At 47.8% G+C, this 72,089-nt stretch overlaps 2 protein-coding genes across 2 annotated transcripts; one reads left to right on the forward strand and one right to left on the reverse strand.

Moving 5' to 3' along the window:
- Positions 1-7,345: 7,345 nt before the first annotated feature.
- On the reverse strand, positions 7,346-25,825 carry LOC135820704 (uncharacterized). Its single transcript, XM_065333709.1, has 7 exons — positions 25,341-25,825; positions 20,096-20,849; positions 18,517-18,567; positions 11,885-12,002; positions 10,271-10,445; positions 9,391-9,507; positions 7,346-8,659 (listed from the first exon to the last, which is right to left on the reverse strand). Exons 1-7 carry the CDS (start codon positions 25,482-25,484, stop codon positions 8,642-8,644), a joined length of 1,377 nt encoding a protein of 458 aa, XP_065189781.1. The 5' UTR covers positions 25,485-25,825; the 3' UTR covers positions 7,346-8,641.
- A 556-nt stretch (positions 25,826-26,381) lies between these two features.
- On the forward strand, positions 26,382-53,695 carry LOC135821284 (A-kinase anchor protein 10, mitochondrial-like). The gene is made up of 18 exons (XM_065334339.1): positions 26,382-26,675; positions 29,292-29,367; positions 30,396-30,752; positions 32,057-32,178; positions 33,185-33,238; positions 34,277-34,284; positions 35,200-35,343; positions 35,896-36,015; positions 36,230-36,620; positions 38,424-38,607; positions 39,452-39,575; positions 40,746-40,888; positions 44,115-44,265; positions 44,875-45,055; positions 46,738-46,891; positions 47,297-47,376; positions 48,944-49,008; positions 52,272-53,695. The coding sequence occupies exons 1-18, from the start codon at positions 26,651-26,653 to the stop codon at positions 52,425-52,427; spliced, it is 2,535 nt and encodes an 844-aa protein (XP_065190411.1). The 5' UTR covers positions 26,382-26,650; the 3' UTR covers positions 52,428-53,695.
- Positions 53,696-72,089: the final 18,394 nt, after the last annotated feature.

The following is a 72,089-nucleotide window of genomic DNA, read 5'->3' on the forward strand; positions in this document are numbered from 1 at the left end:
AACTGGACGATGGTAGGCCGAACGTGCACCGCGAATGCACATTATGGCTGCCCTGAGCAAAGCAAAGGACAAGCGACACCGCACATAGGCCATTAGCTGGGCATACGGTCGATCGGCAGTTGCCAGCAATGCACACAACCGCTTAATGAATGCAGTACACTCCGGAGCACAACAACCCGCCGTGGTAAAGACTAGAGGGGTAAATGAACCACGGTCGACATTGTTGATACGCTCGGCATACTCACTCTTCTTGCGGCGCTCATGTTGCTTCAGAAGATCACTGACGGGCTTGCTCTTGTTGAGTCTTGTATGATGCTGCATCCAGGTGGAAGACCCGGACATCGAAGAACGCATTCTGAGCCCGGGTCCAGAACCCACGAGCTCGGACATCAGCTCGGGCGTCGTTCGCGGTGTTTGTTGATGCCGATAAAAACACCTCGCCTGTGATCGGAGCAAGTACAGGCTCGACTGCCACATCTGAGCATACCTCCGTCAGAAGATCCGCCACGATATCTCTTACTTCATTGTGGCGAATTGTCGGGAAACCTCCGCGGGGGCAAATCATCGCATGCGTGGCGTCGAACGGCTCCCCACACACACAGCTCGCTGGTGTGTCCAAGAGAGACCAACCATAGCGGAGAGCTAACGATTTTGTACTTCAGGACACTAACGATTTTGTACTTCATGACACTAACGATTTTGTACTTCATGACACTAACGATTTTGTACTTCATGACACTAACGATTTTGTACTTCAGGACACTAACGATTTTGTACTTCATGACACTAACGATTTTGTACTTCACCGAACACAGCGAACTCGATCTCGCTATCAGTCTGGCAGAGGAGAAGGGAGCATCAAGCTGGCTTACCTGCCGACCCATCGCTCGCCATGGCTTCGCTTTGTCGAAGGGGGAATTCCGGGATGGCCTCTGCCTCCGTTACGGTTGGACGCCTTCTCGCCTGCCCACCACCTGTGTTTGCGAGAAGGCATTCACCACTGCTCACGCCTTGTCCTGTCCTTTCGGTGGGTTCCCCTCGATCCGCCACAACGAGGTGCGCGACATACTGGCAAGCTCATTGAAGGGTGTCGCCCACAACGTCGCAGTGGAGCCACATCTCCAACCCCTGACTGGGGAGCAGTTTCAGCTCCGGTCAGCATCAACCGAGGATCAAGCTCGTTTGGATGTGGTGGCCAGTGGAGTTTGGGGGGGTCGGTTCGAACGCACTTTTATTGATGTACGGGTGTTCAACCCTTATGCGTCTTCGAACCGCACCTCCTCTCTCTCTGGCTGCTACCGGCACCATGAGCAAGAGAAACGGCGTCGATATGATCGGAGAGTCCGAGAAGTGGAGCGATCCACTTTTCTCCCCTTTGTGCTCTCTTCCACCGGAGGATGCGGCAAGGGTGCCGCTGCACTGGTGAGCCGGATTGCACATCTCCAGTCGCTACGTGGGAGGGAGGCGTATTCTGTGCTAATTGCCCACCTCCGCTGCAGGCTGTCTTTCGCCCTGCTGCGTTCGAGTGTCATGTGTCTGCGTGGGGCTCGCCGAGTTTGGCAGCCTCCAATGGATGGCTGTGCCTCCCTGGCTGTCGTGGAGGCTAGGGTGTCCCGTTGAGCCTTGCCCCGTGATTGTGCGGACTATGCTATGCTTCTCTTGCTGTCTGATCTGATCTGTCTGCTGTCTGATCACATGCGACGTCATCATTATGTGATTTGTTTTCAATCCTCCGCCATGGCAAATTGTGTTTTGTTCGCCCGTAAAAGAGGCTTTTACTCCCTGCTAAAAAAAAAAAAAAAAAAAAAAAAAAATTTGTACTTCATGACACTAACGATTTTGTACTTCATGACACTAACGATTTTGTACTTCATGACACTAACGATTTTGTACTTCATGACACTAACGATTTCACATTTTTCATTCGTGTTGGGTTTAACTACTCACTGTACTGACGATTTTGTACTTCATGACACTAACGATTTTGTACTTCATGACACTAACGATTTTGTTAAAAGGCCTCTTTTACGGGCAAACAGAACACAATTGACAGTGGCATGGCGAATGATTAGAACACAACACCAAAAAATGAAAACAATTGTATGTGTGAAAAAACGCAAAAACGAGAAACAAAAAACAAAAAACAAAAAACAAAAAAAAACAAAAAAAAACAAAAACACCAAAAACAAAAACAAACAAAAAAACAAACAAAAAACAAAAACCAGGAAAATACAAGGGCACTGTCCTGCCCACCATCGTCTCCAAAACCTCACAGCCGGCCCTCCGAGATTGCCAACTCTCGCAATGCATTCACAGGACGGTGATATGACGATCGAGCACCGCGGATGCACATGATCGCCGACCGCAACAATGCAAACGCCAGTCGACACCGGACATATGTCATTGTCTGGGCATACAACTTCGTGTCCCCACTCGAAATGAGGCCACACAGGCGCTTAACAAATCTGGAGCACTCTGGCGCACAACAACCGGCCGTGGTGAAAACTAGTGGAGTAAATGTCCCACGGTCCACATTGATGATGCGCTCAGCATACTGCAGCTTCTTCTTCCTCTCATGCTCCGCCAACAGTTTGTCGAGAGGTTTGGTGGCATAGGACGGAGCATCGGGATGAAAAACCCGGACATCCAGGAAAGCATTCTGTGCCCTGGTCCACAGCCCTCGAGCCCGGATATCAGCGCGAGCATCGTTGGCGGTGATAGTTGAGGCTGCCAGAAACACCTCTCCCGAAACCGGAGCAAGCTGAGGCTCGACAGCGACATCCGAGCAAACTTCAGTAAGTAAATCGGCAAGAATATCGCGAACTTCATTGTGCCGAATGGTGGGGAAACCACCAGTAGGGCAACACATGGCATGGGCCGGACTAAACGGTTGGCCACAAGAGCAGGTAGTAGGCACATCAACCAATGCCCAGTCATACCGCAACGCCACCGCATCCCTGAAATCTCCCTTCGACAGATGATATCCGTGTTCTCTGATAGGCAGTGTGTTGAGCCAGCTAGAGACACCTCGGGAGGACAAATGCTCCAACGACGCGACATATCCGCCGACGCCGACTGCCGCAGCTGGCGGAACTCAGCCTCACTTGCTGTGCCGCGTTGTCTGGCAAAATCCCTCTTGGCTGTCATAGCATCTTGCCGAACACGTTCCGGTGCTTGCTTGGTCCATGATGTGTTGTTCTGTTGCAGAATTTCACTAACCTGGGCTGCTGTCATTGCTCTGGAAGCGTCGCGCTCTGTCCCGCTCATGCTGTGAAAGTGTGGAATGGCCATTCCCCCGAAACGAGTCGGCAGCCTGAGCATCACCAAATCCTCCGTGGTGAATGCATCTCGACCAGTTGCAGCCGGCAAGAACTCAGTTTCGATTACCTTGTCCAACGCTGATACTGCGTCCTCCGGAATGGGAACCGTACGAAAGAGGTAGACCCAACGACCCCGCAGGCCATGAGTCAAAGCTGCATAAGCCGCGTGAGGCTCTGTGCTGGCAAACTTTGCTAATGTGCGTAGCTCCTTGCACCAATCATCAACCCTCTCCCTCACTTGGCTGGCAACATCATCAGGCTCCCCGATGTATGAGCCCAGATATTTAGTGCTGCCGGTGACAATGCGGACACCGGTGCCTTCAAACAGATGTGAAGCCTCCTCCTCCAATCCGGGCTTCACGAGAAGTAGGGTTTTGTCCGGATTGGTGAAATATCCATACAGGCGACCGTGTTCCTGGATTTTGTACGATTTTGTACTTCATGACACTAACGATTTTGTACTTCATGACACTAACGATTTTGTACTTCATGACACTAACGATTTTGTACTTCATGACACTAACGATTTTGTACTTCATGACACTAACGATTTCACATTTTTCATTCGTGTTGGGTTTAACTACTCACTGTACTGACGATTTTGTACTTCATGACACTAACGATTTTGTACTTCATGACACTAACGATTTTGTACTTCATGACACTAACGATTTTGTACTTCATGACACTAACGATTTTGTACTTCATGACACTAACGATTTTGTACTTCAGGACACTAACGATTTTGTACTTCATGACACTAACGATTTTGTACTTCATGACACTAACGATTTTGTACTTCATTTATTTATTTATTCAACATCTCCTGGCCCGTCCGAAGACTGCCAATAAACATGAGAGGTCAGGTGATAGCCAACCACGGCAAGCTAAAAGGGAGAAAAAGAAAGATGCTGTCAGAGAGGGAAAGGAGATAGGGAGAGAAAAAGAAAGGGAGGCACATTAGTAATACATGGGATCACTTCGGATGAGACAGTGTGGAAAGCTGGACTTTGAATTTCCTGATATCCTGGCATGTCTTAATGCTTCATGACACTAACGATTTCACATTTTTCATTCGTGTTGGGTTTAACTACTCACTGTACTGACGATTTTGTACTTCATGACACTAACGATTTTGTACTTCATGACACTAACGATTTTGTACTTCATGACACTAACGATTTTGTACTTCATGACACTAACGATTTTGTACTTCATGACACTAACGATTTTGTACTTCATGACACTAACGATTTTGTACTTCATGACACTAACGATTTTGTACTTCATGACACTAACGATTTTGTACTTCATGACACTAACGATTTTGTACTTCATGACACTAACGATTTTGTACTTCATGACACTAACGATTTTGTACTTCATGACACTAACGATTTTGTACTTCATGACACTAACGATTTTGTACTTCATGACACTAACGATTTTGTACTTCATGACACTAACGATTTTGTACTTCATGACACTAACGATTTCACATTTTTCATTCGTGTTGGGTTTAACTACTCACTGTACTGACGATTTTGTACTTCATGACACTAACGATTTTGTACTTCATGACACTAACGATTTCACATTTTTCATTCGTGTTGGGTTTAACTACTCACTGTACTGACGATTTTGTACTTCATGACACTAACGATTTTGTACTTCATGACACTAACGATTTTGTACTTAATGACACTAACGATTTTGTACTTCATGACACTAACGATTTTGTACTTCATGACACTAACGATTTTGTACTTCAGGACACTAACGATTTTGTACTTCATGACACTAACGATTTTGTACTTCATGACACTAACGATTTTGTACTTCATGACACTAACGATTTCACATTTTTCATTCGTGTTGGGTTTAACTACTCACTGTACTGACGATTTTGTACTTCATGACACTAACGATTTTGTACTTCATGACACTAACGATTTTGTACTTAATGACACTAACGATTTTGTACTTCATGACACTAGAGAGGTTGCGCACAACGAAAATTCGTTAGATTTCGACCGTCCGGGTTCGAGTAACGAAAGTTGCTCCGAAGATCCGTCCAAACGTGACCGAAACAGAGCAGATCTACGAGAATATTTTTCGTCACCTGGAGTACTAAAATATTGATATTTTACAACTCCTTGTCTTGACTCTTCGTACCCGCGCGGCCGCCGTGTCGACCCACTACGAAAACGTTCACGCGTTGTGCGCAACCTCACGGTTGACGAATATTCGTTAGCTTTTTTCGTTAAAATATTCGTTACGGCGCTACGAATTTTCGTTGTGCGCAACCTCTCTACTAACGATTTTGTACTTCATGACACTAACGATTTTGTACTTCAGGACACTAACGATTTTGTACTTCATGACACTAACGATTTTGTACTTCAGGACACTAACGATTTTGTACTTCATGACACTAACGCTTTTGGGATACACCATCGGGGAAGCCTCGAAGCAAAGTTTTAGGAGGGCAGCATAATCATGGCCAAAGTTACATCATTTGGAAACTTGTTTCGTACACGGTGTGAAAACAGCCCGCATTCAGAGACGTATACCGGTAACTTCTTTTCGGAAAATGCGAAGACGGCTCGGTCAAAAATAAGTGAGTTACAGCAGTCACCGACGGATAGTCGTTAGCCCTTTCCCAAAAGTGCTCTTTTAATTCGCACTTAGTGCTTTTCGCGTCCCTCAAAATATGCTGAAAAAGTGCTCTTTTTTCAGTGAAAACAGGCAAAAAGTGCTCTTTTTTCAGTGAAGCATAGCCATGATACATGTTCAGATATACATGTACATGTATGAACCCAAGCTGAGAAATGAATACGCACTCTTCCATTTATGGGTCCACGAAAGGCAAAACAGGAAGTAAAGTAAAAAAAACCCACTTTTTACACCGGGTACAAGATTCACCAACTTTAGCCCCCCCCCCCCCTAAAATGCGGGGTGCCAAGGCCCATCCAGATCGAGCACTCGGAAACTGTGACCGCATGCATGAGCAAACAGATTTTAGCACTTTTTCAGCTAAAAAAGCTCAAAAAGGGCGATATTCACCAAAAAACGCAATAAAGGGCGAAAGAAACGGGCTTTTCCAAAAAGGGCCAAAAAGGGCGGCACCGGCTTTGGGAAAGGGCTAATAGTCGTCGATTTTTGACTGGGCGGTCAGATTAAAAGGGGCCCTCCGTAAATATACATGTAGATATTTAGAAACGAAAACTAGTCGTTTGGGGGGGGGGGGGGGGGGAGGAGGGGGTTGAGTGCCTGGTCGTTTCTCGAAAAATAAAATATCGATGCACAGTTTGTATGCTTGAGTACGTTCAGAAAAAAGGAAAAAAATATCGATACAGTACTAGTATGTACCGTTTGTATGTGATCGTTTCAAGACTTGGGGGAGGGGGGGGGGGGGGAGGTTGAAGAGAAATTTGACACCACGTACAAAGGCTGTACATGAAGTGTGCGTCGAGCATTGCATCATGAACAACATCAATGTCAACTTGAAACTTTGTCGGAACAGCAGGGTATGCGGGGGCGGGGGCGTTGCACACTCTTGGGGTTATAATTATGCACTGTCGTGGACATGGAAATACGGTCAGAGGTCAAGCAGCCCCAGGCGCTGGCCATGCAGTCGTGAGTACGCATACGGTACACACATGCAATGTACTGTACGCACTGAGTCTGAGGGCGCAGGCACTGAGGGCGCAGGCACTGAGTCTGAGGGCGCAGGCACTGAGGGCGCAGGCACTGAGTCTGAGGGCGCAGGCACTGAGTCTGAGGGTGCAGGCACTGAGTCTGACGGTGCAGGCACTGAGGGCGCAGGCACTGAGTCTGAGGGCGCAGGCCCCGGCCATTCAACAGGATTTCCATGTCCATGACAGTACTCGTACTCTTGATTCGAATACTATAATTTCACAACTTTCGGTGTACTTTTATTTTCGGTACTTTCGGTGCATCTGATTCATAAATAAATTTCAATACACCGAACAAGCACTAGCACACATAAGGCAATAGGGAACTGCTTCTCTGTACAGAAAATTTCCGTTCGCTTAACCTCGCCTTTTGCCCTCATACAGAAAATGTTGAGCACCTAAAATTTCTGAATTTAGAGTACAAACAGACAGCTGCACATTACAGTATATCAAGTGATGAGATAGAGAACTGTACTACAGTGAGAGGTGATGTAATGTTGGGCCAGCCATCAAGATTGCACAGGTGATCAAGTGATCGCGTCGAGTTGAAACAAGAAGCGCGGACGTGTGTGTGTGTGTGTGTGTGTGTGTGTGTGCATGTGCTTGTACGTGTATGCGTATGTGCACGTGCGCGCACGAGTGTGTGCAACGTAAAGGGGTAGCAGATGATAAGCCGGCATATCGTAATATTTAAAAAAGCGACGGTTGATCTGCACAGCAGATACATTACTATTCACCTTGGCAAATGTCACGTTCAAACAAAACATGTCCTAAAAAAAGGCAGCAAAAAGCAGATTGCGTGTGCGCACATGCACCCGTAAACAGCGGCAGAGTGCACGTGAACTGCGGTACAGTGCTGGTATGCATACACGCTGTACTGCACTGGACCGCTTTCAGACACGCCGGCGGTGGCGAAATAAAATCCTAAGCCTACAGGAAAGTCGTTTTAATAGCTACTGCTGGCAGAGCGAGAGAGAGAGAGAGAGAGAGAGAGAGAGAGAGAGAGAGAGAGAGAGAGAGAGAAAGAGAGAGAGAGTTTCAAGAGCAGGAGCCACAGCCTCACGACTTCAAGAGCAGGAGCCATTGCTCAAGGGCTCCAAGAACAAAGCCGCAGCTTGGAGACTCCAAAAACAGAGTCACAGCTTGGGGACTTCAAAAACAGGAGCCGTGCCTCCAGGACTTCAAGAGCAGGAGCCATTGCCTCAGGACTTCAAAAACAGAGTCACAGCTTGGGGACTCCAAGAACAGGAACCACAGCTTGGGGACTCCAAGAACAGCAGCCATTGTCTCAGGACTTCAAGAGCAGGAGTCACGGCTAAAGGGCTCCAAGCGCAGCAGTAATATGCAGTATGTAGCCTGCACACACTGACCTCACACCCAGACCGTGATTCCAGCACACAATAGAAGATACAACTGCCACACAGGAAGAACAGTACCAGCAGAGTGCGACGAGGATTAGCGACCGGTCAACTGGCTCCTGTATACCAATATACAATGTTGCTGGTGCTGGTGTTGGTGCTGGTCCTGGTGGTTACAGAGGTAATCACGTTCGCCCAGGCTGTTGCTGCTGCTGCTACTGGTAACGGGGCTGCTCGTGATGGTGCTGCTGCTGCACATTCTACACTAGAGCTTCTCAACAGCCTGGAGAAAATGACGACAGGCACATGTGCGCACATGAGCCGACAGACACATACATACAAACACACACAGACAGACAGACACACACACACACATGCACGCACACACACACACACGCCCAGACGCACACAGAGGTGTTCATTCGGGCAACCCGGCAAATCATCTATCATCCCATTCCCTTAAAGACATTCGGACGCCAAGCAGCACTAAACAAAAATGAAGACAAAGATTCACGGTACTCCCTCGGTGTGTATGTCATTCGACACTGCATAATACAGTACACATGTACACTATGTACTACATGTTTGTGAATGTACAAGCACCAAATAAGAATGGAAAATCCAAGCATTAGACTTTTTTTAGAGAAAATCCGCACAACGTAATTACGTTCGTAAAAAAACGTAGTCGATCTACGGAAAGTCTTACGTACACTGCTTGCGGATCTGTGTTCCGCCGTACGGGTTTTTCCAAACACGTAGCTGCCCTTGGCAACTCCGAACGCAACAGCGTACAACCTAGGGAGAGAGTCATAAACGCATACCCCAACCCACCTACAGAGCACCTCTGATAGTAGAGCTCCATTTACGAACTCTACATAGACAACTTTCCGTAAGTGGAGTGCAAACTGGCGAATTCAGGGTTTTTTCCCACTTACTAACGTAAAGTTGGTCAACTTTACGTGCACTACTTTACGTGGTTCGGAACCTATCTATTGCCATGACAACACAGCTTACCACAATTCTTTTCTCCGGCTTGACAGAGTAGAGGAAGCCAGCCATCATTGCCATGGAAACAAGCAGCAGACACGCACCAAGTGTACTGAGCTTCTCCGATGCACTGTGAAGTTCACTCTACATATGTGTATGATGTGTGAGCCATGCATACAGCAAAGACAGAGAGAGAGAGAGAGAGAGAGAGAGAGAGAGAGAGAGAGAGAGAGAGAGAGAGAGAGAGAGAGAGAGAGAGAGAGAACACACACAAACACACAGACAGAGTGAGACGGAGGTGTAGTACTGCTGACAGAGTCACAAACTAGGAAAGCAGCGAGAGGACTTTGCACAAGGGACCAATAGAATAAAATAAATTCACAGGTCGCGTGAGCCTTGGGTCAGACTGAGTATTCCACATCCGTAGGAACACAGTCACTACCCTCTGTGGATCAAGGCACAGATGCAGCTCCTAAAGCGGTGGGAGGTGAGTAGATCATACCTGCCACTAAGTGGTCAAAGACCGAATATCCCGTTCGCTGCATCCATGTGTCCCTCGTGACAAATAGAGGTTACGCGAATGATTTCATGGCGGTTTCTCTAATAGGCGCTTAGTATACAGTGCGATTCGTCAACGCAAGTGCAGCACTGTGCCGCGAATGCGCGACTTCCCCCAAGCATCTCCATTGATCATGTAATCGTGTAACCTCTATATTGCTTACTGCCTTGTTAATCACCATTGTATTCGACCTGAAGAGTAATGGAATGAAAGGCCTAGTCGAAAAAATTACATGGCTTCTGTGCTGCGTGTGCTGGTAAGCTGTATACCATAGACAAACACACCGTGTACACAAGTAGAAAACATTCAAGAGCCAAGACTGACACAGCGGTTAGCTGTACCACTAACCTTAGTGACTGTGATGTCGAAGAGAAACGACTTCTGATGGAACTTCCTCGGCTTTGGGGTATATACAGCCGTGGTGTTGGCACACAGGCCGGCGCCAGTTTTCATGGATTTGTGCGAGTAGACTGGAAGCCAGGGAAGGTGCAACTCATCAAACGCCTTGCACGCCGGGGGACTCCTATGTGGTTGCAATAGCATAGAACCAGGAAAGGTGTGAGACGTGTTGAATTGCTTTCCTCTCTCAATACTCACAGTTTGCTACAGCATGCAATTCTAACTAACACAATTGGATTGCCATAATTATCACAATGGTACAACCGGAGTCTTCTTCCATACAATCACTCACGGTTCTAGCCAGGAAAAAATGTAGGGGACGGGGGGCTTGGGAAACATAGTGGCTCCTCAATGATTGGTAACTTTGATACACACCTCCTAGGTGACACTGTACACATATCATACTTCATACTGTACACATAGCTGAGTACTGCATGTGAGTACGCTGGGATCAGCAATGCACTGTTCAACACACCCAGATGACCATGCCCAGGTGTGGCTGTGTGGAGTGTTATGTGAGTACACTGGGATCAGCAATGCACTGTTCAACATACCCAGATGACCATGCCCAGGGGTGGCTGTGTGGGGTGTTATGTGAGTACACTGGGATCAGCAATGTACTGTTCAACACACCCAGACGACCATGCCCAGGTGTGGCTGTGTGGAGTGTTATGTGAGTACGCTGGGATCAGCAATGCACTGTTCAACATACCCAGACGACCATGCACAGGTGGCTGTGTGGAGTGTTATGCGAGTACGCTGGGATCAGCAATGCACTGTTCAACACACCCAGACGACCATGCCCAGGTGTGGCTGTGTGGAGTGTTATGTGAGTACGCTGGGATCAGCAATGTACTGTTCAACACACCCAGACGACCCTGCCCAGGTGTGGCTGTGTGGGGTGTTATGTGAGTACGCTGGGATCAGCAATGCACTGTTCAACACACCCAGACGACCATGCCCAGGTGGCTGTGTGGAGTGTTATGTGAGTACGCTGGGATCAGCAATGCACTGTTCAACACCCCCTGACGACCATGCCCAGGGGTGGCTGTGTGGGGTGTTATGTGAGTACACTGGGATCAGCAATGCACTGTTCAACACCCCAGACGACCATGCCCAGGTGTGGCCGTGTGGGGTGTTATGTGAGTACACTGGGATCAGCAATGCACTGTTCAACACCCCAGACGACCATGCCCAGGTGTGGCTGTGTGGGGTGTTATGTGAGTACACTGGGATCAGCAATGCACTGTTCAACACACCCAGACGACCATGCCCAGGTGTGGCTGTGTGGGGTGTTATGTGAGTACACTGGGATCAGCAATGCACTGTTCAACACCCCAGATGACCATGCCCAGGTGTGGCTGTGTGGGGTGTTATGTGAGTACACTGGGATCAGCAATGCACTGTTCAACACACCCAGGTGTGGCTGTGTGGGGTGTTATGTGAGTACGCTGGGATCAGCAATGCACTGTTCAACACACCCAGGTGTGGCTGTGTGGGGTGTTTACGGTACAAATTACGTCATTGCGCAATAGGCGTATACCGGTAGTACCGTCTCAGTACCTTGTCAACGGTGGAAGCCTGTCAGATGATAACCAAGTCGAGACACACGTTTTGATTTCCTCCGTACAGTCCGTATCACCCGTCTTCTTGTCAGATTTCCGCCGGCAGCATTCATCCACTGGGGAAAGTGCAAAGAACAGACACGTACACACACGTGCAAAGAACGTACACACACGTGCAAAGAACATACACGCACGTGCAAAGAACAGACACGCACAGACACAACGTACAGACACGCACACACAATGTACAGACACGCACGTGCAAAGAACAGACACACACACACACACCTCAGACCTCAGACATGCCCATTGCGGGAGCGATGATAGCGAACAGCTATGTTAGACATAGCAACTTGTGCTGGGATTACACCATTCAACAGCTTGCAAGGCTGATGAATTGACCGCCACTATTTTTAGCCTGGTATCCACCACACAGCTGTTTGAAGTGACTTTTTCTAGCCAGTGAATCCCTATTTTTCACACACACACACACAGACACTACTACTACTACTATCAAGAGTACATAACCCCCCAGAGTGTGCAACTCCACTATGGGTGCTGTCCCGACAGAATTTCAAGTTGACGTCATTTTGATGATGCAATGCGCACTGTACACGGATTATCAGACGAATCCGGAACCTGTGGTTGACCGAAGCCGATCGATCCTGCACAAATTATTGCAAAGAAAAACGTGTGATGCGTTGACACCCGTACACATGTTGTAAATCACTGCTGCAAGGAGCATTGCGTCATAAATAATGACGTCAACTTGAAATTCTGTCGGGACAACAGGGTATGTGGGAGTTGCACACTCTGGGGGGTTATGTACTCTTGCTACTATGTACAACTGCCACAAAATGGCCACGTCGCTCCCAGAAGCGGGAGACAACAGCGAGAAAAAAAAAACAAGGAGAATAATTGAGGTGAACACACACACACACACACAACATCCAGACACGCACGTGCAAAGAACAGACGCGCGCACACACACACACAACGTACAGATCATGCGCATGTCATCGGGCGTGCGATGCGAACTCACGAAATGCCATACACAGAAGAAGTCTGCCGATGCGACGTCGCTTTGCGGATTAGGCGCCAAGTCCAGTGCTGGTGACCACATCACAGTGGTATTTGCATGGCTTCGTACAACTTTTACAAATCTATAAGCAACTCTGGAACCTTTGTACAAGTTTGCTGCAGAAAAGGTCAACATCGTACGCCGTATCGCTTGGCCCATCGCAAAAGCTGAGCCAAGCTCAACTTGTGCGATGGGCCGGTTTGCGAGAGCTGCGCAGTGGGTGCGATTTGGGGATTTCCCGGTTTCGCGGCCGTCGCATCGTGCGTCGCATTGCAAAACTGCTTCTGTGAATCCTGCTTCACAGTGTGTGTAAGCGCTAAGCAAGTAAGGCCGTCCGCCAGCCGTGATCATTCCACCCGATTTCTATGTCCACCGCAGTACCATGGCCCAAGTACTCTTAATAACATGATTACAGTCTGTGGGCTGTAGTCCGCGCCATGGCGCCAGTGACATATGCTTAGTCACGGAAAATGACCCCCCTCCTGTCAAAAGATCTGAGTGCAATGAATAGAGTCATTTTTATCTCCATGGAACCTCTATAAATGTAACTCGGATACGGAGCCAGTAAATACAAATAAAATAGAAGCAATCACAATCATGTCGTTGAATGTCTCAGTAGCCCGTCAGTTTTGTGCCCTGTTATCGCACTTTCTGACTGCGTATTATCTTGTTACAGTCGTGGACAGTTGCTTCATAACTCGTTTCCATGTGATTTCTTCTATTTTAATTAAACTTTCTAAAGATGGTGAAGAAGTCGGGAATTGCCGTACACCATTGAGGCTTGCTTCACACCACTGAGTTCACATGTCTTATAGTGGACTTAGTAAAAAAAAAGCCAAAAAACAAGTAGAGTCAAATCTGCCGTTAGCGACCTCTGCTGTAGGCGACCATCTACCGTTAGCGACCTCTGCTGTAGGCGACCATCTACCGTTAGCGACCTCTGCTGTAGGCGACCATCTACCGTTAGCGACCTCTGCTGTAGGCGACCATCTACCGTTAGCGACCTATGCTGTAGGCGACCATCTACCGTTAGCGACCTCTGCTGTAGGCGACCATCTACCGTTAGCGACCTCTGCTGTAGGCGACCATCTACCGTTAGCGACCTCTGCTGTAGGCGACCATCTACCGTTAGCGACCTCTGCTGTAGGCGACCATCTACCGTTAGCGACCTCTGCTGTAGGCGACCATCTACCGTTAGCGACCTCTGCTGTAGGCGACCATCTACCGTTAGCGACCTCTGCTGTAGGCGACCATCTACCGTTAGCGACCTCTGCTGTAGGCGACCATCTACCGTTAGCGACCGATTTTCCGTGCACCGACGGTTTCACATACAAATTGATCTGTCCAGAGCGACCATCTGCTGTGCGCGACCAGCGACCGCGATTTCATGCATGGTGGCTGCATTCAAATCTGCTGTATACATGTAAGCGACCGCGACCGCGACCCACGTATGTCGTTCAGTCAGGTGCGAAACTGTACTTGCCAGTGCGCTGTCAACTGCAAGGTGTGAAAATGCGCTGTCTTGCAAGTGCGATCGACTGGCCCTGGCACCCCTATATTCTATTGAATATCCAATAAAATGATACTAAAAATCACATTATTCTCGTCGATTTGAGTACATGGAAGCATATATGCATGCCCGGTATGCCGGATTTACCATACATCTGCCGTAAGAGACCGCTTTTTCTTGCACCAAGGGGCGGCGGTCGCTTACGACAGATTTGACTGTACTGTATAAAAACCCTCATTTTAGCGACCAATATATTTAGCAAGAAAAGAGGGTTTCAAAAAGTATTCTTTCTAGACCAAAGAGTGGTATATTTGACAACATTTAATAACGATAGAAATTTTTACGATACTTCTCCAGACGTTTCGTTGTTCTGAACAACATCGTCAGTTCTTTATCCACTGACGATGTTGTTCAGAACAACGAAACGTCTGGAGAAGTATCGTAAAAATTTCTATCGTTATTAAATGTTGTCAAATATACCACTCTTTGGTCTAGAAAGAATACTTTTTTGATATTACAATGAGAGTGAATAATCAACGGCTTGTCCACCAACTCTTTAAAAGAGGGTTTGTCAACTGACAACCGCTCGATTCAGTTGCTGTTCACACTCGGCGCATGCGCTGGATGAAAAATCTACGTTTAGTGACCTTTAATTTTAGCGATGGGAGTAAACAGTTGTTTGGGTAACGTGAGCCAACGGAGTACTACTAGTACCAGGGCACACGATAACGGTCGGACATCGGACATTTTCCGACCATTTTCGATTCGAATCCGGTGCTTTTTTTCTTGAACGGACAATCTGTCCGATCGAAATTCACAAAATAGCGTCGCTGGGAAAGAGAACGGCTGAGGACAATGGCGCTCTGCCTGGGAAGAAGTCTCACGAAGTCAGAGCAGCAACCTTTGACAACAGGGTTTTACAGCAAGACAGGGAGCTGTCCACTTCAGTGTAGCTCCAGTTTGAGCGTAGCAAACGATCGAGGAGTTTTGAAATGAAATTTCTTCCTTTCTCGCTACAATAGGGACTATTCCGCGAGGCGCTTGTACAATCCGAAATATTGAAAACGTCCCTGTTCCAGGGAAACAAGGCGTCAGAAATGTGTGCCAGCTTGCGATATGCCTCTATCGAAAGGAGCAGTCTTCTGCAAATCCAGTCAAGTACGCTCCTGTTGCACAGGCGCTGTGCAAGATCGACGGAGCAGCAGCAGCGAAATAAGTCAGAAGTTCAACGTCGCGTAGAAACTACGTGCTGTTCAAAGAGCACATCGCGTTTGCAAAGATGGGAGCCTTCAGCCAACTCGAGTAGTGACATGTTGTCGATCTTGGAGTTGGCAACAAGAAGTTAGAATGGGCAAGCGGATGCCCACTTTGTCTTTTGTCGACTGCGTAAAAATGAATGTCTTTGATCTGCCGCTGAAAACCCAGGTCAAATCCGAAATGTGCAGAAACACTGCACACTCATATCACAGTTACTATGCTTGCTGAAAAACGCACAGCGATTTGAATCAGAGTTACAATACTGGAGATCAGTGTGATGATCATCCTTGATGTGACCAGCAATACGGTATACCACAGGGTGATGTAGCATGTACCGGTACATGCATGTGTGCATTATATAAGCAGTGGTGTCGTGTAGCCAATAATAACAATTATTTTTTATTATGAGTGCTGAGTACCAGACTTGTAAAAAAAATCACAGTGTCCGGCCATGTCCGACCGGTTCCAGAAGTGGCAGGACATTGTGTCAGAGCAATTTCGAAATCTTATCGTGTCCCCTGAGTACCAAGAGTACATAAACCAGAGTGTGCAACTCGGGATGGTTCCTGTGAGAGCGTAATTCGTGCACTACGTCATTTCTGACGGCATGGTAAGCCAAAGGTACGGTGAAAAGTTGCGTAACCAGTCGCGGTGGTGCAGGTCACTGAGTTTGTCCTGATTTCGGTTTTTGATACGGATAGCCTGGTGACTTTACTTGTCGGTGGATGTACGCAGCGTACACAGTCACACAAAACACCGAAATCCTGAAACAGGACGTCTAAAATCAAGCAAACTTGGCTGATTTCCGGGCTATGAAACATGAAAATTTGAGCTGTACGCAAGTCGCGGCTTGGCTGACCTCATCAGGGTGACGTAGTGCACGAACTGCGCTGTTTCAGATCTGATATGCACAGTTGCACACTCTGGTTTATCTACTCTTGCTACTACATGTAGACCAACAGTATATGAGCGAAAACGACCCTTAGAGGTTTCGTAATTTTTTCAGTCATTGTGTACAGCTAGCTCAAGCCTGGTGGGGAGTGGATGCTGAAGTAGCCGCTGAAGTTCAGAGTGAGGATGAGACGTTCTTTGGTTCCGACATCGATGTCGACAGCGAGGCGGAATCGCAGCCGCCATCTGCGTTGCGGCTCAAGGTGGTCGATGACTCGTCAGAGTCGGAAGATGAGGAGTCATCACCTGAGATAAATTCTGACTCTGGGGCTAGTGACAGCAGCGACGTCGTGTCGCCAGCTGCGGAGGAAGAAATGGAAGACATTGCGGAACGACTCCACGCAGGATGCAGCTGCAAATAAGTCGATCATGTCTCCACACTCTTCAGCTATTCTTTGTCATTCTAGCTGCTTACTGCACTATTTCAAGGTATTCAAGCTGCCTATCCACCTTAGAATGCTGAATGTTTATTGTACACGTACATCGTATACATACATTGCATCAATTTGGAGTACACCTTGTATATTAGTGTACACACCCGTTTTGAATCGGAATATTGAACTTTTTCTTGGTTGAGGTCCTTCAGTATATGTGTTTCAACAAATTTCTAACCGAAAAAGAATTTTGAAAAATTTGACCCTAAGGGCTGTTTTCGCTGGTTGAGGCCCATGTGTACTCGTGACGAAAGGAAGAAAAAAAGCTCCGAAGAAAGATAACTGAGTTACTACACAGTAACATAGACAGGTACATGTAACAATATTGCTACACAACAGAACAACAAGGACAATCAAGGCTTGTTTGCTGCTCCTTTAAGTTTCATGCTAAAAGTAGCAGCAAACAAGCATTGATTGTCCTTGTTGTTCTGTTGTGTATTACGCTCTGCCTTTGTGGTGTTGAGCACTGTCAGCACTCTGGGTACATCCTTCGGTAACAATATTGCTATAACGATATTACCCCTATAACGATATAAAATGGGCTGACCAATCGACATTTTCCATTTTATAACAATATCTAGCAGGGAATATGTAGAGCCCACTATCCAGGTAGGGCAAGCTTCACTTGATAAGTCGCTGGGACAGAACGAAATGCAATGGGGCACCAGTGCGGCAGTGGGCATCTTGCTGTGCACAGAATGTGCATGTACGTCAGTTTTTTATGCTATGAAGAGTGTTAAAAATAAACGAAATCCATGCATTATGACGTATGTGTATGAAATAAACCAGTTACCCCTATAACAATATTACCCTTATAACATATTTCTTGGTGTGACGCAAATATCGTTATAAGAGTAGGTCGACTGTACTAGGTATGCGGTGCTATGCACATGTATGTGATAGTACCGTTCTGGTGATTCGAGACCCCGAACTTTAGCGAATTTGACCGATTCCCTAAATTCACTCTTAGGTTTATGTGTCGGCAAAATCAGGGGGTTTACAGTACACTCAAACATCTCTTATCCGGACGCCTCAGATACGGGCACGTCTCTCTACCGGGTACCTTCAGCTTGAGTTCATATGGCAAAAATGCTTCGAATTTTGGGGTTTAGAACTCTCTTTTTTCTTTCTTTTTTTTCGTATGCACAAGTTCTTACTTGTCACTTCCAACCTGTGTAATCAACACATATTCAACAATTGATTATTTTTTTATTCTGAACATGTGCACGTCTTCAAAAACTGGTATGATACATGGTAGATGAGCTGTTCGGAGATACGCGCAAATCTGAGATACGGGCAGTGCCCGGTCCCAAGGCGCCCCCCGGATAAGAGACGTTCGAGTGTACTGGTTTTCGCAGCAAATAGACTAGTGAAGCCACACACACCAAATACCTTACACTTTGACATGGGTAGCTCGCCCAGAAACGAAACGCGGGACATATTGCCATCTGGACACACACACGTGCGCGCGCACGCAAGCACACCCACATGCACACAGAATGAACAAAATACTACTATGAAAGGAGAGAAAAGGACAGGCAAACAGACAGGCAGATAGACTGACATACAGACGGACATACAGACGGACATACAGACGGACATACAGATGGCCAGAGAGACATACAGACGGACATACATCCGTACAGACATACAGACGGGCAGGCATGTTTGCTCCTAGTAGAAATCATCGCAGCACTTTGGCACACTCCTCCCCTTATCTTAACCCTGCTCTGCCCAGTCTATTAATATCTTTCTGAAGAAGACATTTGAAAAGTGGACCAGTAGATAATAATCTAAGAATCACAATGACTACGGTGAAACATGTCTAAGGCGACCCCTCAAGGGACGAGAAAAAGTGGTCGCCGTGACCAGGTGGTCTTCTTATCCAACAAACATGCGCAGTCTTTATGAACATGCATAATATATACGCACATCAGCGATGGAACGGTTTGGTTTCTCTGAGAAAGTTTTCTCGTGATGGTCTTAAGTCAGATTACATCACTGACTGCACTTGTTTAAAAGACCTTGATCATCTTTGTTCACCATTCAGTGATGTAGTCTGACTGAAGACGATCACGAGAAACCAAACCAAACCGTTGCATTAGTATTGTATGTACCGGTCTATGCATATTCCTAATGACCGCACATTCGGTACTACAGTAAAACCTGTAATGGCGACCACTCGGATACGGCGACCACTCGACCATGGTGACCACTGTTCCATGTCACGAACGCATTCACGTTCAAAACAGCTCGGATAAGGCGACTACTCGCTCAACGCGACCGACGACACCCGCCAGTGCTAGTGCATGTACGCATTGCATGATGCACCATGCATGATGCACCATGCATGATGCACCATGCATGGTGCATCATGCATGGTAGATCTACACATCAGTGCAGGAAGTGTAGATGTACATGGTGCATGCACGACACTTGACAGGTCTGAGGACCCCAGGCACATGAGTCCTGCTAGAGTAGCATAGGTGTGTGCACTGTGATACACTGATCAAAATGATGTATCACATGTGGATATGGTCACGTGACCCACTGAACCACTATTCATTGCGATTCTAAGAAGACATTTATTGTCGAAACGTCACATATACCAGCACCCGTCAGAGGGGAGGGGGGGGGGGAGAGAGAGAGAGAGAGAGAGAGAGAGAGAGAGAGAGAGAGAGAGAGAGAGAGAGAGAGAGAGAGAGAGAGAGAGAGAGAGAGAGAGAGAGAGAGAGAGAGAGAGAGAGAGAGAGGGCAGGGGAGGATGGCTTCAAATTTAACAGAAAAAGAAGAATTAAATATTGTGGCATTTCAGCCAAGTCTTTCTTCGATGCAGGCACACCAGAAGAGAGGCATTGAACTCCCGAACATTCTGCATTCTAGCGCGTGCACACATGCACGCACGCATCAACACCCACACATACACACACACACACACACGCGCGCGCACACACACACAAGGAGGTGATCACTCACCGGTCATCCCTAGCTGCGATCCACAGACGGTTCCGCCGACATGGATGATTGACACATTACCAGCAATGGCTTCCTTCCACGCACACGCTTTCTGACTAGTCAATGCCCATAGCAGCACCACACTATGTAGAATACGCTTGAACTTCTTCGCTTTCTTCTTCTTGTGTTTCTTGCTAGCTTTCTTCTTGGGCTTAGCATGGTTAGCTGGATTTGCTCTGGTATTCACCGTGTCACCTGACCTGGATGACTTGCCGACCTTCATGTGAGGTTTGACAGCTCTCTTCCATACCGTATCCAGTATGGAACGTTCCAGGGGAGTTTCGTCGAGTGGACTAGCCACAGACACACCGCGCCGATGACGGGTTGCTGAGCTGCTGCCTGTCTTTGATGCCGCCGCCGCCGCATTTGCTGCGATATCCTTAGCCGTCTTGGCTGCAATCGTCTTGGCTTCTACTGCTGCTCGCGATGTTTTGGTGCCTTGTGCTGTCGGGGACTTTGCACCTGTTGCTGTGGCTGCTGGTGGTGGATTTGCGCCTACTGCTGCTGCGGCTGGTGGTTTCGTCGTTCCTTTCCCTGCAGCGGCAGCAGCAGCAGCATCAAGGGGTGCTACGCACACGCCGTTATCCAGACGAATATGTTGGTAATGCGATGTCCTTTTGTCGGGTTCCAGTGCCGTGCTTAGTGTACTGATGTGCTCCAGGGCAGGGGCACACATGTAGGACTGGCTGAGATCCCCGTAAACATGAGACCATGCCTGCATTGGTGACAACACACACACACACACACACACAAGCACACACACACACACACACACACGCACACACACTTGACCTTTGATGCCCAGCGATGATATCGATGCTACAGCAGAAGCCATAGCAACGTGTGCCCACACACATTCAGGGGCGCGGCAGCTGTATCATTACGTGAAGCCTACATGTAGGATGACTGGCGTATGTCTTCATGGTCATTATGTGCATGCTGAACCTACAATTTGTAGTAGGCGAGGGGGGGGGGGGGGGGGGGGGGGGGGCACGTGCCCTCCTTGCTCCATGCGGGCTAGGCGCTTGTCACACACAAACACAAGTTGTTCATCCACTGGCACAGATTGATCAACAGACAACTGGCAATGCATATACAGATGGATACAACACAAGTTGTTCATCCACTGGCACAGATTGAACAACAGACAACAGGCAATGCATATACAGATGGATACAACACAAGTTGTTCATCCACTGGCACAGATTGAACAACAGACAACAGGCAATGCATATACAGATGGATACAACACAAGTTGTTCATCCACTGGCACAGATTGAACAACAGACAACAGGCAATGCATATACAGATGGATACAACACAAGTTGTTCATCCACTGGCACAGATTGAACAACAGACAACAGGCAATGCATATACAGATGGATACAACACAAGTTGTTCATCCACTGGCACAGATTGAACAACAGACAACAGGCAATGCATATACAGATGGATACAACACAAGTTGTTCATCCACTGGCACAGATTGAACAACAGACAACTGGCAATGCATATACAGATGGATACAACACAAGTTGTTCATCCACTGGCACAGATTGAACAACAGACAACAGGCAATGCATATACAGATGGATACAACACAAGTTGTTCATCCACTGGCACAGATTGAACAACAGACAACAGGCAATGCATATACAGATGGATACAACACAAGTTGTTCATCCACTGGCACAGATTGAACAACAGACAACTGGCAATGCATATACAGATGGATACAACACAAGTTGTTCATCCACTGGCACAGATTGATCAACAGACAACTGGCAATGCATATACAGATGGATACAACACAAGTTGTTCATCCACTGGCACAGATTGAACAACAGACAACAGGCAATGCATATACAGATGGATACAACACAAGTTGTTCATCCACTGGCACAGATTGATCAACAGACAACAGGCAATGCATATACAGATGGATACAACACAAGTTGTTCATCCACTGGCACAGATTGATCAACAGACAACAGGCAATGCATATACAGATGGATACAACACAAGTTGTTCATCCACTGGCACAGATTGATCAACAGACAACAGGCAATGCATATACAGATGGATACAACACAAGTTGTTCATCCACTGGCACAGATTGATCAACAGACAACAGGCAATGCATATACAGATGGATACAACACAAGTTGTTCATCCATTGGCACAGATTGATCAACAGACAACAGGCAATGCATATACAGATGGATACAACACAAGTTGTTCATCCACTGGCACAGATTGAACAACAGACAACTGGCAATGCATATACAGATGGATACAACACAAGTTGTTCATCCACTGGCACAGATTGATCAACAGACAACTGGCAATGCATATACAGATGGATACAACACAAGTTGTTCATCCACTGGCACAGATTGATCAACAGACAACTGGCAATGCATATACAGATGGATACAACACAAGTTGTTCATCCACTGGCACAGATTGAACAACAGACAACTGGCAATGCATATACAGATGGATACAACACAAGTTGTTCATCCACTGGCACAGATTGAACAACAGACAACAGGCAATGCATATACAGATGGATACAACACAAGTTGTTCATCCACTGGCACAGATTGATCAACAGACAACAGGCAATGCATATACAGATGGATACAACACAAGTTGTTCATCCACTGGCACAGATTGAACAACAGACAACAGGATATGCATATACAGATGGATACATGTCGAATGGTACACGTGAAAGAGGCACCGTAATGGCACTTTGCCGCAGCACAACACACACACACCGCACACACACAAGCACGTGAACACACACACACACACACACACATGCACACACACACACACGCGCACACACGCGCACATGTGATGTGAGCATTCACCGCTGACCAGTCTTATTTGAAAAAACACTAGGGTCGGTTATACGGTACAACACGATGGAGATACGGGACAACACATCTAGAAATGAATAGCAATTAAAAAAAGTAATAGTCTGACAGAATGGTGTGGTAGCTGGTGGGAAAGTGAGTAATTATTCCAGAGCTTTTCACAGCTGTTGCTGCTATTGGTCCAGTGCAAGTTTGTCAAGTGGTGGCGGTGGTGGTGGTGGTGTGTGTGTGTGTGTGTGCTGCAATTTCACTTCAAGGTACAAGTGCATCTGGCATCTGCTTTTATCAAAGCAGCGTGCTGTCTATACTGGTTACCCCAGCAAGTGTAGGGTGTGCATGGGTAACTGTCTTGGCCGTCCTATTCCGATGTAATCTGTGTGGTGTAGACCAGGTGTGCATTGGTGGTCGATTCATTTCAAGTCCACCCTAGTTTGGGGATTTCAGAAGGTGTCGGCCGTTGGGTGGTTCAATAGCCAATTGAGTTATCTTTGCAAGATTCCTTTTGAGTCTCTCCCCCTCTCCCGGGGAGACCCACGTGACCAGTTTTGGCAGCGAGCAAGTACAAGTACAAGTGTGTGTGTGTGTGTGTGTGTGTATGCGCACGTGTGTGTGTATAATACACACACACTACGAGTGTGTGCATGCACTGCTGGTGCACCGGCACGAGGTGCAAGTGCAGTGCGCATATACTGCATGAGTACGGTCGTACTGACAAAAGTCAAAATAATTGAGCGTCCGATCGAACTACTAACTTCAAATAGTTCGAAGGCTGAGTGTCCCGGTCTTGTTCAGTTGGATAAAAGCTACTTTGCTTGCTGACTCCAGGTTTTCTCGAGCCAGACGATGATATCGCTTAGCACCTTAGGAGAGAGCTGTCTATGGAAAATACTCGTGATGATCAGAAAAAATCTGAACCATGTTTTCTAAACCAAGAAGGTCAAAATTGGACTTTTCAGGGCTATTGTCGGCAGGAGAAGGTCAACTGTCGGCAGGAGAAGGTCAATTGTCGGCAGGTCCTGACAAGCCTCCAAAATCGGCAGTCTGCACATGTGTGTGTGTGGGGGGGGGGGGGGGGGGGAGGGGGCATGTGTGGGTGCGTGACTGGTGCAGCCTAGCCGAGGACCAGCGTGAGTAGAGACTGGCTTGTAACACCATCCAGCCGCCTGAACATGTGTCCGTGATTTCAGGTGCCCGTGTGGCCGAGATTTTCGCCGTCGCCAGGACCTCACTCGCCACTCGAAGTTCTGTTCCCCATGACTGGAACACCGTCGGTCCTTTCAGGACCTGCCATCATCTGCGGATGGGTATTATTTGTATTGTATGGTATGGTGAACTGCAGGGGTGTCGCAAAATATTTTAGTGTGCTACGGTCAGCCATCTGAAGTACAATTTACTCGTGGGGGAGTGGTGGCTGAGCCGACATTTTTGAAATTTTAGATCCCAGATAAGTGTATTTTGTTGATTCACGGTGGTACCTGGGGCAATAGTGGTACCTGGGGCAAATAGTGGTAACTGGGGCAAATAGTGGTACCTGGGGCAATAGTGGTACCTGGGGCAAATAGTGGTACCTTGGGCAATAGTGGTACCTGGGGCAATAGTGGTACCTGGGGCAATAGTGGTACCTGGGGCAAATAGTGGTACCTGGGGCAATAGTGGTACCTGGGGCAATAGTGGTACCTGGGGCAATAGTGGTACCTGGGGCAAATAGTGGTACCTGGGGCAAATAGTGGTACGTGGGGCAATAGTGGTACCTGGGGCAATAGTGGTACCTAGGGCAAATAGTGGTACCTGGGGCAATAGTGGTACCTGGGGCAATAGTGGTACCTGGGGCAATAGTGGTACCTGGGGCAATAGTGGTACGGTCAATATCGTAGTGACCGTACCGTGTGTGACGTAGTGACCGTACCGTAGTGACCGTAGCGTGTGCGACGCCCCTGAACTGGGACTACTATAGTTCGAGCCCTCCACTACGCACCACTGTGTAATTGTTACAGCACGACCTGAGTCATGAATATAATCATCGTGCATCCCCCTAAAAGTTGGACCAGCTACGCTCTTGGTCACAGTGACTTCGGGTGCTCGAGTACTGTACCAGCATACTGCAATCTTCATCACCCTACTACTACTCCAGAGATCAAAGGAAATCAAAATGACAAACTTAAGTACATAACAAGTACAGCCATGCATATTCGCATGCACAATATTCAATAAGAAGTACGGTACAGCCCCCCTCCCCCCTGCTATTGAGCAGCTCTGCCCGTTTGGTCCTGCGAATTTAAATAATAATTCAAACCAACATTTGCATGCACATTTGCCCATACCTTATCGGACTGGAAGTCTTGAACTTTCGCTGACCGTATGAAGATACTCAGAGAGAACAAACCGAACGAGAAGATGAAAAATGCCAGCTGGATCAACACCACCGGCGGAGACCTAGTCAAGAATGCTCGCAGCTTCAACCACATCTCACTGGCCTGCCTACGATGGGTCGTAGGCGTGCAGCTGGATCTTTCAAATCACAACTAGTACTAACTAATTCAATACAATCATGTACTTGTAAGAAATCAATTACATCATTATTATTTCAATGCTTTGTTCGGCCTTAGCTAGGCCCAGCACGGCCAACTAACAGTGGTCGACAACACGACTATCAACAACCAAGGAAATAACGAAGGTAGAACACGGGAAATAGAAAACCTGCTCGATTCTCTCCTGCTCCCAAATTGTTTACAGGCTGCCTGATGCTGCTGCAAACTGCTGATCACAAAGAACAAAAAAATGAACAGCAACCCGATCTGTGCCCAAGTCCAAGATGCATGCTACCAAGAGTACATAACCAGGTTATGTACTCTTGATGCTACAAAACATGTGCCTGCGCTGCAGTGCAGGATCGATCCTTTGTAGTTTGTTAGCGATAGCTGTTTTGTCGAGTTTGGAGTTTGCTTCGATTTACTGCTGGTGGGTTCACGGGAAGTCCAAACAAAAATAAAAAGCGTGAGACCCTCATCATCACAGTCATTTTGGACTCCCCTTATAACCTGGCCGAATCTGGAGTTAGAAACTAGTTTGGACTTCGCGAATTCGATCCTTTTTATGCATGACTCAATGAGACTAGCACGTGCGCAAAACTGTTTGTCGACCATCGACTAGTTCGCAAACATGTCAACGCACTCAAGCTGCCGTAGAAGTGTACAAGCAGTTGAAGCATGCACGCCCCACACACCATGCACTGGCACAGACTCATCAGTCGACGAGTCGACGACGACATGTCGACGCGACAGGAACAAAGTCAAAGATCGAGAGCAGCGTTACACTGGCTAGCTACAGCTATGGCCTACAGCTCACACGAGCGCAGCGCGGTGTTGCTCTCAAAACATGCAAGGAAACTGCGTTGCTGGCTTGGCAGAGCATGCACTCATATCAGTACGAGCTCGTACCACACTCCACAGCACTGACGCTGATTCTATCGGACAGAGGGCCGAACTGGGTCCAGAGAGAAAAAATATTGTCCTTCCTTGGATGGATTGATCCGACTCTGAAGCTGTGCAGGCGATAGGGCTGACAATCGCATCATAATGGTGAAGTAAATCGTTCCATTTTAACCGAGGAGGATAGCGCCAAGGAGTTGAAAATGCCTTTCTTCAGCAAGAAGCAAGGTGAGAGATCCATACAAATTTGATTTGGCAAACGTGTGATTTGAGTTGAAGATTCCTGTTGATACATCAGCGCTTGTCCGTTTGGGTCTTGGTGTTCAGTTCTGTTTCTGCTGCGCCAGTTCCTCAGTTTTTCGCACTGTCCTCGCCTTTGTTTGTTTCTTACGCAAGTAATTAGTTTTTCGCACATGTGCCCCAGATGACCCATACATTACAAAATACAATGGTCACCGAAGGCGAAATCGCATGATTTATCATGGTTGGCTCAATTTTAATATGTCGCTGATGATGGATGTGAAAATGTGGAATTTGGCCACGTGCTTGAAGTATTTTGTGTCAACATTATTATTATGGTTGACTACGCGTGTAGGCTAAACAGTTTGAGTAAAATTATCAGCCTGAAGTCTAATGCAAGAAGCATCACCATCACTACTTGGATAGGTGACATGCTTGTGAATGCATACGTATGCAATCCATTCCTTATACCGTACAATAGCGCGAGAGCAACATGTTGATTTAGCTGCCAGGGAGAGACATCTCTCTCCCCTCTCCCAAAGGGAGACGCACGTGGCCAGTTGATGGCAGTTAACAAGGACAGTACAAGTGATGTGTGTGTGTGTGTGTGTGTGTGTGTGCGCGCGCACACGCATGTGTGAGGTGTGCATGTGTGTGCGTGCGCGTGTACTCACCTGCATACTGCATAATGTGCGTACCTTCAATTCTAATAATGAAGCTACGCAGCCTGGCCCAGCTTGCACATTACCTGTCAGGGGCGTCTGAGGGTATTCACTTTTATGGTGATCAGGTCAGCCACCTGAACTACAATTGGCTTGTGGGTTTGGGATGGCTCCTCTGAAAAAATTTGAAATTTAAATTTAGAGCCCAGATCAGTGCATTTGATTTATCCACGGGGTGCCTGGGACAAAAAGTGGTACGGTCAATGCCGTAGTGACCGTACCGTGTCCCACGCCCCTGCATGTCCCTCAGCATTCACACAACTTCCAGGGTGACACTGACGTCGCAGATCTTGTGTGCCGGAGTTGGCCTGTGTTGGTTGGGTTTTACTTTGTACCTGTACACGGTGCAGCACCTGGGTGGTGCGACTTGTTTCACTATGATACTGTCAGGTGAAATCCAACGCAATGTGTATACTTGGCACCCAGGACTTTCACAACCGTTGACACCCGGCAGTAGGGGCGTAGCTCGTCCTCCTTTTGGGGGGGGGGGGGGGGGGCACGGCCGCTTCATACTTGCAGGATGGCTGGTGCATGTCATCATGGTCATTTTGTGTAGGGAAAGTTGTTTAGGGGAAGTGCAAGTGCCCCTCCCCCCCCCCCCCCCCCCGTCTCCTACAGTTGCGTCGCTCGCTGAAGAACGTGGAGCCCAAGAACGTCCAGCCTGAAATACTAAGAACGACACAGCCTGAAGCTAAGAACGGCGGTGTTGGTTTTCTGGCAGCTTGTGGGATACATATGATCCAGTACGCACTGTTTCTAAGAACGTGCTATCAGAACGCAGCCAGATTACTGAAAAAATAAGAACGTCCCGGGCTAACCCCTTGGAAACAACGTTCTTGGGCGTGCGACTCCTGTATGCGAGCTATGCGCCCGCCGAGCTATGCACCCGCCCAGGAATTGACACTATTATAGTGCTCGTGTATCAGGTTGTACATTTTGTACGGTATGTGATGTGTCAGAATATACCGTAAAAGTCCGTAAATAAGTACCTGCGCGAAAGAAATACCCCCTTCATTCTTTTGGCTCTGTCTGTTGAAGTCAAGTCAAGCCCGATAAACATACTGCCCGAAATAAGTACTGGTACGGTGCGCACATGCAGCACGTAGCATGTACATCGGCATGAAAATGACTTCTCCACTACACACAAGTCAGGTCCAAAAGTCAGTTCGTGCCCGAAAGTTAGTACGGGTGTGGTCACTAAATTCGAAAGTAAATACCTACTGTACTTATTAGTACGGACGTTTACAGTACTGAAGTACAGTGAAACAGCTGTCTAAGAGGACCGCCGCTCAAGGGACCTTCAAAATGTGGTCTCCTTATCCAGGGTTATTTGACTGGAAATAGCATCCCTGATCCTGGGTTCAGTGGTCTTCTTGGACAGGTGGTCTTCTTGACAGGTTTTACTGTACGCATACACACATATACACGTACAGAGATGTCACCTGCTATGAGAGGTCACCTGCTATGAGAGGTCACCTGCTTTGGGAGACCACCCAGACTGTATCTCAACGAACACCATCAGATAGCTGACCTGTGTGGAAAGGCCACCTCTCTCAATAGAAACTTAATTTTCTTTACACCGTTGCGTTGTCACGAAACAGAGGTTTGCTGAAGGTGACAGGTGTGCGAGCAAAGTCCAACACCAGCATTGATATGTTTTACGCGAGGAACTGCAAACTTTCGAATGTGTGGTGTTACATGTCATGACGTTGAGATTGATATGAAGCCTGGAATCCTGTCTCTTCACTTTTCTTCTTCCTCGTGTGTGTGTGCATGTGTGTGTGTGTGTGTGTGTGTGTGTGTGTGTGTGTGTGTGTGCCTGTGTGTGTGTGCCTGTGTGTGTGTGCCTGTGTGTGTGTATGCATGCTGCACAATGGCACAGACAAGGAGACGGAGGAGAGACTTGAGGCGCTGATAGCTCGTCGTAAAGAGCGGAAAGCGTCGGCTCAAGACATCAAGTAAGTTTGCAACTGTGCTGGTTCTTCTGCCTAGACACACACGGACGCATTCACACGTTCACAAACACACACACACACACTTTCCCATGCACAAACACACACACACACACTTTCCCATGCACAAACACACACACACACACACACACACACACACTTTCCCATGCACAAACACACACACGCAGGCGGGCAGAGAACCGGATGGTCGTGACTGCAGTTCCGTAGCTTCCGTTTCATCTTCACTGAATGCAATTTGTGATGGTTCCTGTTTCTGCTCATCTGACATGTGTGGTATCACGTTGAAGTTCTTGCACACGTTTGCAGTGTCTGCTCTAAAGCCGGGTCAGCCATGTCAGTGGCCCGGGTGAGAGGTACTTGAACCCGTTTGAAAAAAGAACACCGGGTTACCGTATTCCCCCGATTATAAGTCGCAGCCCATTCTCACGTCCGAACCAAATCGTCTCAATGCATTCACATACGTAAGAAGTCACACTCGATTGTAAGTCGCACCCCCTTCTTTGCCCTAGAGGTTTAGTATAAAAAAAGGTGCGACTTACAATCGGGGGAAATACGGTACCTGTGACCCGATTGGGAATACGTTGCACATCAGGGACCTCTAAAATATTTACAATTCCCCGATCATAGTCTTATGTACATGCAGTAGGAGCACTTGAATGTACCCGACTCCCACCCGACTCTGACCCGACTCCCACCCGACTCCCACCCGACTCCCACCCGACTCTGACCCGACTCCCACCCGACTCCCACCCGACTCCCACCCGACTCCCACCCGACTCCCACCCGACTCCCACCCGACTCCCACCCGACTCTGACCCGACTCTGACCCGACTCCCACCCGACTCCGACCCGACTCCCACCCGACTCCGACCCGACTCCCACCCGACTCTGACCCGACTCTGACCCGACTCTGACCTGGTTGCAATGGTTGTGCCAGGTACACGTGTACCCGGTTGGTTTGAAATCCTGGAGCAGACACTGATTTGCTATTTCTCTTTCTTGTTCTTGCTCAGCTCTGCTCCACTAAAGCGTGTGTTCAGCTCCGAAGCACAGGCGTCCAATGCCAACGCTAGTTGTACGACGTCCCCCACCTCCACCTCCACAGCCGCCATCGCCGCTGCTTCACACGCTACATGTGACCAGCGCACTCACTCCGTTGCCAGTGCTCCCAACTCATCCCCGTCTCCTCGCAAGTTTAGCATGGCCGATAGTTGCAACAGCGCGTCCAGTAGCAATGTATCTCCCGTGGCTGCTCACTCGCGATCAGACTCTAAGCTAGGTACGTCGCCGGAGTCCATGTTGCCAGGGCAACAATCCAAGCGATGGTCCATCTCTAAAGAGCGGAGCAGTGTCGTATCCACGTCGTCAACGTGAGTTCTTTCCTTTGGTTTTCATATCAATATCTTGCTGTTGTTGCTGTTGTTGCTGTTGTTGTTGTTGCTGTTGTTGTTGTTGTTGTTGTTGTCGTCGTCATTGTCGTGGTGTTGGTGGTGGTGTGGTGGTGATGGTGGTGGTGGTGGTGGTGCGGTGATGGTGGTGTGTGGTGATGGTGGTGGTGGTGTGTGGTGATGGTGGTGGTGTGTGGTGTGTGGTGCTGGTAGTGGTGTGTGGTGATGGTGGTGTGTTGTGCTGGTGGTGTGTGGTGATTGTGGTGGTGGTGCTGGTGCTGGTGCTGGTGTGTGGTGCTGATGTGTGGTGCTGGTGCTGGTGTGTGGTGATGGTGTGTGGTGATGGTGTTCTTGTTGCTGCTATTGATATAGCCATCACCATCATGTCGCTGCCACTCCTATTGCTATTACTGGCACTGCTGATGCTGTTGCTGATGGTGATAGTGCTGCTGGTGATAGTGCTGCTGGTGCTGGTGGTGCTGCTGATGGTGATAGTGCTGGTGGTGGTGCTGCTGATGGTGATAGTGCTGCTGGTGATGCTGATGGTGATAGTGCTGCTGGTGATAGTGCTGCTGGTGATGCTGCTGGTGATAGTGCTGCTGGTGATGCTGATGGTGATAGTGCTGCTGGTGATGCTGATGGTGACTGATAGTGCTGATGTTGATAGTGCTGCTGGTGCTGCTGGTGGTGCTGCTGGTGATGATTTTGCTAGTTTTTTGCTGTTGCTGCTGCCGGTTGTGATGATGCTGATGCTGGTGCTGATGGTGATGGCGATAGTGCTGCTGGTGATGATAGTCATAGCATCCTTAAATTTTGTGAACCCACGAATTGTGTTCCAGAATATGAAGAGCAATTCAAGGTAATCAGCCAGTAGAAGTACTGGCGTGGATGTGGAAATCCGATCGAATGACCGTGGCTGGCGCCCTCAGCGCGTAGTACAGAACGTAGCATGCACAGTCAGTGTACATGTTGATCGTATGCGTACTCACGGTTGCATGGCCAGCGCCCAGGGCCGCTTGACCTGCGACCAGATTTCCATGTCCACGGCAGTACAAAAATGGATGCTGTGCCATGGTAATCTGCTATTAAAAGTCGTTTACGAACCCACAAAAAGGCTCAGGCAAACATTTGATTACATACCCGCAGTATAGATATGGCAAGAAATTATTGAGGTTGCCTGATAGCCTCCACAACAGTTGGAGGTGTTCATGTATTGTATGGACCAACAGTTTATATGGTACAAACACTCTTCCTTGTGGTATTCTTCGTTTATTTGATTTGTGCAGTGAAACATTACCTTCAGCCACCGCCTCAAGTAGTAAAGCTTGGTTTAAATGGCCGCGACGAAGGGACAAGCAAGATCCAGGCACTGTGGAAGAAGGATGCGAGATCACTGCAGGTGACTCAGGTATGTGGTACTTTCCGGTTTGCTCTCTCTCTCTCTCTCTCTCTCTCTCTCTCTCTCTCTCTCTCTCTCTCTCTCTCTCTCTCTTGTGTTGGGCTCTTCTCTCCTGGATTCTGCTCTGCTGCGTTCTGTTCTGCTGCGTTCTGCTCTGCTGCATTCTTCTCTGCTGCATTCTGTTCTGCTGCATTCTGCTCTGCTGCATTCTGCTCTGATGCATTCTGCTCTGATGCATTCTGCTCTGCTGCATTCTGCTCTGCTGCATTCTGCTCTGCTGCATTCTGCTCTGTCGCGTTGTGCGGTTGCGGGTGTACTTGCTAGTCTTGATCAGTTTCCTGTGCACCGTGTGAAGTTGTCCGCTGTTGTTGCTCCCGCCGGAGAGGACAGTGCATAGAACAACATATCTAGTTTGCAACGTATTTCACTTGCCCGAGTCTCATGGCCAATCCTTTCCCCAGATCAGGTGCACTGACTGTTCATTATAGTGAATGTTCATTATAGCGGAAAGGTGGTTCTTGACCAGGGAATTGTACGACTCCTTGTTCTTGACCTGCCCGGTACGCGAACCCGTCGATTTTTTTCTTCATTATAGTGCATGTTCATTTATGGCGATGAATAATATTAGGTGCGCGCTCGTATCACAAGCATAATATCTCCGCCTGTTCATTTATATTGCCGTTTTTGCCTATTTGGTCTCCTGGAGGAGTCCAGTTTCATCTTATCTCCACAGTAACCGAACCACTGTATCGGAGAAAATCCCTCCCCCGCTCTATCTATCTCTCTATCTATCTACCTATCGATCTATCTACTAGGAGGAAAACTTCTTTCCTTGTGCCAGCGGAGAGGGCTCGACACAATAATGTGGAGCACTAATACACACAAAATGCACAATGGAGTTTGACAGAGTTGTCGCAACTCTGTCAAACTCCATTGTGCATTTTGTGTGTATTTATCTACCTATGTTTCTCCACCAGTTCACTTCACTGTCTTTGCCGTGCTGTCTGTGTTTCAGCTGCGCTCACTGACGACAATACGCTGGGTTCAGCGACAGGAGGATTCTCTGCAGGTGTGTTACCACTGCTCTAGCTAGCCAGTTAACCAGTTAGCCAGTTAGCCAGTTAGCCAGTTAACCAGTTAGCCAGTTAACCAGTTAGCCAGTTAACCAGTTAACCAGTTAGCCGGACTTTAGATATCTGTACACCGTGTACTTGGGGGCCATCCGTAATTATCGATGTTTTTCACGAAGAGAAAAAGGTTTCGTTCATGGGTGGGTGGGTTGAGGAGAGTTTCGTTATGAAAAATATTGATAGCTGAAACATCAGTCTATTCTAGCTGTCAAGTCAATATATTTTTCAGTTCATGGGGGTGGGTGGGTGGGGGAGGGTCATAACTAAACTTGTTCGTTCCGTGAAAAATGTCGATAATGCCGGATGGCCGATGATTACTATTATAGCTAGGTCTTTGTCCGGAAAAGAAGAAGTTTCGTCTGAAATAAACACAATAGGGTCCTACACACTTAACACCCAACCAGGTCTACGGGATGTCGCACATCAGTACAGCGTGTATTAGGCTCATTCCCCCAGCCTCTTGTTAGACCACCTTCACAATGCGTACTGAAAACCGCTGTGCCTCAATTTAGAACCGCTTTTTATGGGTTAATTCAGCCTAGATTCGGTTTGAAAATGCCCATAGTTCAGTTTTTCTGAATGGTTTGTTCTGCTGTTACATTCTGTGATGGGAATATGCATAGCATGTTGTAGCATATTTCGAAAATAGACTTTAGTCCTCCGGTGTGTGGTACTCTGGTTCTCATATCTGTGTGTGTGTGTGTGTGTGTGTGTGTGTGTGTGTGTGTGTGTGTGTGTGTGTGTGTGTGTGTGTGCACGTGCATGTGTGGGTGGGTGTCTGTGTCTGTGTGTCTGTGTCAATCTGCATGTCTGTCTGTGTGTCTCCTATTTTCGGCTGATGGTGTCATTAATTCTGGCCATGACGTAATGCACTCGTGGATGCTCATCATGATGTAATGCACTCGTTCTCTTTGATCATCATGACGTAATGTACTCATGCTCTTTGATCATCACTGGACAATTCTTTGGACGTGCAGCTCGCGGGGTAAGACTAATTCCTTTTTGCTCTCTGAGTGTGTGTGTTGGTTAGGGTCAATCGGGAGCCGGGTGAACCTGAATTCAGTTCTTGTGGGGTGTTCCTGCTCTGCTTCACTCACTGAGTGTGTTGGTTAGGGTTAATCGGGAGCAAGGTGAACCTGAATTCAGTTCTTTTTGGGGTGTTCCTGCTCTGGTTCACTCACTGAGTGTGTTGGTTAGGGTCAATCGGGAGCAGGGTGAGCCGGGATCCTGTTCTTTTGGGGGTGTTCCTGCTCTGGTTCACTCACTGAGTGTGTTGGTTAGGGTCAATCGGGAGCAAGGTGAACCTGAATTCAGTTCTTTTTGGGGTGTTCCTGCTCTGGTTCACTCACTGAGTGTGTTGGTTAGGGTCAATCGGGAGCAGGGTGAGCCGGGATCCTGTTCTTTTGGCGGTGTTCCTGCTCTGGTTCGCTCACTGAGTGTGTTGGTTAGGGTCAATCGGGAGCAGGGTGAACCTGAATGCTGTTCTTTTGGGGGTGTTCCTGCTCTGGTTCACTCACTGAGTGTGTTGGGGCATGATCGATTGGGCGAATCCCGAGCAAGTGCGCTCCGAGTGAGTGTGATCGTTTGGTCGAATCCGATCGAATTCGGAGTAGGTGTACTTGGAGTGGAATCCGACCACACCGGCCCCCACACCGGGAGTGGCTGGAGTGGAAGTGTACTTTGCTGTTTTTGGACAGCTTTCACAGAATCTTTGTACGATATGCGTACATTTTGCGTACTACACCCTTGTTTTGTTCAGTTGGGCCAGCGTTGCTCGGACCACACCGCCTGCTCGCACTCAATCCAGATTCGCCAATCGATTACACCCTTGGTTAGGGTCAAACGGGAGCACCGGACAGCTCCTTACTGTTGTTTTTTTCAAACTTGTTATTGTGTTTAGTCACTGCAGTATTCAGCCACAGTGCCTACAGTGACAACGGCACACTCCTCGCGTCTCAACGTCTCTCTGATGGAGATCTTGTCGCAGAATGCTGCACTGCCCTACTTTCTGCAGTACGCAGAGTCGGTTGGCTGCACTTCAATGGTTAGTGTGTGTGTACGTGTGTGTGTGCGTGTGTGTACGTGTGTGGGTGTGTACGTGTGTGGGTGTGTACGTGTGTGGGTGTGTATGCACGTGTGTGTGTATGTATGTGTGAGCTGTGTGGTGTAGACCAGGCTAAATTTAGTGGCGGTCAATTCATCAGCCTTGCAGTCTGTTGAATGGTGTAATCCCAGCACAAGTTGCTATGTCAAACATAGCTGTTCACTACCATCGCTTTTGCGATGGGCATGTCTGAGTATGTGTGTATATATGTGTGTATGTGTGTGTGTGTGTGTGTGTGTGTGTGTGTGTGTGTGTGTGTGTATGTGTGTGTGTGTGTGGTACATGGTGTGTGTGTGTGTGTGTGTGTGTGTGTGTGTGTGTGTGTGTGTCTCTCTCTCTCTCTCTCTCTCTCTCTCTCTCTCTCTCTCTCTCTCTCTCTCTCTCTCTCTCTCTCTCTCTCTCTCTCTCTCTCTCTCTCTCTCTCTCTCTCTCTCGGTCTCTCTCTCTCTCTCTCTCTCTCTCTCTCTCTCTCTCTCTCTCTCTCTCTCTCAGGTTCAGTTCTGGTTGGCAGTGGAAAGTTTTCGTGTCAGTTCACTGCATCGTTTGGAGAAATATCGTGGCTCCTCCACCACCACCAGTGTTCCTGTGTCACGTACTTCCACGGTGTCTCAGGTATGTGCTCCACTCTCCTTGTTTTGCTGCCGCCGCTGCTGCTGCTGATGCCGCTGCTGATGCAGCAGTTGACGCTGCTGATAGTGATTGTGATGATGTCATTGTTATGGTGATGGTGTCATTGTTATGGTGATGGTGTCATTGTTATGGTGATGATGTCATTGTTACGGTGATTATGTCATTGTGATGGTGATGATGTCATTGTTCTACACAGGCTGATACCATTGCCAGCAGCATCATCAGCGTCACCAAGGTTACATCGGGCGGCTCTGCGGTGCATCGTAACCGTAGCAACTCGCCGAGCTCTGCCGAGCTGTCGCCGAGATGTTACGCATCGTCGCCTCCAACAACGGTGTCTGGTGGTCGATTTCATAGAGCCTCCTTGGCGCGCGGAGATCCTGTTCTTGTGGTGGAGTCTATTGAGGACGACGATAATCCCGCGCTTTGGGACTACGACGTGAGGAGCGACGGCAGTAATGGTGGTGTGATTGGTGCTGAGGGCAAGACTGCTACAGCTGACCAATACAGCCAGAGGTTCCCGGCACAGCACCGCTCCGACATGTTGGAGTTCAAGCAGGAGATGTTGCCAAGACTGCAAAGTCTAAGTAAGTCATGTGTGGGCGCAGGTATTAGTAATGTCACGTATCAAAGCGGGGCGTATTCCTGTAGAAGCTAGGCTTCTATTCAAACCAGGCTTCTATTTAAACCAGGTATTTCTATGTGTGTCAACACTAAAACCAGGCTTATGTGCCGACTGTGTGTCCTGAAAATCAGGCTTGTATTCAAAACAGGCTTCAAATCTGTCAGTTGTCTGATGATTGCCTAGCGGCATGAAACTCAGAGTAACAACTCTGAACTCCGAGTTACAACCAACCTGAACGTCCTCCGCTGAGTCTGCAAAACAGGCTTTTATAACTATGAGATACAGTCAGACCTTGCATAACCGCACACATCCGTTTTCCAGAAAAATATCTGGATAGGCGAGGGAACCGGATAATCGGACGCATACTGTATGTATGCATGGCGTATGCTGTAAATCGGTAACCAACGATTTTCCTCCGGATGGTGAGGGATCCGGATAAACGAGGACCGGATAAGCGAGGTCTGACTGTAGTCTGAAATACAAGACTCTGTGGTATTAGTTATGTTATGCTCTAAGTTACGGGAACGCGACGCAAAGAATCCCGGCAACTCTCTTCCCGTTCCCGTAACGTACAGACAACCTGTTCTGCTCTGCGTTCATGTAGAGAAATCACGTGCAATGTGTACTGGGATTTCCCCGTCCCAATCTGGCAGTTTTCTGCCTGCGTTTGATCGATACCCAGCAGATCCTTGCGCGTTTTCTTTGCGTGTGCGTAGAGAACCTCATCTACGCGTAGAAATCTGGATCCAAAACACGCGAAGCCGTAGACTCTAACTGAGACACCTGCTCTCTACGTGATTTCTCTCTACATTTCACGTATAGCAGAACCTCACTAATACTCCGATTATTATCATCATCATCATGTTGTTGTGGATTGCTTGGCAGTTTAAGTACCTCCTTTCTTCCAGTTTTCTCTGAAGGCGAGCATGTAATGTGTTTAGCAGGACGCACAATCAAGTGTGGTGCAACGCGTAGGAAAGACAGATGGACAGACAGGGAGACATACAGACAGATAGACGGACAGGGAGACAGACAGACAGACAGGGAGACAGACAGACTGACGGATAGATAGACAGACAGACAGACAGACAGACAGACAGACAGACAGACAAGGAGACAGAGTTATTATTTCTGAAGAAGACAACTCTTCATTGTTTTGAGGGAAAGATGCAAATGGGAAAAGTCTGAAGAAAAAATTGACTGTCACGACCAGGACTCAAACCAGGGACCTTCGTTTGAGACAGCTCTTGTTGAAATTTTGTGTGTGTGTGTGCGTGTGTGTGTGTGTGTGTGTGTGTGTGTGTGTGTGTGCGTGTGTATGTGTGTGTCCCATATGGTGCAGTGGTATGTGCAGCGATTTCCAATCGATAGATTGCGGGTTCGATTCCCGACGATTATGGTCACACACGTCTTTCTTCTCTTCTCAGGCTCTTCCTGACTTTCCTTTCATTGTCCTGGGTGGTTACCAACAGCCAGTGCATGCCGGAGTATGTGGTGTGATGTGTGTGCGGGAAAAAATTGAAAAGACCAAAAATAGGGATTCACTGGCCAGAGAAAGTCACTTCAAAATAGCTGTATGGTGTAGACCAGGCTGAATAGTGACGGTCAATTCTTCAGCCTTGCAAGCTGTTGAATGGTGCAATCCCAGCACAAGTTGCTATGGCTTCTGCCGTAGCATTGCTATCATCGCCTCCGGCGATGGGCGTCAAAGGTCAAAGGTATGTGTGTGTGTGTGTATTGTACCCTATGACACGAATGTTTACAGGTGTACAGCGTGATGCCCTAGCTATCTACAAACAGTATGTTAGCATGCAAGCCAAGGTGCCCATCAACATACCCATTGAAGTACGACAAGACATTGAGCTAGGTATCTGTCAAGAAGATGGTTTTGTGTCACCGGAGGTATTCACGGCTGCACAGCACACCGTATTGCAGCTTCTCGATCAGCAGTAAGTCTTGGCCCTGTGACTCTAGCTCTTGGTGAGATCCGCACCCCACACCCCACACAATCATTCAATCCCGTTTGTTTACACCTCTGGCAAGAGTCAACTAAGAAGCTCCCAAGCGTGTGAAATTCTGCATATAGGGTCTCCGACGGCGAACACTCACATCACGTGTTTGATGTACGCTTCGTACTACGTACAGCGAAGGACAGCGTGTGCACAATCCCAATATCTGCCATGATCATGCTGGGGAGGGCCATAAGTGGAGTGACTTTCTGTCAGTGAGTGCTATTTTTAGTACTCCACTGCTCGCTAAAGAAATGTACAATGGGAACGCGACGCCATGCGATGTGACTTTTCGCCGTCAACGAACCTCATAGAAAAGGTATCAGGAGTTGCACACTCTTGGGATCTTTATATTTACTCTTATCTCTACTGTGACCGTGCTTACATTGAAAATGCCGTCAATTGACGATCGATACATCACTCCATGTTTAGTATTGCCCGTACTCATTCTACATCAATGTCGAAGTACTACGTGTACATGTACATGTGTGCAGCGATGATTGTTACACGCCATACATGTGCAAACGTCTTGCATCGAGCGATATCGAATCCGTTTGAACCAGTCAACCCTGCCGTGGGAGATAATGTGGATTGTGTATCACTGTCTGCTTCTTGGCTTAAGTTTGAAATCTTTTATTCTCACGATGGCCTGTGGCCAATAAGAGAAAGTTGTTGTTGTTGTTGTTGTTGTTGTTGTTGTTGCTGTTGCTGTTGTTGTTGTTGTTGCTGTTGTTGTCGTCGTTGTTGTTGTCGTTGTTGTTGTCGCTGTTGTTGTTCTCTGCAGCTATTACCATCCGTTTTTGAAGAGTCATTTCTACTGCAAGTTTGTCATCGAGATCCTGACAAGTACCACACTACGCATGTCAGACATAATGCTGGGTCATATATCTGCTATGGTCTTCACTGAGGTAAGACCTATGCTGTGTGTGGATGTGTGTGGGTGGCTGTGTGTACATGTGTGTGTGTGTGTGTGGGTGGGGGGGGGGGGGGGGGGGGGCATTAGGCCTTTTGTGGGCAACGCCATTCTTATGTCATTGTTACACATTTTCCGGATGAAGTGAAAGCTTTCATGAATAGTGTTGGAACAAGCAGATTTAGAGTCCTTGCAGCACTCAGTGAGTGTGTGACGTGCTTACATCCGTTGCATGCACCGTCTGCAAACTATCATTACTGTCCACCTGGCCTGTTGAATGGTGTGATCCCTCGCGTGGTGTTGTCGATGGCGGCGGTATTGGGGATTGTGCAAGTTGCTGCACTGCTTGTACTGTATAAGCAGAGCTATTCGTCTGGAATTTAATTTCGTCTTTTTCGTCCAAGGAGCTTTTGGGCTAAATTAAATGCCGGACTAATGTCGATTTCTCCAGCTTTTCTATACACTCTTACGATCCATGGACGAAATTTTCAACCGGACGAACTCCCTTTCTTTGGAGTTGGACGTAATTATTGACCGAGGAAATGTTCTGCCTCTACAGTACTTGACAGGATGTTGACCCATTCTCTTCTACAGTACTGTCGGGTACCGAAGAACGGCCAGTCTGGAATGTCACCAAGCACAGTATACCAATGTATACACGGTGACTCACAGCATACCAATGTATACACAGTGACTCGACTGTGCGTGAACTACTAATGGTCTAGGCTAGTAGGCTGACACCCCCCCTCTCCCTCCAGTTCTTCGGTGACCGACAGCACTGAACAGCTGATCACATGATGACACGGTGTCAGTGAAGCTGTGTGACAGTGCCTGACACACGCCAGAAGCAAATTCTGCTCAGCATAGGCGTCCTTTACAAGTTACACAATATCACCGTTGTCGTGTTTGTTCTTACTTGTGTCTGTGTATGTGTTTGCATATGCGTATGTGTTTGCGTATGTGTTTGCGTATGTGTCTGCGTGTCTGTTTGTGTTTGTGTCTGTGCTTGCTCCTGTGTTTGTATTTGTGTCTGTGTTTGCGTTTGTGTTTGCGCATGTGTTTGCGTGTGTGTTTGTGCTTGTTCCTGTGTTTGCGTGTGTGTTTGCGTGTTTGTGTTTGCGTGTCTGTGTTTGTGTTTGCGTATGTGTGTTTGTCTGCCGTTCAGTTCATTGAACAAGAAGGTGCTCTTACCCTATTTCACTTCTGGACCCTGGCTAACAGTTTTCAGCTGGACTTGAAAGATCAGATTGCCAGTGGGACATACGTAGGTTCACGTGCACTCAACGACGCCATGGCCATCTATGAACGGTGAGTGCCTGAAACTGTTTGAACTGCTGCATCCTCCATTGTTGCCCCGATGTGCCAAATCTCCCCACCACCAGGCGGCGATCTCCCGATTTGTTTATGCTATCGAAACGCATCCTTATCGCCCGATTCGGTTTGTACACCTTGCTGTAGTGCACGCCGAGTTTGCTGCAGGCTTTCTTCTTGTGCATGCGCAGTAGTGCGCCCTCTTAGGGGTCATCGCAAAAGTTTTTGTCATCCCTCAAACGCACATCATTCGTTTGGGGGGGGGGGGGGGTGGATGCGAGCCGAAATCGCAAGTCGACTGACACTGTGTACAAATCTGGTGTACATGCATGCGATTTTCGTCGTCCAGCGTACCAAGCTGCGTTCGTTTCAGAGGGAGGGGAGGCGTCCGAGTACGAAATGAACGATGTTCGTTTCAGGGACGACAAAAAAACCTTTTACGACGACCCCTTGCGTGACTGGGTCTCTCTCTCTCTCCTTCTTGGCATGGTGACCGCTGTGCCGTCTTGCGTGACTGGGTCTCTCTCTCCTTGGCATGGTGACTGCTGTGCCGTCTTGTATCACTAAGTCTCTATCCCCTCCTTGGCATGGTGACCGCTGAAACGTGTTTTACAAAGCGTACGCCAATTCACCACTCCGGTTTTGAAGTCATGTGGACCCACTCTACTGGCAACCCAACTTGTGGGGAGATGTTCTAGCCCGAAAAACAACTAGAATTTGTCAGGTTTTTGTTTATGAATATTAGGGCGGTTTAGTCCCACGTAACGGATACGGGAAGTTGTTGATTCACGTAAAGTTCATGGACCCACGTTCGCAATGTTGTTTTAGTCACACGGAGCAAACAAAAGCCTGAAGCAAGAGGCCCAAACTTGGTCAAAGACGAAGCTTCGAAGCTCATCGAATATTTTGATTTCGTGCTTCGGAAACTTCTTCAGCTGAGCACCCTCACAGCTTGCACAATGCGCTCCATTCAGATTTTCACCCACGTTCTGGCAGAACGTGGGTGAGCCTCCATACGTACACGGTATGCCGTGAAACCTGTCTAAGCGCCGACCTTTCAGGGGACAGGTGGTGTGGTGCAGGTGGTCTCCTTATCCAGGGTCAGTTGACTGCCTTATCCAGGGTCAGTTGACTGCCTTATCCAGGGTCAGTTGACTGCCTTATCCAGGGTCAGTTGACTGCCTTATCCAGGGTCAGTTGACTGCCTTATCCAGGGTCAGTTGACTGCCTTATCCAGGGTCAGTTGACTGCCTTATTTTTTATTTTTTTCATTTATTTTTTATTTTTTGATCCTCAAAACGTTTTATTACACTGTAGACAAAATAGATGAAAAACGTAAAATGTTTGGCACCTATGATCAGGGGATGGCCCACGCCTGGTAAAAAAAGTAAATAATTAAAAAAAATGTTTTTGACTGCCTTATCCACGGTCAATTGACTGCCTTATCCAGGGGAATTCCCAACAGGCGGCGACGCCTTTTTACAGGGAACCCTAGGAACATTATTGATACGTGTATTCGTGGGTGTGTATGTGTGTGAACGTGTGTGTGTGTGTGTGTGTGTGGTGTGTGTGTGTGTGTGTGTGTGTGTGTGTGTGTGTGTGTGTGTGTGTGGCCACCTTTGTTGGTTTCAGGGTTCATATACTTTTTATTTGAAGTATACATACCTGTTAGGGCCCATCCGTAATTATCGATCTTTTTCACGAAACGAAAAAGTTTAGTTATGACTCACTCCCACCCACCCACCCCCCTGAAACGAAAAAATTAATTGACTTGAGACTTTGTGCAGAAAATGATCTTGATTGGCTGTTACAACACACACATATCCTTCGCATGCAAGCACTATTAACCCTTGACCGGCAAGTAACATGTTAGAAGGATGCCAATAACTCACGGCGAGGCCACATTTTGTATGATTGTGCAAGTCAGTTATGTTTTCTTGGAAGTCTAGTACTACTTCTTGACCATGGAACCATTTATTTTCACCTACCACACACATACGCTGCTAAATAATTGGCACCTCTACGTCTAAACACGGGAATAGTACACATGCAAATCGTCAGAGTTCCGACATTGGCATGATACTGCCAAAACAAGTCGACTTCGGAACGGAAACAAACACCATAGCTATCACAGACTGCAGTGGTCATGCCTCGCTCGCAAATGAGAGCAGCATCGCCCCAGAATCGCTGTCGGAAAGCTCCGTAAGGTCGCACACACGCCGCGCTGCGCTGCCGTCAATCAGGTACGTAGAAAGTCGATGGCCTAAATTTCCGTCTCTGGAAGACTGTCGAGTGTCGACACGGGGATCACTCTCCATGGCTTCCCCACCATAAGCACGATCAGATTCTTCCAGGTACATTACGACGACATCGTCTTCAGCGGCTGGCGCTCCCCATATTTGCGTGAGAATTTACTTGGCGTGCGCCCCGCTCTGTAATTCGAAATTCTCTTGCATCGGCGGCTGGAACGAAGTATATATCTATCTGTCGTCGGTCCCAGAGCGAATGACTGCTAGGTCCTCGTCGGAGAAGTCATCCGAGGACGAAAGTAACTCACGACTGCACTGAGTACAGAGTGGTATCAGTGCATCCATATGCAGCACTTGCCTGGCCGCGCGACGTACTGTCGATCTACTTCGAAGTACACAATTGTATGCATGCATCAATGCATGCAGTGCGCGTTGATTTTTCCGCTTTCGATGTTTTTTCGAAACGAAACCGGTCACTACCCACCCACCCATATAAAACGAAACTTTTTCGTTTCGTGAAAAAGATCGATAATAACGGATGGCCATTTAACCATGGACTACTTCTGGCTAGATTAACTCTTGTGTAATCATGGTGCTAGTGAAGCTTGTATCAGAGCCACTCTGATTTAGCCACCCACACTAGTAGCAAGTATTACCTTCACTGGGGGCAGGGGTAACTGCAGTTGGATCCTGGGACGGATACCCTGATGCTGTCAATCCTTTTTCTCCACCTTGTCCTCACCCACTTACTGAGGTGTGGTGAGCCCATAAGTGGGATCATTTTCAAGTCCACCCAGAGTTTTGGGGATTTCAGGGGGTGTCGGCCGTTGGGCGATTCAATAGGCAATTGAGTCATCTTTCCAAGATTCCTTTTGGGTCTCTCTCCCCTTTCCCGGGAGACCCACGTGACCAGTTTTGGCAGTGAGCAACAAGTACAAACAAGTTTGTGTGTGTGTGTTTGTTTTCATGTTCAGGTATTTCTCGCTACAAGCCACGTCCCCGCTGCACCTTGGTGACGAAGTGCGTGTTGCCGTGGAGATGAGTATTTGCTGCGAAAACCAGGATGGGCCACAAGCAGATTGTTTCGCACTGCCTATGTACCATGTGTACTCCACTCTAGAACAGGTACTGCTCTCTCTCTCTCTCTCTCTCTCTCTCTCTCTCTCTCTCTCTCTCTCTCTCTCTCTCTCTCTCTCTCTCTCTCTCTTCTCTCTCTCTCTTTCTTGCTTTCTCTCTTTCTATCTAGCTGTATCTGTATCTACCCATCTATCTATCTATCTATCTATCTATCTATTTGTGGACTCACAGGAAGTGTGAGTTATGAAGTCTGAGGAAAATGTTGAATGGTCTGCTGGGATGACGATTGCACCATAGCTCAGTGGTGAGAGCATCGCTGGCTACAAGTGAGGGTCCCTGGTTCAAGTCCAGGTGGTGACAGTCAATTTTTCTTCAGACTTTTCCCGTTTGTATCTTTCCCTCGAACCAGTGACTATCTACTTGTATTTGTTTTTATTTATTTAAGGATTCCATCTATCTATCTAACTTTCCACTCGGTCGTCACTCAATTCTGTCTTGCTGTGTCTTTACTCAGCTCTGTACGTATACGTGTGTCCGTGTGTGACCACGTGTATGTCCGTGTGTGTCTGTGTGTGTTTATGTGTGTCTGTATGTCTGTGTGTGTCTTTATGTGCCTGTACATGTCTGCTCGCTGTTTCATGTTGCCTCACCCGACAGGACTATTTACCCTTGTTCCTGACTTCTGGCCTCTACTTCAACTTCCTCTCCAAACTTGTCAACTCGGTTAGCGAGCATCGACGGGCCGACCAGCAAACCCTTTCCGGGCAACATCACCACCAGCATCAAAACCATCACCATCACCATTCCTTGCTGTCAGCTGACGGTCAGCATTCGCATGGTAAGAAGATCCAGATTACAGGGGGAGGGGTGCAGGTGGGAGGGGAGGGGGTGCAGGTTGGATGGGGGTGTAGGTGGGAGGGGGAGGTTCAGGTGGGAGGAGGGGGGGGGGGGGTAGGTGGGAGGGGAGGGTGCAGGTGGGAGGAGGGGGGGTGCAGGTGGGGGAGGGGGGTACAGGTGGGGGAGGGGGGGGAAGGTTCAGGTGGGAGGAGGGGGGGGGGGGTGCAGGTGGGGGAGGGGGGGTACAGGTGGGGGAGGGGGTACAGGTGGGGGAGGGGGGGGGGGTGCAGGTGGAAGGGGTGGGGGGTGCAGATAGGCATTGTTCACACCTATCCTGTGACTAAGTGAGAACAGGTGCTGACAATGTCTGTTTGCTGTTTGGCGAGGCATTGCGAGTAGGACTGCAACGGGTAGGGGTTTGGTCAGGTAACGAATCCGGGTATTTCTATCCGGGCAGCACGGCTACCCAATCGGGTATATTTTAACATAGTTTGGACAGTGGGTGTGCATAGAAAGTTTACAGTAAGCACATAGCCGTGATTCTTACATACACCCTTGTGAAAATACCCTACTCCAACTACCCTATCGGGTTTTCAGGAGCAAACTGCTACCCAAATACCAGCTTGAATTACGGGTAGCACGGGTACCCTACTACCCGATGACACCCCTATTTGCCAGTACGTACACACAGAGTGTAAACATTGCTGACATCACTGCATTACTACATCATGACATCACTGCACTACTACATCATGACATCACTGCATTACTACATCATGACATCACTGCATTACTGCATCACTGCAATCATGACATCACTGCATTACTGTATCACCGCAACATCGCAGCATCACTACATGACGACATCACTACATGACGACATCACAGCATCACAGCATCACGACACCACTACATCACGACATCACAGCATCACTACATCACGACATCACTACATCACGGCATCACTACATCACGACATCACGGCATCACTACATCACTACATCACTACATCACGGCATCACTACATCACTACATCACGACATCACTACATCACGGCATCACTACATCACGGCATCACTACATCACTACATCACTACATCACTACATCACTACATCACAACATCACTACATCACTACATCACAACATCACGGCATCACTACATCACTACATCACTACATCACAACATCACGGCATCATAGCATCACGGCATCATAGCATCACAAGTTACACAACATTACAACATTACACAGGCGCAGAGCATAGCTTTCCTTGTTGTGTGTTTGTTGACTGTGCTAACTAGTTGTTCAAGACAAGGGTGCATGCTCTCCCCTGTCATGTGTGTCTGATGTGTGCGTGTGTGTGCGTGTGTGTGTGTGTGTGTGTATTCTTTTGCATTTGCGTGGGTGTGCGTATGCGTGTTTGTGTGTGTGTGTGTGTGTGTGTGTGTGTGTGTGTGTGTGTGTGTGTATGTGAGAGCGTGTGCGTGTGTGTGTGTGTGTGTGACTTCAGGCTAAAAATAGTGGCGGTCAATTCATCAGCCTTGCAAGCTGTTGAATGATGTAATCCCAGCACAAGTTGCTATGTCTAACATAGCTGTTCGCTATCATCGCTTTTGCGATGGGCAGGTCTGAGGTCTGAGGTGTGTGTGTGTGTGTACATGGATATTGTCTGTGTGTTTTCAGGCAGTCCAAGTTCTGAAAGACGCGAGTACACCACGCAGAGAAGTGCACACGAGTCGCTAAGCGCTGAGAATGTGCTGAGCCATTTCACCGAAGCGGCCATGGGCATCGATTGTGGAGAAGATCCTGATGCTTTGTGGAGACGGCCTAAACAAGCGTGAGTGGAAGCAGCTCTCAGGCACTCCATCTCTAGTGACGAGTTGGGGTGTGCCTGTTTGTGTGTTGTGTCTTGGAGTTCTCTCTCTCTCTCTCTCTCTCTCTCTCTCTCTCTCTCTCTCTCTCTCTCTCTCTCTCTCTCTCTCTCTCTCTCTCTCTCTCTCTCTCTTTGTGGCCAGGAAAGAATTGAACACCTGATCATATTCTTGATTTTGACTGAGTGATTGTGCAATTGTTTTTCTGTCAGATCAGGACATTCTGTCACTACATGTAGGTCTGTTTCTCCTCCCTAACTAAAGATGTTTGTGCGTGTGTGCATGTGTGTGTGTGTGTGTGTGTGTGTGTGTGTGTGTGTGTGTGTGTGTGTGTGTGTGTGTGTGTGTGTGTGTGAGTGTTTGGACATCAGGCTTAACTTTGCATACATCACTGAGCTTGGGGAGTATGTGTCTGAGATTGAGCCGTATCCGGACGCCAAGGAGATCAGGGGTGAGACTCGATATATATAATTTTGTGTTTGTGTGTGCGTGCGTGTGTGTGTGTGTGTGAGAGCTTGCCCAACACTGGAGGGACTGGTGTGAGCTCAGCCATCGGACAGTGTCCAGCCCCCCCCCCCCCCTCCTCAAGCCAAAGAGTGTTTGTGTTTGCCGGAGACTGATACTGAGATTTGTGTTGTCCGAGAATGTATTGTCTCAATACAAGAATCACTGCTTCACCTCGCCTCTGTATGGTTAGCTGTGTACTACAGTCGTCCCTCTCTAATTCGGCACCTTTTGCAACGTTTTTTTTCTGCTGGATAAACAAGGGTGCTGGATTATCAAATCCTGCCCTCCAACCCGGCCCACCTGTTAACATACATGTTTGTGTCGTGCGTCAAAACGTAGGGATTTCCTGTGTCAATCCAAGTACTTTGTGGAATGCATGTCTTTATCATACACTTGGGAATATCCTATGCACTGGCGTAGGATATTCCCAAGTGTATGTTACATGTATTGTGTATGTTACTTCGAAGTACAATGCTCCCTGACAGTATGCGATGTACAACTGCTGGATTAGAAAATCGAATTATGTACGGTTTGAGTGATTTGTTGCAGGAAATCGCTGCTGGAGGCGGAATTCAAGTGCCGGATTAAAGTGTAGAAAATGAACCGAAAAATCCGTTTTGCCAGAAAGTGTGCTGGTTTGCAAGGGTGCTGGATAAACAAGTGCCGGATTAGAGAGGGACGACTGTATATGCGTGTGTATGTGTGTGTGCGTGTTTATGTGTGAGTGTGTGTGTGTGTGTGTGTGCGCGCCCGGGCGTGTGTGCGTTGTGTTTATTTCACATTGTGTTATCCTTGTTCTAATGTTCTTGTTGTGGTGGTGGTGGTGGTGATGGTGGTGGTGGTGATGGTGGTGGTGGTGGTGATGCTGGTGGTGGTGGTGATGCTGGTGGTGGTGGTGGTGGTGGTGATGCTGGTTGTGGTGGTGGTGGTGGTGGTGGTGATGCTGGTTGTGGTGGTGGTGGTGGTGGTGGTGATGCTGGTGATGCTGGTGATGCTGGTGATGCTGGTGATGCTGGTGCTGGTGCTGGTGATGCTGGTGGTGATGCTGGTGGTGATGCTGGTGGTTGTGGTGATGCTGGTGGTTGTGGTGATGCTGGTGATGCTGGTGCTGGTGCTGGTGGTGCTGGTGATGCTGGTGCTGGTGCTGGTGCTGGTGGTGCTGGTGGTGATGGTGGTGGTGGTGGTGATGCTGGTGGTGATGCTGGTGGTGGTGGTGATGCTGGTGGTGGTGATGGTGATGCTGGTGGTGGTGGTGGTGGTGGTTGTGGTGGTGGTGGTGATGCTGGTGGTGGTGGTGGTGATGCTGGTGGTGGTGGTGATGCTGGTGGTGGTGGTGGTGATGCTGGTGATGCTGGTGGTGATGCTGGTGGTGATGCTGGTGGTGGTGGTGGTGATGCTGGTGGTGATGCTGGTGGTGATGCTGGTGGTGATGCTGGTGGTGATGCTGGTGGTGATGCTGGTGGTGATGCTGGTGGTGATGCTGGTGGTTGTGCTTGTTGTTGTTGTAACAGTGACACTTCGTCAACGTGTGTCGCACGCCGTACAGCGCATGATGAATACGTATGTTGAAGACTCCGTAAGTTATGGCTCGGCATAGGCTGTCCAATCGGCCTGTTTTGGACCAAAACATTTGTGTACATTTACATGAGAGACAATTACCGTTGTATATCATATTTCCCCGATTGCAAGGCGCACTCGATTATAAGTCACACCCCCACTTTGAGGTTTGAACCACATTGTTTCGAAACATGCATATAAGTAGGATGTTACTCTCGATTGTAAGTTGCATCCCCTTCTTTGCCCTTGAAGTTTAGTGCAAAAAGATAAGACTTGTATTCGGGGAAATACGGTACATGTGATATAGGTGTCCTGGTTTAAAACGTGGCAAGGTTGAACGGACTGTCAGCACAGAGCAGAGTCCAGGGCCGGTGTTTTCTTCTTTCCTATTTATCATGTGCACATGATGTACAAAGATAGCAGTGACTCGAGATCCATTCTATATCTACTCTAGCCGTGACTGCACTGAAATTCTGCACGATATTCTAGCCTGTCATCTGGATTTTCAATTTGGCCTGATTTGGGGAAAGTCCCAGCTACTCTGCTGTAAATCCCCCGGAAAAATTCAAAATCCACATTATTTCAGAATTTGCAGGAAAGTCAACTTTCAGAGGGTAATTTTCCCGGTTTGATTGGAAGTTTCAATTTGTGAATTCTGACTTTGTTGATCATGATGAGAGCAAGTTCTTGCAAGGTTTGAATGGTCCAGGGTTCTAGCCAAAAGAGGGTAGGGGGCACATGAGCGTCCTCCTGTGAAAAAGTGGCGCCCCCTACTCATTTGAAAATATTGTGGCAGAGCTTTCGGCCATACTCCAATTTACTACGTTCTCAACCTGTCACCACCATGCCACGCTCTCAGCCGAACAAATGCATGAAGCATTAACACAATAGCACAGCAAGGACACTTCCCTGTGTGGGTTTTTCAGCTCATTCAACACAAGTCCAGTTTATAGCCACAAGCAGAGGGTTCAAAAGGGACACTTGTCTGGGGTAAAGTTAGGTCACTTGTCTGGGGTAAAGTTGGGACACTTGTCTGGGGTAAAATTGGGGCACTTGTCTGGGGTAAAATTGGGACACTTGTCTGGGGTAAAATTGGGACACTTGTCTGGGGTAAAGTTGGGACACTAGTAGGTTGCGTTTTGGGTTGCAAGACAATGGAAAGAATAGGTTACTGGGTCAATGTTCCCCTGCCCGCCCCCTACTATTTTTACCTGCCCAGAACCCTGTAGGCGATTGTGAATTTAGCCTGCAGTGTACCAAGCAATGACATTGACTTCATTTCTGATTCGGATCAAGAGCCAAGGATGATTTTATAGGAACGAAACAGGACCAAGGAACTACAAGTTACGCTATACTGTCCACTAACACCACCAGTTTCTGGACTATCTGCTCATGTCGATTAATTTTGCAGTTAGTTGTGGAACGTCAGTACCGTCGGTCGGTGCCGTGCAATGTTATCGCACGAGCTGATTGTGCAGTAACTGATGGTGTTAGTGGACAGGACATCTATAGCCTAACTTGTAGTTCCTGGGTCCTTTTTCGTTCCTATAACTTCATTTTAGCCTCAGCTCTCTCCTACATACTGTAAACCGCTCAATATTCGCGTCGCTAAATTTTCGCGGTCTCTCAGAACCAGCGGGTTTACGATGGCTTATGATCGCGGAGCACTATGGCAGCACACATACACTCATTGTTGAAGTTTGATTTCACGGTGGCTAAAGGCCGATTCACAATACAACTTTCTGCGACGCGACATGCAACTTGCGACACATGCGACGAGCTGCGACAGCGACACACGGTTCACAATATTCTTCATGTTTGCGACATCCTCATGCACAAGTAGTACTATGCACGTGCACCCAGGGTCGAAACTGTACTCCATTTGTGTATGTCGCGTGTTGCATGTCGCAAAAGTTGAACTTTCTTCAACTTCTGCGACAGGTGCATTGCGATAGCTTGCGACAGCTCGCGACTGGCAGTTTCTTGTCGCAAATCGCGTGTCGAGTCGCAGAAAGTTGTATTGTGAATCGGCCTTAATACTAGCATCATGCTCTTGTCGCAAAATTAGCAAACATCAATACGTGCCAGTAACATTAGCCAGTTTACACGTTTACACGGTAGCAGCGTGTGACAAGCAGGTGAGCATGATCCGCATGCACATCCGCGTTTGTTAGTAACAGTTTTGTTATTTTGTATCATGTGATTGGTGAAGAGGCGGTTAAAACTAAGAGACATGCCTTTATAGGTGGCTGTTCAGCAATAGCATGCGTTTCTGCTCTTGCTGTGTAAAATAAAAAATTCGACGGGTTGGCGTACCGGGCAGGTCAAGAACAAGGAGTCATACAACTCCCTGGTCAAGGAGCACCTTTCCGCTTCCGTGGGACGCCACCACCCCATGATCAGGCGTCAGATGCGGCTCCTAAACGGTGGGGGAGGATAGATCAGATCCACCAACCAGAGGCCAAAGGCCTAAATCCCATTTGCCACATCCAGCTGTGTAAGCAGAAATATTCGTGTGGAATTCATTTTCGTCCTTTTCGCCCAAGGAGATTTCGGACTAAATGATATGCCGGACTAACGTCAATTTCTCCAACTTTTCTATGGGAGCGGTATTTCTCCGATTGTAAGTCGCAACCTCATTTCCAGGTCCATGCCATGATTATTGTTTCGACATATTCATTTCCGAAGTAATTACGCTCGATTTTAAGTCACAGCCCCTTTGTTGGGCCTGAAGTGAAATGTAAAAAGGTGCGTCTTACATACCTATTCGGGGAAATACGGTGGTCTAAAAAAAAGAAAAGAGAATACATGAGAACGAGTTATGCATCAAATACCCACGGCTGTAACAGGATGATAGACAGTCAGAAAGTGCGATAACAGGGCACAAAGTGACAGGCTACTGAGACATTCAGCGACCCCAGACCTAGCTCCAACACACCTCCAGTGCGCAAACCCACAGCCTTCCAACTTATTATTATTTTCTTTATTTGAGGGATGACCACTTGGAAGGTTCATGGTTACGTAGGACCGAAGAGGGGAAGGTGAGCGCAGCGAAAATGTGCACAAGCTATGTCCCACGGCAACAAGGAATGCCGGCTCAGCTATTACTGGCTCAGTATCCGAGTTACAATACGGTGGTCCATGGAATAAATTTCCAATGGCACCAACACCCTTTCTTTGGAGTTGTACGAAATTGTTCACCCACTATGTTTTCTGCCTGAACAGTAGAATCTGAAGTGACCTGCTTTTTGTGCTCTTCTTCCGTCGTGTTCTCTGTTGTAGGAGAGACAGGAGATGGCGTCGCGCGTTGCTCGCATGGTGGTCACCAACATCATGCGACAAACCGGTCAAACGGACGCGTGGATATTGCAGGCGGCAGCTCCTTATGATGTTGGGCAAACATCGCCAGAGGTTGGCGTGGCTGCGCTCAGTGACTGACGGCTCTGCTCCTCTCACTCTCTCTCTCTCTCTCTCCCTCTCTCTCTCTCTCTCTCTCTCTCTCTCTCTCTCTCTCTCTCTCTCTCTCTCTCTCTCTCTCACACACACACACACACACACACACACACACACATGCACACACAGTGGTGGCCCCGTTTCCCACTCTAACAGCAGGAGTTCTCGCTGCCATGGTAACTCCCTGTCATGGTAACTCTCTACCATGGTAAACCTACGATGCCATTACCGTCTGCCGATGCGTCGAAACTATGTCCGTTTGTCTGCTGGACTTAATCCGTCGTAACTATGCCCCTTTGTCCGCTGGATTTCATCCGTCGAACGGCCAGATAACCAGGCCACGGACCATCAGTGTTTCTTGTCCCTGCCTTCCGTTGTTGTTGTGTTGTTGTTGTTGTTGTTGTTGTTGTTGTTGTTGTTGTGTGTGTGTGTGTGTGTGTGTTTGTCTTCGTCGTGATTTTCTCCTTGTCGTTTTAGTTTTGCTCGTTTCTACTTCATATTAGCTTCAATGTATATTACACACGTTACATTCTGTGTAACAATTTATCCCCACGTTCACACGGACGCGAAAACAGACGCACACACACACACACACACACACACACACACACCAGGAATCACACGTTGTCTTCGGCTGCTACTGCTGGTGCTGTTACTGTTTTGGCGCTGTGTACGTGTGTGTGTGTTTGTGTGTGTTTGTGTGTGTGTGTGTGTGTGTAACTATTCTCTTGGCCTTTGTTTCCAACCCCAGCCCTCCATTATCCTATATTTGGCCCCAGACACAAAGAGTCTCAAGCGTCGGCTACGAGAGATTATTTAATATTTATTTAGCACAGCGTTTGCTATCTCGTTGATTTTCAGCATTTTAATCGCGCGCTTTTCTCTCTGACTTTGCTTTGTGCCAGGCATTTTGGAGACTGTATTTTTCGATTTGAACCTTTCACAGTTTCGTCGTGAACTCTTACATATTCCCCCGCCCCCGCCTGTGTGTGCTCGACCGCTAGCAATTGTATTGTATTTCTCATTACTCCCCATCCTTTATGCCCCGACCTGCCCCAGTTTATTGTCCTTTTTGCCCCGACCTGCCCCAGTTTATTTACCTAACCCTGATCCTGGTCGGGTATTACAGTCTACTGCTCTCAAAGATGCCAAGCTGGTCTTGGCATGACGGTTTCCTCGGTTTTCCTGGTTTTTCTCACGTGTATTTACCCGCCACGCACTTTTGAATCCTTCCACAGAATGTCTTTGCCAAATTTGCCAAGTATGATCGTATGTGTGTGTGTGTGGGGGGGGGGGGGCATTTGTATGTGTAAAAATGGTTTTGGAGGGGTGTTTTTGCTTGAGGCGGTTGGGGAGGGGGGGGGGGGAGGAGTGTGCGGTGGTTGGGGGGGGGGGGAGGAGTGTGCGGTGGTTGGGGGGGGGGGGGGGGGGTGCGCTCACCTTCCCCTGCTTATGTAATTTCTATAACCAGATAACTTAGATCCTTCCAAGTAACAGTTGGAAGGTTGTTGCAGTGCGCATCCGAGATGTGCTAGAGCTGTTGGCCAGGTAGATGTAGTACGTCAGTACCGCTGGTCAGTGTCGTGCAATGTTATCGCATGAACTGATTCAGTGATTGTAAAGTAACTGGTGGTATGTATAATAACAGTATTATTGCGTAATGTGTAGACTAGCTCTAAACATCTTCAGTTCTTCACTGATGAGGTCACTGATGAGACCTTTGCTCGAAACAGTACTGTATGGAGTAATCTTATTTGTCCATATAACTGCGGCACTTGGGGCCTACCGATGTCGGAGCTCGCGCGAATGGATTCGTTCCACAGGACCCAGCTAAGGAGCATCATCGACATGCGGTACCCTAAACGAATTAGCAATGACACTCTGTATAAGCGCTGCGGAGCTGTCCCCATCAGCGAGATGATCACAAGGCAGCGCTACAGTCTCGCTGGCCATATCTTTCGTTTAGCCCCAACTGCTCCTCCACAGTTGGCAGTGGATGTGTATCTTCGCCTGGCCAACGACGAGGGCACTGAACGCTTCAGGGGTCGACCTCGGACGACTTTGGTAACGATCTTGCAGACAGAACTGTTATCATGGCATGGACTTACCCTCCACCAGCCGCTAGATGTTGACGCAGTCCGCACAATGGCCGGCAGCGGACCGACAGGCATGGCGTGGAGCCCGCCCCACCTAACAGGACTGACCAGACATGTTGTATGCATATTATGTATATAATATAACCTAACCAGTTGATTATATGGGAAATATAAACCTGTATACAAACCGAGGCGAAGCCGAGGTTTGTATATTGGTTTATATTTCCCATATTCAACTGAGTAGGTTATATTATGCTTATACTGAGCTGATATACAAACTCCCCTACTGTGATCCTAAAAAAAAAGGAGTTTATATACCAGTTTATACACCAGTTTATACACCAGTTTATACACCAGTTTATATACCAGTTTATATACCAGTTTATATTCTCGTCATCGAAGTACCTGTTATATGCAAAATACAAGTCTGGAGTGTTGTGTGGGGAGAGATGAGAGTTTGTATACAAGCTCAGTATAATCTATTTTATTTTATACTTTGGATGAAGTTTTTCATTAGTCATTATTATTGGTATTGTTGCTAACGGCTTTTGTTGACGTCACTTCTGTCATTTCATTGCATCGTATTACTTTTCTAAGCACTCGCAGACTCCATTGCAGCCATTCACGCATTATAGGGTACCTCACTTCAAACTAGGTGTTGGCGGATAATGCTCGGTAATATGGGGTATAATGCTCTCAGTAATGCTCCACAAAAGGCCATATAATGCTCCAAATAATGCTGATAATGCTTCTCCGGATGGAATGTAAACTCCTGAACCTTGCGGTATCGGGCTAAGAAAAACGCTATAATATTGCACCCATGCAATGCAACATAGAACGCACAATCTGGATCCGCCGCAGAGACTCGGCTGAACTAACGGCCTCAGTAACGAAGACCGGTGCCGGCTAGAGCCTTCCCAAGTCGTTTCTGATACGCCAAGAAGGACTCCTTGACCAGCTTCTGCCTCTGAGTTTCCCTCTCCAAACGGGCCTTTCCTTGTTTGTGTCTCGCGGTAGCAATATGGGACATGATTATACTCTTCTTCCCTGACAATGTTGTATGGCATGCCAGGCACACTAACTTGCCACAGTCGCTTTTGAGCGGCTCCGCACCCGTGTTTCGGCACTGATGGCCACTTCAGTGCTCTGTCCATGAGCTACTAGCGTCCTTTTGGAAACATTTCCAGACTTGGTGATAGCTGTTTTCTGAAATTCAAAAGGCCGCTTCCTCGCTATCGCGGCAGGATCTGAAGTTTCCAGCTCGACGACGTCACTATCATCAGAGGACTCCGCCAAAAGCTCATCTGGAGAGAGCCCAGCTTCCTCCCAATCCCAAGAACGGCATCGCGGCGAGTCAGCCATCAGCGTTGGCTGCTAGTTAGCTGCTCTTACACAATGGTCAATGTCCGGTGAAAGTCCAGCGTTACTCTTCGACAAAGACATGGACTCTTGCTTCGATGAAAAAAGTTTTTTGTAACATTGTGGACGGTAACCGGGTAAGGTCTGGAATGTGTGCGTGTGTGCACCTCCACCGTTCCATGCTGGCTCACATTTGTTTCGTTGGTTCGGCGTTGTCACCTGGATCTTCAAAAAGTGTTAGTTGCTGGCCGAAGATAGACTTCCGGGACCGGAAGTTTCTGCGAGAGTTTCCACACTGTGCTGGACCACAGCTAGCTAGCACTAGTCTGCATGCAGATTGCAGTATTGGGCCTGGCGCTGCGTGCCACGATCTGTTTGGTACCATGCATGATGTGTGCGGTGGTCTATCGCTTGTAGTCATCGCATAGTAATATTAATGTTGCCAATCAAAGACCAACGCTATAGCCGATACGAATCTGTACATGAGCATGCGTGTAGATCTACTATGCAGTCATGTAGAACGTCGTATAATGCCATTTGTAGCCTCGTAATGCTTTATAATGCTCGTAATGCTCCGGGTGGTGTATAATGCTCGATATAATGCCGGCATTATCCGCCAGCACCTACTTCAAACTCTCCAACTACGGTCGACTCTTCGCTGCATATGTTCACTTCACTTCCAAAAAAAACAAATAATATTAGATATAAATTGAATGCACCAAATTTCGGGCATGGCCCTTCTTCAGGGTGAAAAAAACCCCATTCAACTAAAGCTAACAAAAACTGAAACGAGTATATATGCTGTGTGGTGCGGTAGTGCTGGAAATCTTTGTATGTGTGAAGGGTAGCAGCAATGGTGAAGTGTGTTGGTAGAAAGGGAAGGAGCGAAAGAGACCAGTGGAGAGCTGTGTCTGTAAGTGTGAGTATGTGTTAGTGCGATGTGAAGGGAAAGCACGAGAAGTGTGGTTACCAGCAGCAATGGTGAAGTGTGTTGGTAGAAAGGGAAGGAGCCAAGTGGAGAGCTGTGTCTGTAAGTGTGAATATGTGTTAGTGACATGGAGAATAGAATGCAAAGCATGCAATGTAGTTGGGTCCATGGGTGTGAAGACAAAGATGACGACAACTATTTGCTAAGCACTATATAACCATATAACCAGCTAGCACACATAAACATCAAATATCAAAATATTATCATAATATATTCGCAACATCACAGTCTACCACAATTTACAACACCAGCATCTAACACAATAATTTCACACTGTGTCCAGCAGTCTCCAGCCACGATCCCTGTTAACACTTGGGTGTTTATCACGAATGAACATTGCTTCACGTATACGACGATTCACAAGGGACGACTGCTTGGCGAGAATTGATGCGTTGGTGATGGGTGTAGATGTGATTGCTTGTTGTGGGTGGTGTTCTGCATAGTGTTCTCCCCATGGCGTCTCCAGCGCTTGCGCTTTGGCCTCTCTGCAATGCTCCTCAAATCTCTTCCTTGCAGTTCGCTCGGTCTCGCCAACGTACTCCTCGGCGCAAAGTGCACATAACATCGAGTAGATAACATCCTGAGACAAACATTGACCACTCTCCATACCAGCATCACATGCACGACATTCAACTGGTCGCCCCCTCCCTCTTCTCTTCTTATACACTTCCTTCGGGCATTCAGGACGGGACAATGATGACGATACCAACATGTCCCTTAGTGACCGACCGGACTGGAACACCACACGCACATCCTTACTGAAAGACCTCACCGTACGACGAACATCACGTGCCAAACGATCATTGACGAAGGGCAGTTTGATGATGGATGTGTACGATTGTTGTCGTTGTCTGGTGGATGATGGTCTTGGTGTGCTTGCATGGTGCTTGGCTGCTTGAATAGCGTGTTGTGGGTAGTCGTTGTCAGGGGCGTAGGAGGGGTTTTGGAAGTGGTACGACCGAAGGTCGGTGCGGCGGAAGGCCGTGTTGGAGGGGGTCCGCCCCCCCCCCCTGGGAAAATTTTGTTAAAACGACACAAAATCCTGCGTTCTGGGAACTTCTGGCGCAGTGTGCAGTAGAGTCGAGTACAGTACTCAGTACGACTGCAGATGCATAACAGATCTACGAGTACGAGTCTCTCTCTCGTACGAGTCTAGAAAAAGGTCTGATGCGCATATGCAAATATCGATGGATCCTGATTTTTTATTATGGTTTTGCACGTTCCAGACGGACCACACTTTTCGAAAAGTGGTGCGGCCATGGTCGTACCAGTCGTAGCGGTGCTACGCCCCTGGTTGTCTCGTAGTAATGTCTCGATCTTCGTCTCTCCCCGCTCCCTCCCCCTGTCGGTTGACGCGTTGCTGTTTGCGCGCCGAAACTGCTCCTGGGCAACCGAACGCTTCACCCCCAATGGCAATGAAGACTCGTACGATAGATGGACACCACTATGACTGGGCTTAACGAACAACTCCCACTGCACAACACCACTCGCCACAGAGATAGACAAGTCGAGGTAGCTGACTGTGTGCGAGACATTCTGCTGGGTGTGTTCTACTGTGAAGCGTATGTCTGGGTGTCTGCTGCTCAAGTACTGCACGAACTCCATCAACTTGACAAGACCATGACACCATACTATCAGACAATCATCGATGTAGCGACGATACAAGCAGGTGAAACATATCTACTTCCTTCCGATGCAACTCCAAGAACTCCATGACGACATCAATGCTCTCGACAACTGGTATGTTAGAATACAACGAGACAACATCCAGTGAGGCAATGATACAATCATCGGGAAGAACACCAACATCACTCAACACGTCAATACACTCCTTTGTACTGGTCAAATGTGCTGGAACGAACTTCAACAACTGATTGAGGATACGTTACAGTAACAAGGAGACATTATCGCACGTAGACACAACTGGGCGCAGCGGAAGACCTGGCTTGTGGTCTTTGGGTAGACCGTAGAATAGGCTCAGTCGCGAGTTATGTGGGAGAATGGCTTTGGCGAGTGGTTGTGGTAGCTTGTGTTGGGTGATCTCAGCGACTTTCTTGCGTGTGTGTTTGTCAAGGGCTTCTACCTTCACGTCACAGCGCTCATAACTATCCCGACACTCCAACATGACATTCGCTTTCTGTACATAACTGTCACGAGACATCACTACAAATCCCTTACTCTTGTCAGATGGCTTAACCACGATTCCTTCATTCCTCCGTAAGGTGGAGAGGGCCTCCTTCTCCCTTCTCGTTAGTTGACGTCCGTTATTGGAGGTATTGATGTCGGCCTCTCTCTTGTACAGTCTCATGATGTTTCCCGTCTGTAACAGTCCAACTAACTTCAGTAGTCATTCTTGGAATAAGCAATGATCCTTGCCATAATGCATTCTTATATACATGAACAAGCAATGATGGACATAACACCTAACAGCAGCAGCGTGATAATAGCAGGTGATAAGTGTATCCTATTCCTAGTGTTAGTAGTAACAGTGAATCTGTTACACCATTCCCCCCTCTCAACTGTCAGAACAGTACCAATTCGAAGGAACAGTTATGGTAACTAATGATCATGCATGGATATGTGGAATGCATGGTAGCCGAAAACAACACTGATGAACTCAAGATCCAGTGCATGTCCTCTGCAAATAACGCCTGGCTGGCAGGGAAGCACTATCCTAATCATGCAGAATGCTACATTTCTATTGCAACACGTAGAAACTAGCAATACAACTGTGGCTGCCAATTAAATAGCAATTTTATGAAAAACGGTCCAGGTAGGTTTTCAGCGGAATAATAGCGTTTCCTGCTTCATCCATCAAGTATTCCTCCGGCTCCCAGGTGGCATCTCGGTAGCCCTTCCATTTCACTAGGTACTGCGTGCGCCGTCCTCTCTTCTTGTGCGACAACACCTTTTCGACAATGTACCGCGTATGGCCATCCGCATCGGTTAGGGGTGGAGGTGCCGGCTGAGTACGGCCCGGTATCTCATTGCCATGGTACAGCTTGAGGGCAGCAATATTGAACACTGGATGGGCCCGAATGATTCTTGGAAGAGCTAATCTGTACGCATTCGGGGCCACTTTCTTCTGCACCTTGAACGGCCCATACCACTTGAGCCTTAATTTGTGTGAAGGCCTGTCTCGTTCCTCGGGCGTCAGCAGGAAGTCCCTGAAGACCAACACCTCATCCCCCTCCTTCAGGGCGTCCTCCACCCGTCCTCGATCCGCATACAATGATTGCCGGGCCTGCGCCGCCACGATGGCATCCTGTGCCTCACGTAGTGCCTCTACGCGGCCATCCAGCCATGACAGCGGACCATTCGTGTCCATGCCAGCTCCAGCTTTCTGCTTCGTCAATAAGCTCGAGGGAGTAACTGGATGGCATCCATGGTTGAGGAAAAATGGCGTGTTACCTGTTGACGCTTGATCGGCATTGTTGATCGCAAACTCACATAGCGATAGGAGTTCATCCCAATTGTTTTGCCTATGGTTGACGAAAGCTCTTAGCGTATCCTCGATGACACGGTTCACACGCTCAGTCATGCCATCGGTCTGCGGGTGGTTGGCCGTGCTCATTTTTAGCTCCACGCCAAGAATACTGAAAACCTCCTTGAAGAACGCCGACGTGAATCGCGGATCTCGATCACAAACTATCGTTTTGCTCAAGCCATGGGCAACAAACACATGATCCACGTACAATCGGGCTGCCTCCTTAGAGTCAACATGAACAGTCGTCGGGATCAGGTGCACATACTTCGTCAGACGGTCCACAAAGGTTAGAATGGCGCTATGTCCTCGGCAGGTCAGCGGCAGTGCCATGATGAAATCCATGCTGATGTCTGTCCAGGGCTGTTCGGGGACTGGAAGGGACTGCAACAGTCCTGCCTTGGTCTGGCTACCCTTTACGCGTTGGCACCGGTCGCAAGATTTAACGAAGTCCTTCACAGTACTTCTCATGCCTGGCCAATAGAAGTATCTGCTCAGCTTCAGGTAGGTCCTGTCTCTCCCCGGATGGCCGGCCGTCAGGCAATCATGATTCTGTTTGAGCAGTTGCAGCCGTACCGGACCGCGAGGAATGCAGAGGCGAGCATCGCCCGATGTTACTAGGTACAGCCGCCGGTCCACACTGTTCCAGACGTATCGCTCATGCATGGCGTCTTCGCTGCAAGCCATCAAGCGCTTGATTACTGGCGAAAGCTCTGGGTCACTATCATACCCTGCTGAGATCTGATTCGCATTTCCTTGATTCACATCCAGAGAGAACTCGATTCCATTCAGTTCCAAGTCTGGTCGACGTGACAACGGGTCTGCTATGTTACACTTCCCTGGCTTGTGATGTACCGTGTAGTCATAGTCGGCCAGGAATTCAATCCATCGAGCCTCTCTCTTGGTTAAGTTTGGTTTGGTCCTGAGGTAGACAACTCCCATGTTGTCGGTGTAGAGTTGAAAGTGGCGAAATAGGTAGACTCGCCAGCACTGCAGGGCGTACACTACAGCCAAAGTTTCTCGCTCGGCGGCCGTGTAATTCCGTTCGGCAGAAGACAGCTTTCGGCTCACGTAAGCCACAGGATGCCAGGACTGGTCCTCTGCTTGCTGCGTCAAGACTCCTGCCACAGCAAAGTCACTTGCGTCAGTCTCAACGCGGAAATCCTGACTGACGTTTGCTAGTCGCAACACTGGTGCATCCAGCAGAGCAGACTTCAATCGCTCAAATGCCTCCTGTCGAGTCTGATTCCACTCGAAGCGTACATGTTTCCCTGTCAGTTCCTCCAGGGGTTTGGAGATGGCCGAGAAATGGTTAATGAACCTTCGAACGTAATTAGCGAATCCCAGAAACTGTCTTACGTGCGTGACCGTCGTCGGGACAGGCCAGTTATGCACGGCCTTGATCTTCTCTGGATCTGGAGAAATGCATTGGCCATCTATCCGGTGCCCAAGAAACAGAACGTCTGTCCGGCCGAATTCACATTTAGACGGTTTGCAATATAGCTCATTCCTCCTGAGGGCGTTTAAGATGGTTCTGACATGATCGAGGTGCTCCTCCCATGATTTGCTGAATATGAGGATATCGTCTAGAAACACCACAACGAATTTACGCAGGCATGGCCGGAGGACACTGTTCATCAAGGTTTGGAATGTTGCCGGGGCATTTGTTAGGCCGAAACCCATCACTGTGAACTGAAAGTGACCGAATGGGGTATTTATTGCTGTCTTCGGAATATCTGTTTCTTCTATTCGAATCTGATTGTAACCGGACCTCAGATCTAGCTTGGTGAAATACGCACTGCCTTGGACGGTATCAAAGAGGTCGTCAATATTCGGTAGGCATGCCTTGTTCTTAATGGTTATGCGGTTTAGCTCACGCCAGTCGCATACCATTCGAAGTGTTCCATCCGCTTTCTTTACGAAGAACACAGGGGCTCCGTATGGGGATTTGCTGGGCTGGATGAATCCTCTACGGAGCAGCTCGGTGAGCTGAGCTTGAAGCTCATCCATCTCTGGTTTTGGTAAACGATATGCTGCACGAGATGGCGGTTTAGCTCTTTCTTCCGTTTTTATCTCGTGATCTGCGCCTCTTCTGGGTGGCAGCTTGTTTGGAAGCTCATCGGGAAAGACGTCCCCGAACTCCTTCAGCAGGTCCTTGAAATCCTTCTGATCCTCCCTACCCGGACTATCCACCGTCTGTGGCTCGTCCGGATCTGCTGTCACATACGCTAGGATTCCTTCCGCGCCACCTCTCATTGCATGCCTAGCCTGCTTCCCTGAGATGAGGAACGTCTCGATCGGTGGGTTGGATTTGTCCGTGCCATCACTTTCACTCGGTTGACAGATGATGGATCCACCCTCCAGCTTGATTTCATTGGTACGAAAATTGATCTGTGGGTTCGTCCGGGTCAGCCATGGTTTGCCGAGGATCACGTCATACCGCGTCATAGGGAATACTAGGAACTGTTGGTGCTCGCTAAAGTCGCCGACTACGGTCTTCAAGCTGTCCGTTTTCGTAATAGGCTGTGAGCGGACCGATCCATCAGCAAGTGTGACGTTCAGGACGTCGCTACCGGTTGTTGTGGAGATGTTGTGCTTCTTGACAAGGTCAGTTGAAATGAAGTCGTGGGTTGACCCAGAATCCAGTAGCATGGTAACGCGACGTCCATTTATCTTGCCCTGGACGCGCATTAGGTCGTGTTCGTTGTCGGCGGAAATGCTCCCTGTGCTGGCGGTTACTTCATTAGGCCGGCCAACAGTATCAGGTGACGAATGCTTGACAGGCGAGGCTTGAATTTCGGTCTCCTCGAGGCGTGGTTCCTCATTTGCTAAGGGGCTGAATTTGTTCTGAACTTTGATTCGTGGCCTATTCCTGGGTGCTCTCGTGTTCGCCAGTAGTCGCACTCCCTTCCTTACTGGTGTCCATCGTTTAAAGAAGGCTTGCTTGTGGCGTTCCTCCCTCCTTCTGGACAGAATCTGGCAATATGGCCGGGTTTCCTGCAGGTGAAACACAGCCTTGAACGACCCTCTGGCTCCCTGGTTTCTCTCCCACCGGATGGTGTTGGTTGGCTTGACCAGGGTCCAGGCTGGCGCCTCTGATGCCCTGGTGTGCGCACTGCCTTGGCGTAGCTTGCTTGGGCTAGCCGCATCGACTGGTCTGCTGAGACCGCAGCTCGTATGGCTTGGGCCAAATGTTGCGGATGCTCCCTAAGTACCTCACCGCTTAGGCCCTGAGCCAGCCCACGCGTGAACAAGATAGCTCTGGAGTGGTCATCAAGCTCGGGAACTTGTAAGCTAAGCCGCGAAAATTTGTTGATGTATTCGTCAAGAGTCTCATCTTGGTGAAGAGCGAATAAGTCGATGCGCGCCTGTTCCCTGTCATAAACCGGGCCGTACACTTCTCCCAGCTTGCTCTTCAGGTCTGGCCAGTCGGAAAACAGCGTGTTTGCCTCCTGAGAGGCGATAAACCAAAGACGAGCGTTGCCCTCCAGAAAACTCGCCGCGTAGCTCAAGCGCTCCTCCGCGTTGTCCAGCTGCAGGGACTTCATGGCGAGTTCGATGGCGAAGGCCCACTCCTTGAACTTTCTTGTATCTCCACGAAACACAGGCGGAGACTTAACATGGCGCATGCGTGGCCTCTCTCCGCTGGGAGCTTGAGCACGTCTTGGCGTTTGATCTGATCCATCGCACTGACCGAGTGCGATAAGGTGATTCAGACGCTTCTGAATCTCGAATATACCGTAGGCGACTAATGCGGCCACTGCGCATAGCCCGAACATGACGAAAAGAAAAACCATCCTCTTGCTACCAGTGTAACAGTCCAACTAACTTCAGTAGTCATTCTTGGAATAAGCAATGATCCTTGCCATAATGCATTCTTATATACATGAACAAGCAATGATGGACATAACACCTAACAGCAGCAGCGTGATAATAGCAGGTGATAAGTGTATCCTATTCCTAGTGTTAGTAGTAACAGTGAATCTGTTACACCTTCAGTCTCCTTAATCCGTTTTCCTTCTCATCATCCATGCTTGGCGCTTGCTTGGTCGTGGTTGCAATCTTTATCAGTCTCGTGTCATTGTCTAGATGTCGCACGGGCCTCCCCGTAACCGTCTGATGAGAAGCTGCTTGCGTCCCGTTTTTCTCCGCCTCTTCTTTCCACCTAAGACCGAACGCCAGTCTCTCCACACCCACCTCCGCCTGCTGTACTGTTGACTTCGTCACGCGTCTGCCAGGAATAAACTTTGGTCCGAGCTCCATCACCTTTCTCGCTACCTCTGGCACCGAGCTCTCCACCGCTTCCTCAATCACAACTCTATTTCTCCGATTCTGGGCATCCATAGCTGAGTCCTGCTCTGCCAATGCCTCCCTACTCCTCACCAAACAGTCCAACTTCCTTCTCAGTCGCCTCGTCTCGTCCTCCCGTACACACTCGCTCATATGTTTGTCTCAGGATGTTATCTACTCGATGTTCTGTGCACTTTGCGCCGAGGAGTACGTTGGCGAGACCGAGCGAACTGCAAGGAAGAGATTTGAGGAGCATTGCAGAGAGGCCAAAGCGCAAGCGCTGGAGACGCCATGGGGAGAACACTATGCAGAACACCACCCACAACAAGCAATCACATCTACACCCATCACCAACGCATCAATTCTCGCCAAGCAGTCGTCCCTTGTGAATCGTCGTATACGTGAAGCAATGTTCATTCGTGATAAACACCCAAGTGTTAACAGGGATCGTGGCTGGAGACTGCTGGACACAGTGTGAAATTATTGTGTTAGATGCTGGTGTTGTAAATTGTGGTAGACTGTGATGTTGCGAATATATTATGATAATATTTTGATATTTGATGTTTATGTGTGCTAGCTGGTTATATGGTTATATAGTGCTTAGCAAATAGTTGTCGTCATCTTTGTCTTCACACCCATGGACCCAACTACATTGCATGCTTTGCATTCTATTCTCCATGTCACTAACACATATTCACACTTACAGACACAGCTCTCCACTTGGCTCCTTCCCTTTCTACCAACACACTTCACCATTGCTGCTGGTAACCACACTTCTCGTGCTTTCCCTTCACATCGCACTAACACATACTCACACTTACAGACACAGCTCTCCACTGGTCTCTTTCGCTCCTTCCCTTTCTACCAACACACTTCACCATTGCTGCTACCCTTCACACATACAAAGATTTCCAGCACTACCGCACCACACAGCATATATACTCGTTTCAGTTTTTGTTAGCTTTAGTTGAATGGGTTTTTTTTCACCCTGAAGATGGGCCATGCCTGAAATTTGGTGCATTCAATTTATATCTAATATTATTTGTTTTTGTTGGAAGTGAAGTGAACATATGCAGCGAAGAGTCGACCGTAGTTGGAGAGTTTGAAGTGAGGTACCCTATATCATATTACTGCAGATTGAGTATTTCGCTCTTGCTCTTGTAGCAGTTGAGCACTCTTGCGTGGGGCAGTGCCTTTGCTGTTTGCGTTATGCAGAGCTCACTGACTTGTCAGTTTGAGCACTCTGGCAAGGTACGTTCGGGCCTGATTGGAAATTTTTATTTTCATTGCTATCAGGTTCGGCCTCATTTTCTCTGTGCTGCGCTGATGAGTTCAAAAAGAACGAAACAGCATGCTGTCCGCAGATTGAGTATTTCGCTCTTGCTCTTGTAGCAGTTGAGCACTCTTGCGTGGGGCAGTGCCTTTGCTGTTTGCGTTATGCAGAGCTCACCGACTTGTCAGTTTGAGCACTCTGGCAAGGTACGTTCGGGCCTGATTGGAAATTTTTATTTTCATTGCTATCAGGTTCGGCCTCATTTTCTCTGTGCTGCGCTGATGAGTTCAAAAAGAACGAAACAGCATGCTGTCCGCAGATTGAGTATTTCGCTCTTGCTCTTGTAGCAGTTGAGCACTCTTGCGTGGGGCAGTGCCTTTGCTGTTTGCGTTATGCAGAGCTCACTGACTTGTCAGTTTGAGCACTCTGGCAAGGTACGTTCGGGCCTGATTGGAAATTTTTATTTTCATTGCTATCAGGTTCGGCCTCATTTTCTCTGTGCTGCGCTGATGAGTTCAAAAAGAACGAAACAGCATGCTGTCCGCAGATTGAGTATCGTATTACTCTTCAGACATCGATTCTGAATGGCATAAGCGAAAGTGGCACCCCCGCCACCTACGCGGACATGCTTTTAAAGGGGAAGTATACCCTAAAATCAAATTTTCACCAGTTGTAGTCTTCGGGGTGCTGAGTCGAATGGTCTTGGTCCGAGGAAGCTGAGACGCTCCCTTCCTACTTGAATCCCAATCGAACTCGCGCACTTCCACCGAAACTGGGTGACTGCGCCCTACTAGATGGGGATTTGTATGCAAAAATGTCACTAAAAGCGCCATTTCGTTCTTATAAAAGCACGGATGACCGCGATTGGCCCATATGTTGTAGTCTTTTGGACGCTGAGTCGACTGGTTTTGGTTCGAAAAGGCTGCGATGCAGCGTTCCTCCTTTATTCCCAATCGAACATGGTTGAAGAAGCGGTCACGTGCTCCTGCGTACACCAGTCACCTGGTCACCGTGCCATGCAGGGTACAACTTACTAGCCTGTTTGACCTTTTTTGGGTGCAGTCCTGTCACTCGAGTTGAACTCGAGTTGAACCTTGGTGTGAAAGTTGTCGCCTGCTGGCGCGGTGACCAGGTGATTTGGGCACCCAGGAGCACGTGACCGCTTATTCAGCCATGTTCGATTGGGAATAAAGGAGGAACGCTGCATCGCAGCCTTTTCGGACCAAAACCAGTCGACTCAGCGTCCAAAAGACTACAACATATGGGCCAATCGTGGTCATCCGTGCTTTTATAAGAACGAAATGGCGCTTTTAGTGACATTTTGCATACAAATCCCCATCTAGTAGGGCGCAGTCACCCTGTTTCGGTGGAAGTGCGCGAGTTCGATTGGGATTCAAGTAGGAAGGGAGCGTCGCAGCTTCCTCGGACCACGACCATTCGACTCAGCACCCCGAAGACTACAACTTTTTTTTTTTTTTTTTTAATGTTTATTTGAATTCGGATAGCTCAACAGTACAGAAGTACAACTACAAAGAGTACCGAATAGAAGGCCCCGAGAACGGGAAACCAAAAAAAACCAAAAAAAAACAAAAACAGCAACATCAAGTTACTGATTATGCACATTGCTTGAAAGCAAATCACAACAATGATTAAGAGTTAAGCTGTCTTTTAGCCAAATAGCCAATTTGACGCGGAAATCTGCGATAGTAGTGCAGGACTTCAGGTCGTCTGGTAAATAATTCCAAACAAGAGCCGATTTACTTGAAAAGGACAGAAAGCCAGACATAGATCTATAGCGATTGATACTCATGTTATGAGTTGTAGAGCCGCGAGTAGTTCGGGTAGACGTACAGATGGGAAAGAGGGACTGCAAGCAAACAGCCGGCTTAATACAGTAACAGTGGAAAATGAATACAAGGAACAAAAATACTGATCGATATTGGAAAGAGGAAACATTGAGGTGGTGAACAACTGGTGAAAATTTGATTTTAGGGTATACTTCCCCTTTAATAATAATAATAATAATAATAATAATATACATGTAGTTTTTGTAATCATGTTGCTGGTGTGATGAGGTCGGCCAGAGAGCGCGTGTGGTAGAGTCTACTACTACTAGATATAGAGGGACTTCATTGATAAACAGGTGGAATTACGTCATTGATAAACAGGGTGAGAGCTGCTGATTTCCTTTTTAGTACAGCTTTTTCTTTAGTTCAAGGTAGGAGCAGTGGTAGAGGAACTATGTATTGTTTGGTAAAACACTATCAGCGGCTGAACAACATCAGGCAAAGATGAAGCAAGTTACAAAGAATGAGGTGAGAAGCGTATTACTGTTAGACAGCAAGCATGTCACCAGGTATACATTGTACTTGAGAACGGTTGTATTCACAACACCAATTACCAATTGGGCCAATCGCGTGAAACCATGAAGTAAGAGTCAAAAGACAGCAAAAAGACAACCCAATTTCGGCAACAAATAGAACACTCGATCGAAATATAAATGTCACCAGGTATACTGCTATTGAACATAGTAATCTGGTCTGATATGTCAAACACATGCAGTGTGATACTAGAGTATAGTCACGTGATACCTGTGTATTGTATGTAATGTATCATGCGTGTTTTGAACAGGTAGAGCTGAGCAATGACACGGATCATACTGGCTACAGTTCTGTCTGGTGTTGAAGAACTGCGGGTTCAGGGTCCGTGTAGCTTAGACTCTTCTTATTTTTACTCATGCAGAACTGTCTACGCAGTTGAGCCACCGTGTACTATACTCTGTAGACTATCGTACACCTGGTAAAATTCTACTCTATTCAATCTTCGACGGCCGACAGTAGATCTACTGTCAATCTGTAGTGTGTTCCATACGGACCATAACTGAGGGGGGGGGGGGGGGGAGGCTTCTGTACTACTTCGAAGTAAACTATACAGCAAAGTGTTTAACATAATAAATGCGGTGTGTGTTTCTAAGAACTCTCCAACTGTACTGCAGCGTTTTCCTTCCACTTGTAATCACTTCCTTGCCCGAACCTTCGACTCTCCTAACCTGCAAGAAAGCATCACTCCCTGCTCAGCTAGGCAGTAGGAAGTGATGATTTCTTGCAGGTTTGCAGAGACGAAGGTTCGATGGATTGACTTCTCGCGTGTGCTTTGGATGGCAGTCGTGAGTCAGTCAAGTGTCAAGTCAAGTTGGCGGAATAGCGCGAGCTCCAGTGTGGGGAGCAAACCCTTTCCTAACAATCATCGCCGAAGTCACAACCGTACTGTTGTGCCAAGCGCAGGCTTGCGACTAGCTGGTTTAGAGGTGACAGGGTTGTGGTCCTCGACGTCTGCTCTCGCCGTCCAGGAGTGACACTGATTCACGCTGCTATCTGGTGGTCACGAGATGTTTGTCGAGCTGTAAGTTTGTATCCCTGGTGATGTTTGGGCTGGAGAGCACTATGTAAGCGGTCCTCTTCAGACACAATATTCCCCAGCCTACTCAAGCCAGTGTGGGGAGCAAAGCCTTTCCTAACAACCATGTGCCGAAGTCGCTACCACTATTTCGTATTACAGTGCCCGAGCGTCCAATATTTAGTGATCATTTAAGCGGTGAACCCCTTGATAGGCGACAAGCCTCTGGGTCATCCTAATAAAGATATTATTATTATTATTTTAATACGGCAATAAGTAGGACGAGCTGAAGCGACATGTGGACTACTTTATTAACAATGTAAGCGATGGAGACGATGCAAGAAACAACCTAAAGGGTAAGGAAAAATACATGTAAGAAGAAAAAGGGCAATGGAAAAAAAAGATGATTCGAACAAGTTTTCGTACAACACTCTTCAGGAATCACCGTTGTACTAAAGAACAAAATGAGAACAAAGGAAATAATAATAGCAATCAAGGTAGGGTGACACGATACAATGACAACACTGGGAATATCGAGGTGCGATTTCTCACAAAAGTGTGCAGAAAACAAGGGTATACAAGTAAGAACTAAGCGTGACAAGTGTGTATCAGCTAGGCCTTGACGGATTATGCTAGCATAATTTTTCGCATAATTCCTACCAAAATCGAATAATCGCATAATTCGAGGCTAATTGCATACGAATCGCATAGATTGGAATAATCCGCCTTTTCGCATCAAATTCCATACAGTTGTACATGTTCTACAAGTACAAGTAGATGCACCAGGAAGTCGGAGGTTTACGACTCCCATGATAATATGTCCAGTCCACTACAATCAGTGACGTTCGTAGCTACATGTAGGGCGGACGGTGCGTTGACCCAAGAGTACATAACCCCCCAGAGTGTGCAACTCCACTATGGGTGCTGTCCCGACAGAATTTCAAGTTGACGTCATTTTGATGATGCAATGCGCACTGTACACGGATTATCAGACGAATCCGGAACCTGTGGTTGACCGAAGCCGATCGATCCTGTACAAATTATTGCAAAGAAAAACGTGTGATACGTTGACACCCGTACACATGTTGTAAATCACTGCTGCAAGGAGCATTGCGTCATAAATAATGACGTCAACTTGAAATTCTGTCGGGACAACAGGGTATGTGGGAGTTGCACACTCTGGGGGGTTATGTACTCTTGGTTGACCCCATTGAACTTTTGCTACTGCAGTACAACGCCCTCTACAAAAACATCCTCTGTTATTTTGCACAGAACCATCATGTACATTAGCAGCATATGTGAGCATAATGCGGCATAATATGATAACTTTTAGCATAAAAATAGCATAATTCGGGAATTTTTTCAGCAATGCGAAAAGCATAATTTCACGAAAATATTAGCATAATCCGTCAAGGCCTAGTATCAGCAACAAAAGCAAAAAAGTGAGAACGAATGATAATAATAATAACAATAATAAACAAGAAGGTGACAAAACACATTTAGGCACAAGTGGCAACAACGTTGCCACACTACACAACAGAACATTATTTGAACAATTTTAGGGTAATAACACTATCTTTCTGGACACACAAATTCGGCTTATGAATGCGCTGACAAACAGCTTCCAAAACTTGTAACTGCAAAAGATAACCATGACGAGCACGGCACAAAACAGAAAAACAGGAATCAGAATACGTACGACAACAGTCAGTACTGGAAACCAAATGATTGTATACTGAAGACTTGTTATTGTGAGGGTGTGCACGTGAGTCGAGATTGTGTGCGTCCGTCTCGTAATAACAAGTCTTCAGTATACAATCATTTGGTTTCTAGTACTGACTGTTGTCGTACTTATTCTGATTCCTGTTTTTGTTTTGTTTTGTGCCGTGCTCGTCATGGTTATCTTTTGCAGTTACAAGTTTTGGAAGCTGTTTGTCAGCGCATTCATAAGCCGAATTTGTGTGTCCAGAAAGATAGTGTTATTACCCTAAAATTGTTCAAATAATGTTCTGTTGTGTAGTGTGGCAACGTTGTTGCCACTTGTGCCTAAATGTGTTTTGTCACCTTCTTGTTTATTATTGTTATTATTATTATCATTCGTTCTTTGTCTATTTTGCTCATGCCCATCATCCACCACTGCACACACAACGAAATGCGGGGTGTGCAGGCATACTGCACAAGAAGATCTTCTTGCCCAAGAAAACATTTTGTGAAAAACTCGCAACAGCAACAGCATCAGACACTGGCTTCCGCAACAAACAAGCAAACAACAACCAGCAGCTGCATCCCTATGGACCAATAAGCAACTAGAGCATGTGCAACGGCTATCCAGAGTCAACCACACGTGCAACAGCATACTATTCGTAACAGCGGCTATACTGCCAGTGCATATGAAGAACAATCATATACACAGAGCCAGCAGCATCATTTTTAGCAATGACGGTTTGACTTATGGTACCAATAGAACAGCAGGGTGGGTGGGTGGGCAACTTTCTGTCTGGCAAGAAGAAAAATAATGAACAGCACTCTGCGCCAGCACGCTTTTCCAGCGGCCGCGGTGCCCTCGCACCCATCGGTGACCACGTGCAAAAATCTACAAAGAACATTATTTCTCGTTTATTTCGCTGCGTTCAGCCAAAGAGAAATGAACACTTCTTTGTCTATTTTGCTCATGCCCATCATCCACCACTGCACACACAACGAAATGCGGGGTGTGCAGGCATACTGCACAAGACAGACAAAGCATAGCCGTCACTGTGAA

This window comes from Sycon ciliatum, chromosome 7 (genome assembly GCF_964019385.1).
Source record: "Sycon ciliatum chromosome 7, ocSycCili1.1, whole genome shotgun sequence".
Classification (NCBI taxonomy): domain Eukaryota; kingdom Metazoa; phylum Porifera; class Calcarea; order Leucosolenida; family Sycettidae; genus Sycon; species Sycon ciliatum.

Excerpts from the sequence above, each read along its gene's own strand:
- LOC135820704 (XM_065333709.1), bottom strand. The coding sequence starts at position 25,484 with ATGTGGTTGAAGCTGCGAGCATTCTTGACTAGGTCTCCGCCGGTGGTG. Across the intron at positions 18,568-20,095 it reads ATCGCAGCTAGGGATGACCG|ATGGCAATATGTCCCGCGTT; the intron begins GTGAGTGATCAC and ends GTGTGTGTCCAG. Across the intron at positions 12,003-18,516 it reads CGAGCTACCCATGTCAAAGT|TGGATGAATGCTGCCGGCGG; the intron begins GTAAGGTATTTG and ends CACTTTCCCCAG.
- LOC135821284 (XM_065334339.1), top strand. The coding sequence starts at position 26,651 with ATGCCTTTCTTCAGCAAGAAGCAAG. Across the intron at positions 36,621-38,423 it reads GCCAAGACTGCAAAGTCTAA|GTGTACAGCGTGATGCCCTA; the intron begins GTAAGTCATGTG and ends GAATGTTTACAG. Across the intron at positions 46,892-47,296 it reads TGGAGACGGCCTAAACAAGC|GCTTAACTTTGCATACATCA; the intron begins GTGAGTGGAAGC and ends TTTGGACATCAG.